General features: G+C 34.5%; 1 protein-coding gene across 6 annotated transcripts; it reads right to left on the reverse strand.

Annotated features, from left to right (window-relative positions):
- Window positions 1–36,448: 36,448 nt before the first annotated feature.
- LOC149568749 (uncharacterized) lies at window positions 36,449–58,560 on the reverse strand. Of its 6 annotated transcripts, none has more exons than XM_089821646.1 (11): window positions 58,349–58,527; window positions 58,066–58,127; window positions 42,389–42,508; window positions 42,182–42,290; window positions 41,820–42,071; window positions 41,523–41,638; window positions 41,068–41,132; window positions 40,645–40,928; window positions 40,341–40,497; window positions 37,118–37,182; window positions 36,449–36,832 (listed from the first exon to the last, which is right to left on the reverse strand). In XM_089821646.1, the coding sequence occupies exons 3-11, from the start codon at window positions 42,506–42,508 to the stop codon at window positions 36,675–36,677; spliced, it is 1,326 nt and encodes a 441-aa protein (XP_089677772.1). In that variant the 5' UTR covers window positions 58,066–58,127; window positions 58,349–58,527; the 3' UTR covers window positions 36,449–36,674. The 6 variants fall into 6 exon arrangements, with proteins under 6 accessions (XP_089677772.1, XP_089677773.1, XP_089677771.1 ...); XM_089821647.1 differs by having other exon boundaries at window positions 42,182–42,270; window positions 58,349–58,483; XM_089821645.1 differs by lacking the exon at window positions 58,066–58,127 and having other exon boundaries at window positions 58,349–58,560.
- Window positions 58,561–72,089: the final 13,529 nt, after the last annotated feature.

Below are 72,089 nucleotides of genomic sequence, written 5' to 3' on the forward strand. Positions count from 1 at the left end.
CTATTTCATGGCCCAAAGACAATTGCCAAAGTGAAGACTAATATTTAGAACAAGGAGATTTTTTTTTGCTTATCTGAAGAGGTTATTTTTTCTATGAGAGGAGCTTCAAAGTAATCCAAAAAACATATATAGTGTTGCAAGAACTCTCTACATGTATTAAAAAAAAAAATAATCTAATCAAAAACTCATCTTTAAACAAGAATTATTCTGAAAAATGAAGGAGAATAATATTTAAAGATATTTCTATTTATAAAATGAACAATGAAAGATTAGATTTTTCTTTATACGCATATGTATTTTTTTCCTACATTTTTTTAGTTTTGCTTTTTGATGTTTCACTTTTTGATTTCAATTCTTTTGGCTATTGTGGAAGATTTTTTAAATCGATATAAATCCATTTACTAGTTAGTGAGATTTGGAAATTGATGAGTAGTAACAACAAAAAATTTCAATGCCCATGGAGTTTGGTGCATTAGTCTTGTTATCCTTGATGCTGGTTGTGCCCATATTCATGGATCCAGAGGGACATACTCTACTACATTTTGGATACACTGGCATCAAGATGAACATCAACTCCACTCTCTTTGATCATAAATTAAATTCTAGTCTCACTTCTATCATTGAAGTAGTGGCTTCCTCTAGTTTCACTATGACAAAGAATCTCATTAGGGGCTTAGACCGACTTTATATGTTGGCTTAGTGTAGACTAGATATTAATTCATTGAAATATGTTGAATACATCACTCTTGCACATGATCAAGTCCACGACTACTCCAATCTCTCTGGAGGAACAATTGTCTATGACACATACTTCCTCTGCTACAAATCCTGTAATTTCTAGGAAAATGAAAATGTACATGCTGATGAATATTCACAGTTCTATGGTAGCCATAACATTAACATGTATGATGAGTATTCATTTTCTAAAACAAGTAGAGGTTTGTTAAGTGATGTCTACACTACAACTCCAAAAATGAGTAATTTGTTTGTTGTGCAGTCTCAAAATGGCTATATGAGTAATACAACAATATATGGGGTTGCATGGTGCTTGAGATCAGTGAGTAAGGAAGGGTGCAAAGATTACCGAAACACAACAGAGAGTATTATAAATGGCTATCTTTCTCAGTCACAGAGGCGTGCTATGAATGCAAGCTTCTCTTTGTGGTATACAACACACCCCTTCTTTTCACACCAAGATGCCACCGGTCTTTCTAAATTTTTGCCCAAATTAGGTTGGAAAATTGTAACCCTATTTCTTTCACCTTTTTATATCAAATGAATATTTCATCATAATCTCTCATATAATGTTTCAATACATCTCATCAAGGATATTCCATGGGAATCTCTCCATGTTATAAACTCATCTAGGTTGCAACATTACATACTAAAATAAAATGAAATAATATAAACAATATTATGCAATGTGTGCAACACACCTAATATCAAAAATTTCCCACTTGTATACATTGCATAGGATCAATTTGTATCGACATAAATTAATAAGGAAATAATCTCTCCTAGCACATCCAACGTCATGGATCAAAGTACACCATGTGCTTTATCCTGGTACGTGCAAAAAAATCAAAGTATCCATCATCTTGAATATGAATGATCCCACCTCCTATTATGCCACTTCTATAGGACATACATAGAAACTATCCAAAGATAAATCCACCCAACCTATCACATAAGAATCATAAAATCATGTACCAACTGAAAATTCCAAGCACAAAGACATGATCCAAAGGTAATCACATGTATCCATAGTTTTCAAAATCTATATCTGAAAATGGAATCAACAAAAAGTACCAACCCATCAAACTATCCATACCTCCACATGTATACCAAGTAAAACTCACATCATCAACATATCCAATATGTAACCTATAATTACAAGCCTCAAGAGCAATACCTTCCACATAAACAACAATAAACTATTGTTACAAAAGATAATGTCAAATCTATAACTAATATACTCACAACATCTCATATAAGTGAACCCATATAGTATCAAGGACATCCACAACACATAAACCAATAACCTACAAGAAAAATCTCATAATAAGTTTTCTTAAGTCTCCCAATTTCTCCACAACCAACAAAGGAAATATATAAAGGAATGACAATGACATATCTCACATGACATACATGAATAAAAAATAGTGATCACAATCTCCAACCAATCCCAAATATAATGTAAGTGAAACCAAACATCTAGGAAGATAACCAAGACCAAAGAGAAATCATGCAAATCATAACCTGTATCCCATCCTTCTATACACACCTCTAGATGTAAACTATGCCAAATAAGATCTCTTGCATACAACTCCAAACAAGAAGCCACAAAACACCCCAACCATACCATATAACTAATCATCTATGTAAGCCTCTCACGAGAAGATAAAAATCATAAAACATTCCTAAACCAAGGAATAACCATTCTTGATCCAAGGAATATGCACATTATAAACCATCTCCCAAACTCAACTAGTATAATAACAACTTATACACATGGAGATAACTAATGCTAAACCATCTCTCAAATGAACCCTCTAGAACTAACTTATGTACCATATATCAAGATCCATATCCATTAAAGATAAGCATAAACATGATGCACTTGAGAGAAATAATGGGCTATACCTCTCAAGTAGTAAAACATCAAGTAGACCAAGGGTATGGAATGAGAATGTTTGTCAAGATATCCAAGTCTTTGACCGAGACTCATCTAAGAAAAAATTCCTATTAAGTCATATCAAGTGAATGCCCCTTGGACTTCCTACTAAAACAAATAATTGTCCCAACAAATACATCTTTAATCCAAGAGGAATCAATATCACCACCATGTCAAATATCTAACCATGGCCTTGAGAACATAAATATGGCAACACAATCTAAATAATCTCATTCAAAGAGATAAAATGCTCCATATGAACATAACATAACATGTCAAAGCTCTAAACATACATCAAAAGTATACCATGACATAACAATAAAATCATCCTAATGCCAAGGATAAAATGTCAAATGAAAGCATAAAATACACCTCTACCAAGAACCCCATGAGTCCTCAAGATGTAACCATCTCCATACACCATGAAGATAACTACTATCAACAAGTGCACCATACAAATGTCAAAGATGCTTTTTCAACAACATGATCTAAGATATCCTCCAACATCTACAAATACTCAATAAATATATATCAATGCTCTGATACCACTTGCAACAAAATGTATAACTATTTTCACGTAACCTATGATAGATCTAAACTAAATATGAACACTTAAAATGTGACACATGATATACCCTAAGAAACCCTGATCGAGGGAAAAAATCAGCCTCCAAAAGCATCCATCACTATCCATTATTCAAAAAAAAAATCAAATTACAATACAACTGCATAGCTTTCAAAGCCATAGAAAAAATCAAACAATCTATGTGAATAAACATGAATCCACACATCTCATGCCATGATTCCAACCTTCACAAATGTTCCCTTGGCTAACCTATCATGCCTTGTTTTTCTCAACTTTCCTTTTATCCTTTTTCCTTTCTTTTTCTTGCCTCTACAATTACACTTGTGGTTGTTTATATAGTAGAAAGCTTCCACAAAACCACCAAGTGGTATTACATAAACTATGTGCTAAAACCATGTGCTACCAAGCCCCTAGTGACCTACATTTAATATTGGACATTTAATTCTTTTTTCCCAATATTTAATAATTACATCAAAAATCATCATAATGTTACAATAAAATTCATCAAGGATATTCCATGGGAATATCACCATGTTGCACGCCCATCTAGATGCTCCTAGGTACAACATTACATAATAAAATAAAATAAAATAATATACAAAATATTATGCAATGTGTGCAACACACATAATCTTAATAGTTCTCACTCTTGGGAGCATCTCATAGTGGAAATGTTCTTAGTGGATGCATGTATGCTTCCATTAAAGTTATTTCTCTCATTAAGGCATTTGCAATTGCTTTAATATAGGGGCATACACTTTTCTCACCATTTCTCCTTATAATCATGGAGTAACAAATGTAGATTCTAAGTATGTCTTAGAGTATTGTAGCCTCTAGAGCTTGGTATGGTTTCTAGGATATCATCAAATGTATGCATTGTTGCTTCATTATTTTTTGCACACTCTTTGAAAATTTTATCTCCTTTGAACTAATCATAATTCATTGGGGCTGGGTTTTTATTTTGTTCCCTTTGGATCTCTATCTAGACTACTAATTTCCTAGGAGGCCCTATTATTTTTATCAATCCTTCTTTGGACTATTAATAGTCCAAGATTTTCTAGTGTTATTTTGATCCCTTAAGGACACACACATCCTTATACCTAGGTCATTTGTGTTTATTCTTCTTTTTTGAACATGGAGTTCCCTTGAGGACGGATTTTTTTATATGAATTGACTAGAATGCCACACGCACTTACTAGACTATTCAATTCATCTTTAATGGGTTGAATAGCATGCCACCCACCCGTGTTGAACCATTCAATGTCATCTCTTGTTTCAACAATCTCCCTCTTTTCTTGTGTAGTTCACAATAAGGCAAAAAAATCTTGTTGGGAAAGTTAAGTACACATTCTTATAGTAGTATCTCTCTTATTATGATTCTGGATATGATGAAGACTCAAGTCTCTTGGGGGCTTTATGGTTTCTTCATCTCCTTACTCATGATAAGAGTTTCTTTTTCTTTTGATCTACTTTACAATGTGTTTGAGGTACCTCATACTCCTACTAAAGTGAGGACCAAATCTACCATCTTAAAATGGAAGCATCTATGATTTAAGATCTTTTTGCACCTATCTCATAGCGATCTCATGGACCATGGATGAATTTGTGCTCAATCTCCCCTTTCTCCCATTTCTTTCTCCTTTTCCCCATTCTATCTACACTCCCTTTGAGACCTTATGGTACTCTTCTTCGGTGCTTCCTAGGGAATAAGTCGACCTAGTTAAACTATTCTAGAACAATTCAACATGAGGTTGACCTATCTAGGAAGAGGTCGACTAGGTTAACCTCTTTCCTATTGATTTAGAGGTTCAAGGCCCAAGGTATATTAGAGTTTCCAATCATTTAATTTCATTCCCTAGTTAGCTTGCATTGTTTTCCCACCCAAAAAACTAATATCTAAGGAGGCTTGGGATCTACATTTTCATACCACACTTATACCTACATTTTCATGATAGAAAATTCACATGCAAGCTCAAGGCATTCATGTATTCAAGCATTCAAGCAAGAAATTTTTCATCAAGCATTAAAGGATCCTTTGTGAGCATTTCCTCTTCAAGATCTGGCATTTATTGACCATCAAGGGAGGAGATCTACATTGAGGCATTTTTCATCTTCTCCATTGATGCATATTTACATCCATGGCTCCATGATGTGGTTTTAGTAGATCCATTGCAATTGTGGAGATATCATAGTTTCTCCATACCAAATTCAACATCTAAAACATACAACAAGGTAAAATACTTATTGATAAGGTTTTTTACAAGCAAGGTGAATAGTTCCATATATCTCATTTCCTTTACATACATTTATAGTTCAATTCAAGGTTGATTCATAAATCTAGGGCTTGACCAAGACAAGCCCTCATCAAACAAAAAATAAAAATATGGATTTATTGTGTGCACGAACATGATAGAAATTTTTTTGTTGTAAATATGGAAATAACTGCCTGAAAGATTTCAAAAAAATCTAGGCCAACCTAGTTACAATACCTTGAGAATATGGTGACCTCATAGCACATGTTCTAGATTCTTTTCCACCAAGTCAACTTGTTCCAAAGATCTTGACAAAAAAATAAGTTTATGAGTTTTTTTGGGTTTTTTGTTTCTTATAAGGAACCATGGTTATATTTTCAATAACAAGTTCATATCTATATTTTTTGGAGAAAAAATTCATCTTCCTCTAGATTCAATATATTTGAGTTGGAAGATGATCAAATAATTGAGATAAAGTGGCAAAACCATAAGGAATGTGGTAAAGGGACAAATACCTATCTATATAAGAGATAAGCTAGAAGGAAGTCATTGCTAGTCAGGTTGTTCACGAAGTTGATGAAAGAAATTGTAGAAGGGCATACTGAGTAGATCTGAAGTGCAAAGTGAAGTATAAATAAAAAGTTAGTGTGATGGCTACTCAATGAGCACGAGATATGGGAAGAATGAGGTTCTAAACAAGAAAAGTGAGTTGTATATTTATCATATCATTTGACTACTACTCTCTAACAATTGTAGTGAAAAATATCTTAACCAAGTGAACTAAACAACCTTTATTTGTAAATCCTTTTGTAAGGTAAAGTTTCATTGAATGTTTGTAAGTGCTTTAGATAGGAAACTCATTGAAGGGTGATTAGGTCTAGATGATCTTTGGTGAAAATCACCTAATAGGGTCACACCTAGCAAGTGTGCCTGTAACCTTTAACAGGGTTGGTTCCTAATCGAGCTCACTTCAGAAGAGTGAAATTATTTTGGGTGACTAGTCCTAGGTGGTTTTTACCCTAACTGGGTTTTCACATTAAATTATTGGTGTTAATGTGTGCATGAATATTTTTGATGTTATTTCATGTTTACTGTTATAAACTATTATTTACTATCGTAATTTTGTTAATGAAGTTGATATTTAGTAGGAATTACAAGTCTATTTAATAGCATCAAGTTGAATGAAGTTTTATCTATTTATCAAGTGAATTGCTGAAAAGTTTAAGTTATTATAAGTGTAGTGAATTGTTTAAAAGGGCTTAAAGGATAACAGTTTCACTCGTCCTCTCAGTTATTTAACAGGTTACTCCTAGGCTCTAGGAGTTGATTGTGGTGAAATTTTTTCTCCTGTAGAAAAAATGGCATCCATTTAATTTTTTCTTTCTATTACAACTACTTACATTCTAAAAATTGAAAAAATGGTTGTGAAAAGAACTTTTTGTTACAGATATTTGGAGGAAAAAAATTTATATGACACAACCAGAGCAATCATTTTGTTTGTAGGTTGAAGAAATCATTGTATGATTTAAAACAAAGTCCTATAATATAGTACTAGAAGTTTGATAAATATGTATTGAGTTTGAGATTTGTACAGTTTAAATAAGATCACTCTATATATTTAAAATTTGATAATGATCACTTTCTTGTTATTTCCTTATATATAGTTTGAAAAGAAAGATCTTGGTGTAGAAAGAGACATTTTGGGAATGGAGATTATTAGAAATAGACAAAATAAAAAGCTTTGGCTAAGACAAAGCAAGTATGTTGCAACTATACTAAAAATATTCAATATGTAAGATTCTAGATCGTTGTGTGTTCCTATCACAATGAGAATGGAGCTTACTAGTTCACAACTTCCTACATCACCATTAGAGATGGAAGACACAAGTTGAATATTGCATTAAAGAGTTGTTAGAAGTTTAGTGTATTCTATGGTATGTACAAAACCAAATATTTCCCAAGCAATGGGTGTTCTTTCTCGCTACATGTCTAATCCAAGAAGAGTATATTGGGGTGCAGTAAAAAGAGTTTTTAGGTACTTGTGAGGTATCTCAAATTACTCTATATGTTTTCATTGAACAAGAAATTATCGTTCCTTAGATGTTTGAGGCTATGTGTATTTAGGTTGGGCTAGAGATCTTTATAGAAGAAGATCAACAAAAGCATACATGTTTACATTATTTAGTGGTATAATCCATAAAATGAGAAAGCAATAGGTTGTGGTCACTTTTCCCACTACAGAGGAAAAGTATATGGTAGGTACTCATGCTTCCAAGGAAGCCATTCAGCTCAAGATATTGTGTTTAGATATAGAGTTAAATTAGGATATAGTCATGACAATTAATAGTGATGGTCAGGTTGCAATATGCCTAGCAAAGAATGCAACATTTCATGCTAGAACCAAGCACATTAATGTGCAATATCATTTTTTGAGAGGTGTGGTTAAGGATGAAAAGGTGAAGCTAGAGAAGGTAGAAACTTTGAAAAACATTTCTATTTTTTTAAAACTAAGCTTGCGAGCACAAAGAAGTTAAAATGGTGTTTGGAGTCAATGGGCCTTTTGACCTCTAGTACTTAAGTCCATGATAGTATGAATCCCCTAACTCTTGCAAGGTATTTGACAAGTGGGGGAATATTGAGAAAACATGTGTCTCAGCCCTACAATATTTTCTAGATAATTCTATAATGTAGTTAAGAAGTTTTCCATATGCCATTGCCTTGAAAAAGGTAAAAATTAGTTGTCAAAAGATAACTTGTTCATAATATAATATAAGAAGGCCATTTTTAGAGGTTATATGACACATTTCATGACAACTATGAGGGTTAAAAATAGGGGATACTCCTTTGGATGTGAAAGACTATTTTTAACTTGGTTAATATCTATCTTAGGCAATATGAGTCAAGGACATACGAAATGTGTCAAGGAGGTTTCACACATGGAATTCTAAAATCACATGTGGCTTCCAATTTGTGAGAAGCCTATACAAAGAGGGATTCGTCAGGAGTTTGAGAATTGAGTTGTGTTTGCAAGACTAGGTTGTAAAAATGTGCTTGTGAAGTTTCTTCAAGCTTGAGTTGGGGTGATACTCTTGCAAGAACTTGCATTGCAAGTGTGTTGTAATTTCCTATTGATTTGATAATACATTATGTAGGTCTTATAGTGTAGGGTTTTTCTCTTGTAAGGGTTTCCCCCATGATTATATGGTCATTGTTGTTTCATTTATTCATTTATTTGTCTCTTGAATTCTTTGTAATAGTTAATTTTATATTTGCATAATGATTTCTCAAGATTAGTGTAGGAAGCAATTCTGCATTTCTTTTCTTCATTATACATAAAAAATACTAGATATATGTGGTATAGTGTGATGGCTCTTACCCATGGGAAGAGCAAGAAAACACTCTATCTAAAAATTATTACTTCATTTGTCCAATTACATTTACAACAACTTATTGTAGCAACAAGAAAAAAATGATTGTTATACTATCCTCATGGTTTTGAATTTGAAAGACTCCAAAAAAGGGAATATGAAAAGACCACTAATAGAGGGAAAGGATGAGGACTTGAAAGGTCTGCATCCACTTGATTTTATTATCCAATATATACTAGGTAATTAAAACCATAGTTCAATGTCACAGGATATCAAACAAAACTAAATATCAAAAAATCTAGGGAATAATGTTGTGTACACCTTCTATCTGTACTGTTGAAAATGGAAGCACTTTCGTTTGAGGCCTTTTAGTCTTCCTTTGTGTGGTTTGGTACATTGGGACCTTTCCTTTGGCATTAATTTTCTTAAATCAAGGTCTTTTTTCTTGCATTTTTTATTATTTCCCTTGCATATATAATATTTTTCTCTATTCCTAGAGTGGTTCTTGGGCTTGGAGCCAATTTTTTGGCCCCATCACCTCGAGGTCAGGGACAAGGTCATCCCTTATATGGGGTAAGGGTTCATTTCTTCCATTACCAATGTGTTTTCTCGAAGTAACTTAGGGCCCTCTATGTTAAATCTCTCTCTCTCTCTAAAGTTGACTCTTCTTGGGGGTTTCTCTAAAATTGCTATAAAATGATTATTAGTTTTTGGTGATTTATCAAGGAAGTACTATACATACTTCATAAATTCTTTGGGGTTTCAAGCTTAGGGTTTTGTTTTTTTTACTACTATTCACCAATGGTCGATTACTATTCGCCAATTGGCTATTGTTTATATTCACCAATTTATGGTAGACATGTTGTAACTAATGTTATCCCTAAAGTAGGAAACATACTTGTATAAAAGGGCTTAGGGTTAGGGATTGTTTCATAAGGTGTGATACAAAAATTGGTTCTTGTGGCAGTATTGAGCTGGATTGAAGATTGTAACCAGGTTGTAATCATTGGATTGTAATAATATTGGACTTATTGTTTGGTGGATGTAGCCTAGGGATTGGGTGAACCATGTTAAATATTGGTGTCTTGTGTTCTCTTCTGTGTGATCTATTATTTTTTTATATTGTTTATATTTGCATGTAATTATTATTTCTATCTATGGTTAAATCCTAACAAGGATGCCTTCTCTCCTAATTTGGCATATCATATATACATGCAAGATATCCATTCTCAATGTTTTAAGGTGTATTCAAGGGGTTCTTAAGTAGGAAAGCAATGCATTCTTCATTCAAGCATTCAATATATTCAACAACCATCATGCATTCTTCCTCATAGATCTAGTTTCACAATGGAGTTTGATAATCGAAGAGGAGAATTACATTCCCACAAGAATTCACCATTGACACATATGTTAGCATCTACATACATGAGGTTTTTTCTTACACGATTTAATTTTGGTTTTGGTCTTTTATTTTGGCATATGCAAGAATTTATCATTGAGGCATATATGTAAGCATCTACATACCTCTTTGTAGATCTTGATAGGACTGTTTGATGCCATTGCTATGTATTTCTTCTTATTTGAATAAATTTTAACCTCTCTTTTATTTCAAATCTATGAATCATAAAAAAATGAAAAAATCTCCATGGACAATTGTGCAAAATAGAGTGAAGAATAAAAGGGGGTTTCAATGAGGGTAGACATACTAGGAAGTCTTGTAAATTCTTAGGTTGGGGGTTGCATTTTTGAAACAAAACTATAATTATAGTGTATATAGGTTAAAATTGATCGAGGAATCAGTTGATAGGGGCTTTCATCTAATAGTCCAATGGTTGAGCGCTCGATTGAAAAATAACAATGTTATGAAGTGAAATAACACTTATAAAACAATAACAACAATAAAACAAATGATCATAATCAATTGAGTTGTCTTGCAATTCTTTACAACTGAATGGTTGATTTAGCAGAATAATTAGCATTTTAATAATTATTTTCAAAATAATCCAACTATTTTTCTTTAAAATAAAAATTTAATCATTATGTTTTAAGTGACAAGGCACTAATGAAACCAACAAATTACATGTATAATAACTTTAATTTCAATAAAAATAACCTGCTAAAAATATGAATAAATAAAATTATTGATTTTTTTATTTTATGTAAGAGTCTTAAAAAAGAAAACCAAAAAAAAAGTAGAGCACCAATGCTGACAAACTCTCTGCATGCAAACTAAAATTTATACAGTCATACATTATCTCTAATCACAAGTTCCCTAAAAAGGAAAACAAAGTGCTTTGAGCTTTTATTTTTGAAAGCAAAACAAAAGTCCCTATAAAGCTATGTCTATCAAGATTTATGATCCTAATAAGCCAAAGAGACCATAAATAAATTACCAGAAAACCAAAATGTTCTAAAAATGTTGATCGTGCTAACAAGAGTTCTAGAACCTACTCAAGCACATAAAATGGTGAGAATATCGTAGGAATGCTTTACTAGCCTACCACAAAGCTGTTAAACTTCCCTAGAATCTTTCTTGACATGAAATATACCTAGCTCAACAATGAGGAAGTCTAAACAAGTAAAACTAAGGTAAGTAATAGAACAATGAAGCAAACAATTAATTTACTCTTCAAAAATGGTGACACCTCATAAATTTAAATTCCTCTTAATCAAGGTATTCCAAGAGGTAAGCATATCATGAGCTCTTCTTGAAGGGTGAACCCATAATAGTGGGTTACACTTTTTCAGAGGAAGAAATTCCTCCAAAATCACGTGATTAGGAATTTTTCATTTCTTAGTTTTGATAAAAACTAATTAATTTCTATCAACACTAATCAAAATGAAAGTTTCTATCCATGCCACGTAGTTCTGATCGAAACTACATAGAGAGTTTCGATCAAAACTTTCTTTGTAGTTTTCATCATATCTATGAAGCCCGACTAGGGTTTGTTATCTCCACTGTCGAGCTTGTTAGATTTGATCAAAACTATATGAATTAGTTTCGAATGAAACTAAGAAAAATACAAATGTCCAAATAGTTTTGCATGACCCCACATGTCATTTTCGAAAATGGGCAGATAGTTTCAATTGGAAGCACAAGGAAGAGAAGTGACATCTGAATTTACCAGATTTGGAAAAAGGCATGATTTTCCCCATTTTTTACCTATTTTATACATTTTTTATTTCATTTTATATGTTTTTTAGTTTCATTTTATATATGTTTTTTGTATATATGTATATATCGTGTATATATGTATATATATAATGTGTGTATACATGCATATATGTATATGTATATGTACGTGTACACATGTATATATATAAATATAAATATATATGTTATTTATATTATGTACATGTATATATGAAATATGTATATATAAATATATAAATACATATGCATATGTATATATATATATAAATACATGCATACACATACATATGTACATGTATATGTGTATATATGCATATATATACATACATATTATGGATATGTACACACACATTTAAATTTTTAATGTAAACATGTGAACTTGTAATATATTAGAATTTAATTTCAAATACACATGTGTGTGTGTGTGTTTAAATCTTCACCTTACCTCTAATAATTTAATTTCAATGAACTAACGGTAACATTAGTTCCAATGGGTTAGGTCATGATATGAGTTCCCTAATATAAACTTCATCTTGACCTCTTCACCCTAATCTTAGAAGTCTAATTAATCCTTGACTATTTAACCTAATCTAAAAAATAAATATAACCATGCAATCCTTACCCTAGAAATTTCATGTAACACAATGTTAACCCTCATTTAAATTAAATCCCAATCTTAAACCTAAACAATATATATTTATCCTAGAATTTACAGGTTGGTTTTAATCATAACCATAAAATCTAAACCCTAAACATAAACCTTTGAACCTAAAGTTATATCATTTTAACTCAAAAGTGATCCCTAAACCTAACCATGATGAGAAGACTAACTATAAATTTTTATAACACGATCCTTACTTCTTAACCCTAAAAAATCCTAATTTATGAATCCTAAATAAAAATTTTAATCTAGATTTACATTAGACCTAAACATTTAATCCTAAATATCCATAAACATTATATTAACTTTTCTTAACATTGATCATAATTCTAATGATATAGCTCTAAAATCCTAACCACAATCCTAACTCTAAGCCTAACCATGTAACTATAGTTCCATTTGTTAATCCTAAGTAATACTAAACTAGGTAATGGTCTAATTATATTAACTTACTCAATATTTAACACTAAATCCTAAACCTAATCATAATTCTACTCGTAACGCTAAAGTAAGTCTCACACTAATATTAAACACTACCAATCTGACTATATAAACACAATTATAACACTAACCCTAACTCTAACTATAATAACTTACTCAACATAGAACACTATTCTGAACACACACTCCTTTAACCCTAGCCCTAAATAGTTTCCTAACCCCAACTTAATGAAAATTTACCATGATTAAACCCTAATAATGGTCCCCTAAACTCAATCTAAATACTAAACCAGGTAACCCTAAAATTAACCCTAGAAGCATAATATAAACCATAATCATGATAAAACATTAACCTTGAATTCCAAACCTAATCAAATTAATTTATTCACTAATTTTAAAACTCTAAACCTAAGTATAACCCTAATAATAAGTCTTTACCTAACCCTAATGTTTTAACTTTAAGCCTAACCCTAAAATTTGTTGAAAATATAATAGGAAAGTAAACTCTGGGGGGGGGGTGTGGGGGGTGAATCATCACTAAAAAATTTCAACCTTTAAAACTATTCACCACGCATCCATCTCATAGTCTATGCATATAAACTAAAATAGAAAATTAAGCATATACATTCATAGCATGAAAGTAAATATTCAACACATGTATAACACAAGATATTTGGTTACCCGAAAACCCTCCAAGGAGAAGGTAAAACTAGGGTGGGGATGAAACCCACAAATATTCACTCATGTAGTAATAAAGTGTATCCAATGAAGGTTACAATGTTTGACCATGAAACATGATCTACCATATGAAAAGTCTGTCCTATTAAAGGCTTACAAGATTGTTAGATCTTACCCTATTAAAATATTTAAAACACCCTACTAAAAGTGTGTCTGGTAAGAGGACTTTAACTTACAATGAAGTAAGTACCTTGTTAAAGAATTTACAAGAGCCTGTTAAGACTACTCTATTAAGATATTTAACTGATTCACCTATTAAAATTTCTTAGCAATGGTCCTTCAGTTAGCACTTAGTTGCTTCATGTTAGATCACCTCTATACTAATGTGCACTTGATCCTTTCTGATCAGATATATCTCTACTGTCCTCTTTTTCTTTTCTCTATTGTCCTTCTAACTAATTTTGCAATGTAACTCAATTGATAATGCCTTAATCGCCATGAATGCTTTGTTTTTGCATGCAAACTCTCTTCAATTCTCCTTCGCATTCCTTTTTCATCTCTTTAAAGTTTAGGGTTTTTCTTCCTTAAGAAGACCTAGGTGATTTAGGGTTAGGTATGAATCAATAGTAGTGATTCACCTATATTGCCACTTAAACCTTCCCTTTCTTTGATTGCATGGATGTTATGTATAGGGATTCACAATTAAGATTCATCCTTATAAAAAAAGATCATAAAACAATACTTAAGTCATCTCAAAAATAGTTTACATAGTAGTTTGTGCCAATACAAACAACTATGTCAAAATTGTATTACTTGGTATCTAAAGTCCCTAGTGCTTGGCACTCACTATAACTTCAATGTTGTCACTCTGCATCTAAGTGACTCAGCATGCACTACTTGCTCGACACTTGAATCACTTGACACATACTATCTACTCAACATCTGAGTGACTCGACACTTACTGTTTACTAGACATGCACTATCTTATATATTATGCTCAACACATGTTACTTTTTCAGTATGAACTAAGTAGATGACTTAAGTGTATAGACACTCATTAGTCAAAACCAATCTGACATCAACAATCTCCCCCTTTGAAATGAGTGTCAAAAACACTTGGTCATGCATTAATGATCTTATACTTACAAGCATAATATAGATAACTAGTATATATTAATCTTCTATACAAAAATTTCTAAATATCAAAATTTGGCAACACATGACTTATCAGTCATACCTCAAAATTTCATAACTCCCTCTAAGTTGTCATAACTCCCTTTGAGTTAATTTTTCTGTGCTATACTCTGTATCTGATACAAAATATTTCTCCTGCTGAGTAGATTGTCTATCTATTTAGCTTTGTCTCTGTCTCCCCCATACTCTTTCTCATTATTACTCCCCTTTGTCCTTACTGCCCCTTTATCCTTACTCTCCCTTTTTGACACTTATGTCAATGGGTTATACACTAATAGTGTGTTTGTCCAAAAATGGTTTCTGGATCTCAAGGATAATCTTTAGAGCTACATCCCAATTATCACAAGCTACCTCAAATTACTTAATTTGGATGGCCATCTCGGCCGCAAGGTGTACTAATCCTTAATTGTAGAAAGATGAGTCTTTATTCATGAGAGTTTCAATGTAGGCTAGTTCCTTCTATAGTATTTCCAAGTGTGGAGTCAATGTAGACTAGATGCATATTAGTTTATCCCTAATGTTGGCTTCATCTTCATGTAATGTTGCTAATTGACTTGGGAATGTAGGAGGGTGTTGAAGTGTTCTGGAGAATTTGGTAGAGTTATGCTAGATGTGTGCATAATGCTCTCCAAGTTTAGGATATGACTCCTAACATCCCTTGTGAAGAGTGTAGTATTATTCAGTTTGGTATAAAAAGAGAAAATATTCTCTAGTATCTTCTTCAAACTTTCTATTTTGGTTGCTAATTCAACCCGTATCAGTGTAAGAGAACTTGATATCTTTTCATCAACCTTGTGTTGGAACTTTCTCTCAAACCATTCAAGTAATTTGACATTAGAATATAGGTCTGTGCCATTCAACTTCTCTACTAAGCTAGTTAATTGTTCAATTATTGGCTTGTCTTCCTCTAGAGTCAGAAAATTGAATGCGTCAATAAAAATTTCTTTGATATCAATTAAATCTTTCTTCTACCTATGCTCCTGTTTGATCAATTCTTGATGCTTCTTCTTTGTTAGAGCTTCCTGGAGTATACTCATTTGCTTAATCGTAATAGTTGTATAATCAAATTTGGGCAACTCAATTACTTCATCCAGGTTTACATGAACAAATGATGTAACTTTAGCTCCATTGGATGTACTTGGACTTGGCCTTGAGGATTGTAATGGTGTAGCTTCTATGCTCAGCCTCTGAAGAGCTTGACTAGGAGTGGCAGATTTTGGTAATGCTACCAATGTTTGTATTGCTATTTTATCCTCTAGCTTTGTTGTCAAACTTGACTCTTTAGGTGTGTCTTTCTCCTCCTTTTTATTATTAGTAACACCTTGATTATATATTGGAGATGTAGGAGTATCTACCTGACCTTTTTGAACTTTTGTTTCTTCATTCTATTATGTCTCATCTTTCTACTCTCCAGCTATCTCACCTTTATCATTTACACTTTCCTCTATAGTGATTGAGACTAGAGTACTTTGTGCCATTATAGTAATGGTAGGAGTAGCTATCTCCTTCCTTTGATATACCACAAGAGGTAGTGTTGGTTGTATCATTGTGAATTAAGGAGGGCATAAATGTGTACCTTGTTTCTATACTACCTCCCTTGAAAATACCTTATCTACCTTCTCAATCTCATCAATACTCACCGATACAAGATCCTAACAAAGTTTAGCCTGCATGGTGGATTCCACCAATATCTTTTTCAAGTCATCCTCTATGAGGGGATTGATGTTCTAAGTGACAGTATCAAAAACATCCTTTATCTTTATAGTGTCATCTTTTTTGTTCACCTCATGTGAAGGACTAACACTCGACATTAGTGTCTCTAGTATACTCTATTCAGTTGGTTGCTCATCCTCAGCTAGTGCTTGTGTGTCTATGCTCATGTCCTTGCCTCTCTCAACAATATCTTTTTCAGTGCCAACTTCTTTTTCTCCTTCTTTTTCTTCACCTACCTCAATAGGTGCTTGTAATATTGCCTAGGATGTTGTCAAACCATATAGTGATATCCACATGAAAGTAGTATTTTGTACAACATCCTCACTGTTATTCTGCAATATACTCAATGCCCTATATTTTGGTGCAAATTTTCAAGTATGTTTCTTAATGGCTTGCCATTGCACTCTTACTTAGTTTTGGCATTACCTAGGCAAGTGTTGTTTCTCTTCTTTTTTTTTTAATATTTAGACAATAATGCCACTTCTTCTCAACTTTCTCATACAAACTCTTGGGTATGGAGTTGACAAGTTCAAGAGGAGCCTTTTTAAATATTGTCGTCATGGCATATACTACCTCTTCAACTTGATTCTTTTCAATCTTCCCAAGATTGTCAAACTCAATGTGAGAGAATCTAGATAAATCAGCATGATTTCAAATATTCTCACATAGATTATCTAAATCTGAAGAAGAATTGTGACTTACCACTTGAAATTGGTTGTTGTCATCAGATTTAGTCTTCTCTTCATTAGATTCATCTGGAACAACATATTTTCTCCTTGGTCTCTTATGAGATTCTTCACCCTTGCTAGCTTGACTAGCTCTTTGCTCCTTTGGCTTGGCTACTTCCTTAGCCTTTTGTGTAGTGGCCCTTGTGCTAGCCCTAGTTGTAGGTATTGTAGGCTAAGTAGGTTTTGCAACCTTCTTTTGTTTGTTTATTACAGACACTTTAGCTTTTCTTTTCTTTTTTTTAGTAGTTGTAGGTGCTTCACCGACTTCTTCTCCCTCAACACCTTCTGCAATTTATACTTCCTCTTCTTGTTGGTCCTCTCCTTGACCTTGGGTGATGGAAAGTGGTGCTTGGGAAAGTGCATTATCTTCATCATCATCATCATCATCATCATCATCATCTTCATCTTCTTCTTCTGCCCCTTCACCAAATTTCTCTTTCAGTTTCTTTACCATCTTATTCTTCTTTCTAATGATTGAAGCAATCTTCAAGTCCATTGTGATTTTTGACTTGGCCATATCATAGTTCCCAAAAGTTGTAGCTACCTTGTCCACTTCTTCTACAAGTAATGTTTTTATTGTTGCAGAGGTTTCACCAATGTTGATTTCATATCCCAATGATCTTAACCATCTAAATCTAGGAACTACTACCTAAACATATGGATAATCAGTGTCAACTAAGAAGAAAACATTATTAAAATGTTTCTCTACTAGTGAAACTGGTATCCTTAGTCTTTTCTTCATTGTTTTCTTGAAGTCTTCAAAGTAGCTTATCATGACTGACTCAAAATTATCACCTAGTTGCTCAATGAATTCACCTATTTGCACTGCAATAGATCTATTTACCTTCCATGCAACTTTACCAAAAGTAGGAAATGTATTCTATACATAAAAGAATATACATACAAGAATAGATCCAAATTTACATTATGCACTTTTGGTCTTCCTTATGGCTCCCAAATTCTCAGTCAACTGTTGCAACTACAACTCGGCAAGATCATAAGTATGATCTTTCTTCACTATTTTGTATCCCACATCCACTGTAATACATGGAACACTATTAAGACTATTGGATTGATAGAAATTATGTGTTATTATCCTCACTGCAAAAGCAATTAAGGAATTTGTGATTATATCTATTGTCATTCCTCGTTTATTCCATATGGCCCCTATATTCCCTTCAATTACCTCTTTTGCTTCACTTCTCAATGTCTTTGGTTGATCTAGGGTTGGATACCCTATAACTCTATGCACAATTTTCTTCGTGATTTTCATTGGTCCATTCTCTAACCATACATAATTATCATGTATCTTGCTTAAAACTATCTTTATCCATTCTATCTTGAAGATGTTGGGGAAATCTAGGGCACAAGTTAACCCTTTCTTCTCAACAATTGCATCTAAAATTAGGTTGTTTAATCTCATTAATTATCAATTACATATTCAAAACTTCCTTTCCCTCTACAACCTTGGCTACTGAAGAACTAGACGCCATTTCATAAAACTAGGTTTTACAAAAATTCAAACTACATAACTCGACACTCGATAAATATCTTTATGATTCTGCAATGATGGTGTCGAGTGACTGTTGAATCCATTTGCAAAAGAAAAGAACAATTTCTCTAGTTCATCTTTAGCTCTTTGTGCTCTCCTTCAAATTCTAATAATGTCAAATGAGTAGAAACTGATCATATAGACCTCAAAACCTTGCAATTAATGCTTAGTGCTTACACAGTTGTAAGCTCAAATTCAATAAAGATTTCAACTCACTCAACTTCCATGAAGTTTCCTTTCCACTCAACAACCACTATGAGCTCGATCGACACTAACAATTTTGATAGCTCGGCACCAACTAATATTTCACTCGGCAGCCATAGTGAAACTTTTTATGCTTGATAGTAACATGAAAACTAACAAAACTAAAATATTTCTTCTTTATTCTTAACAAATGTAATCTTTTCAGCACTAAATCATTCAAACTAATGTAAAGTATATCCTTTTACATACCAGTCTCACTTACCTTTTGATTGCTTAATTGGAGGAGGTGTGATCACCTGACCCATTGGGTGAAGTGATCCCTTCTACACTTGATGTGTTGCAATCTTTCTTTCTCTTCCATGTCTTGTTCATTTCATCTTTGATATTCATACTATCTTCCTTTTCTTTGCCTTTGTTGAACTCACTATTTGGTGCCTTTGACCTTGTTGGACAATTTTTGCTTATCTGACTAGTCTTCAAACAACTATAACATGTGGTTTGACTCAACCATCTACTATAGTCACATCTGAAATGTGTTCTTATGCATTTTTCAGCAACATGTTCATATTCTTGATAGGAATGGAAACTATATCTTGTATTATAATCCCAATTATAAGAGTTTCCATTATGCCTTACCTTTGTCTGCTTGTTTGATGAGAATTTAGGCTTGGATCTGCACTCATATGCTCTATGTCCATACTTATGATAGTTATAGTAGTATCCTTCAGATCTTTGTGAGCTTGTGGTCTTGGTTTTGCATTCATGTGCCTGATGTCTTTGTTTGTAACATTTATGGCAATGACTCATGAATTTTTGCTTAGGATTCTGATTTGCAGTCTTGCTCCTGCAAACATTAGCAGTATGACCTATCTTACCACAATTATGACAAGTAGGTTTGGAGTTCTTACCTTAATTACAATTATGATAAATATAACAATCAAATTCTTATTAACTAGTCTGTACTTCTTTAACTAATTTAAAATGTTGAAACATCAATACTTTTATTTCCTATGAAGTACTGTCTCAAAGAATGGTATTCCGTATTAGATCATTATGCTAATAAGATTGCAAAAGAAAAGAAAGAAAAGACTTCGTTGACAGAAGCAACATGCAACAAGAGAAACCAAATGCAAGTAAATGCTCATATCTGAAGATTCTAATCAACGAATTGTTTAGAAAGGATTTCATTTCAGCAAGACATAAATGGTGGTCCACCGGTCAGCATGTTAGCTATTGAATAAAAGAATGAAAAGTTTATCCAAAGAAAGAATAACATAAAGAATCTCACATTTTTACTTCATTTTCATGAAAGGAGACAAACACATACAAGTTCTTGTACATACCTGAATTTTACGAAGATAATAGAATAATATGTCTTCTTTTCCAATCTCAAATTTTCTTCTTCAGTAGCACTTTCAGTAGTTACATATGTTTAAAGTTTCCAATCAAGATCAGAAAAAGAATTCATTTCTTACCTTCCTTTTAAGTCAATGCTTTCATTCTAAACTTGACTATTTAACACTAATCAAGTCTTAATGTATGATATTTAATTTCCAAAAGAAAATGACTCCCCTTCATACACACCCAAGCTTCTGTTACTATTCTTTGTAATATTACACCTCTTCTCACATGACATCTTTCCTAAAACCATAGTAAAGATATTAGGAAGTGAAGAAAATTGAAATAACATTAAACAAAACCAGAGCTAGGTCCCGAAATCATATTTTCGCACTTTGCAAAAGAGTCAAACATAACCATGACTTGCAATTTTGCATATAGTACACAAGTTACAACCAACAAATACAATCACAAACGGCAATGCCTATACCAAACAAAGCAAATAAAATAATGTGCAAAGAGTGAAAAAAAAATGACAAAAGCAAGCAAACATGCAGCAATCCTTAGTCATGAACTCTTTATTTCTAAGAGATTATTATGCTCCTGCCAAGCCAGTACTTCATACTTTATATTAACTTGTAGGTCCTCAATGTTAATTATAAGCATGGCATGGAAGCAAAACTAAGGAATAGTGTTGTGTACAGCTATATAAGTGTGATGTATTTGTTTGAAAATTAAGTGCATATATTCAGTTTTTAACTATTGCAGCTCTTATATTCTAATATGGTATCAGAATAGGATTAGTTGTGGTTGAGTTGACAAGATGCAAAGGAATCACCATGCTGCTATTAAAGGATCTGAGTCATGAAAAAATTGTGAATATTTCCATGGCCCTCGCACTTCCCTTTCCCCGACAAGGCTCATTCATTGACATTCAACTTGGGTTCATTCAATGGTAAAGGGCTTGACTGGAATAATTTAATTTAAAATAATTTAATTCTTAAGACTTAATTTAAAATGTATGAAGTGAAATAACATTTTGGCAAAAACTGCGACCTGATTTTAACATTCATGATCAATTTAAATGTCTTGCAATTCTTTATAACGGAGTCATTGATTTAGTAGATTAGTTAACGGTTTAATCGTTATTCTCTAATAAAAATTTAATCATTATGTTTCGAGGGACAATGTATTAATGAAATTGACAAACTGTTTACATGCATAATAACGTTAGTTTCAATAAAAACAGCCCACTAAAAATAGGTGAAAATAGAATTATAATATGACATTCTCTTATCTACGAGTCTTAAAAACTAGCGCTTGTACCGAAAAGGTACAAGTGTATAGCCGATAGTGTATATTTGTTAGTTCTAAATATTTTTAAATGCAGTTAAGAATAAAAAAAATTACTAATTGCAGAAGAAACTTCTTGTAAAATTCAGTGATCAACAATTAATTATTGTAACATTTTAATGAAAGATCATGCTTTAAAAAAATTGTATTTCCTAAAATTGTTGTTGTACTAAGTATGTTGGAATAATAGTAGCATGCAAAGTATTACCTTATTAGATTGGTTTTAAAGTATAGATGACATTCATTTTTATGACCTTTTTATGACTTAAGATGCAAACCAAAATCAATCAAATGATATAGAAACAGATGGAGAGAAGAGACCACATGCGAAAAAGTGAAGAGAAGAAAAACATGTAGCCTCTCTTGTTTGCTTTGATTATCTCTTCTCCCCAAGCACTCGATGATGGATGATGTATAATATTGATGGTAAAAAATATAGAAAATCCAAACCAAAAATGAATTTGAATTATATATGAATTTTAAATCATAATTTTTCAAAGTAGATTTATAGAATCATATAGGTCAACTCAAAATGATTATTTTCCAATACTAATACTACTATGTATAAGCAATTCCACACTTTTGGTTGTAATAATCTAGAAACTAACACAATAGTAATAAATAATACTTTAATCTATATCAAGAAACAGATTATTGTTTTATTATTTTTATTATAACCTCAACATCAATAATATTGCATAATGCAAAACAAAATTAGAAATAAAATGGCAACAATCAAACTACCAAATACGACTACAAACAACCCTTAAAGAACAACCATATAGTGGAAAACCATTTTTATTTTATCAAATTTATTGACATTGAAAAATTGATTCTTCTCAAATAATGTTTATTATTCAATAGGAATAAGGTTGTGCTTACTTCACCAATTATTATTATTCACCATTTATTATAATGCTTGTTCATGGTAAATGTCTTTTCGTTTATTCCACAATGCCTTTGTAGCATCTGGCGATTCCTAACCAGCAAGAATGTACACAATTTGGTAGCTAACATTCCACCCTCATGGTAGGTCAATAGACTATTGTGATCATTTGCCAATATCAATGTGTATCTAAAAACCAAAGTCAGCATCCACCATGCCAATGGGGACTAAGTTTTCTCCTTCATGGGACCCACCATAATGCAGCCAGAGGAACTTAGAGTGCCTCAAATGGCACTAAAAAAATGGCTACCTTCAATATAGCACATGATCACAAAGAATCATGGCCTCGATCCAATTACCAAGGCATTTACATAGAAAACCAATGTGCCAACCTAATGCTCCCTTTACTTACAAATCCTCCATATTGAAGTGGCATGGACGTGGCATTTGATTTATGACATATGCTGTCAAAAAAGATATTGCCTAACCGATCATGAAATATGAATTCTCCATAGTTAAAAATGTTTCTCGCACATATTCCGTTGTTAAGAATAGTGACTACATTTGTTTTGCCAAATGGCTAATATTCAAGGAAAATTGATTTGCCACCTCTTTCTTTTCTCTATCTGGCTAATAAACTCAAAACTTGTGATGCTTATTCTGGTGCTTAAACATTTTGATTTGTTGAGAGTATAGGGAAAATCCTCAATTCTGGAAACTCATCACTTATAGAAGCAACACTGTGCGCTGCTCACCTCATTTCATGGTGGATGTCCAATTTCTTGTATCTCAGTGACACAAAACATGTTTAATTCAATACTCACTTCTGAAATTTTCGTAGCCAGGTCAAATTCGCAATTGGACGCGGGAACCATGGCTTTGGATTCCCTCGAATGCATTTGTTCTTATGGTTGCTTGCAAAACAATGTGATTGTGATTTGAATTAAATGATCCACATTCCACATGTTTGGCCTGCAGAAATGGAATAAATTAATGCCTGTCAAAGTTTCCATTTTATGGAACAGTTACAATGTGGCGGTGCCTGGCAGTCAACGCCAACCAATGCAGAATGCCGAGAAAAACGTTATTTCAAAAAATACACAGAGAAAGTGGTTACCAAAAATAAAAGATAGTGGGCTAAAATGCTTAATGCTATTTGGGATGAATTCGCAGTGGTTTTGCCGTCAACGCCAACCAATGCACAATGCCGGGAAAAACGTTATTTCAAAAAATACACAGAGAAAGTGGTTACCAAAAATAAAAGGTAGTGGGCTAAAATGCTTAATGCTATTTGGGATGAATTCAATACTGCCCTTCTGTATAAATATATCACCTTCGAGGTCACGCAAACTGATACGAACATCAGTCAAGACCTACCAAACTGTATTCTGTCAAATGATGGGGTCGGCATACAGAGGTGGGAAATCGCGGCCGCGAACTAAATTTCCCGACCGTCACAAGCTGCAACGTGAGGAATTCAGTCCCGGTGCTTCACCCCTATGAGCATCACCTAGATTAGCTTTGCTTGTGGTGAATTTTATTTTTGTTAGATTGTGCTGACTTTTATGAACGTGAGAAGACTTCTGGTGAATTTTAGAACTTTGCAACAAAGTGGTTTGTCCTCTTTTTAAATTGCATCTGTCATTCTATGAGTATGGATCCATTTCAATTACTACCAGAAGACTTAGTCAGGGAATTTGTTCTGAGGATCCCTTATATATTTTACAGTAAGCTCAGGTCCGTATCAACAAAGTGGAAAGCCATTATAGAATGTGGTGAAGTATACAAAGAAAGAGTCAGATTAGGATCATGTGAAAACCTTGTTTATTTTCTGGACCAATCTAGTGAGTGTAATAGAATTGCATTCTATGATCCACTCTACAACTCAGTGACCAAAAGCCCATCTATGCCCACTAAATTTCAGTTCACAGACTATTCTCACTGCTTGTGTGTTGGTAAAAAATTGATTGTTATGGGTCTCAACTATGAAATTAAACCTACAAAGGCTACCATGGTATTTGATTTCATGTCACACACATGGAAAAAGGGAGCAAAGGTTCCCATTCATACATTTGGACACCAAATTGCTTGTTGTTCATCCCCTGAAGAACTTGTTTACATTGCTGGAGAATGTCAAGAAGCGGCAGTTTATGAAGTATCTAAAGATAAATGGGAGCTTCTTCCAAAAATGGAAGAAAAGATAGGTTGGGCGAGAGGTTATTATATTGATGGGATGTTTCATGTTGTGAGTGTTTGGGCGAAGAGTTTTTACAGGACTGATCGATTCAATCCGGTGACTCAACAGTGGGATGTGTTGTATGATTTTGAGTTGTTGAGATATTCTCCATTGTCTTGTGTGGTTGAATCAGGGCGTATATATTCATTTGCAGAGCATAATAAAGTAATGGAATTTGATTGTTCAAGGAAGGTGTGGATAGAAGCACGCCATGTTCCTCCATATCTTAACTGGGTTAGTGCCACTGAATTGGAGAATCATGTATTTGTGACAGGAAGAACAGATACTTCTCCAAAATTTGAACTCTGTGATGATAATACATGGAGGTGGGTGTTTACAGACAGCTCAATAACCGCACCATGGAGTTACTACAGTTCTCTTGTGATCATTCAAATTTGAATTGTTTTAAAAGTTTTATGTTTACATGGAATTCACTTGCGATCCTTAAATTTGAATTGTTTTTGAAGTTTCGTCTTGTTATGAATTCACTCTGTTCTTTTAACTCACGATTCTCTGGGAATTTTGGTTTTCAAAAATTTGAATTGGAATACTTATTTCTCCCTCTCAATTTTTTTCTAGAATTCGATATGTTCTCTTGATTGATGTGAGAATGAAATTTTCCATTACTAGACATGGTAATGATTTTAAAGTGCACGATGTGAAATTCAAAACGGAAAATATGACAACAGGATGGGTTTGTGGCCTTCCTTAGCATTGCAATTGCAATAGCCAACTTTTATTTTAATTTTCCTCTGGATTTGGAGAAGTGGTAGAGCAACAATCAAGATAACTCTGCATATCCCCTGTTCAGCCTCAAAACCCTATTGGATGAAACATTTATGTGAGGGTTCTACGCGGAGGAGGCTAAACGATTATTTGATTGGTAAAGATTTTGATCGTGCTGAAACATGTCCTCTTCCTTGTAGGCAGCGAATAATTTTTAACAAAACATATTTATAAAATTAGTGTTAAAATAAATTTAGTCATATGAGGGCTTTTTGGGGAATTATGTTAGAATAAAATAAATTTTTTAATTCCCTTATAAAATTTGTTAGAATTAGGGTTAGGGTTTTATAATATATGTATTGTTATAGTTAAGTTTTCTATAAGACTTAAAAGGTAATGGGTAATGTAATGGAGAGGAGTACAACTATGGTTATAGTTAGGGTTAGGGTTAAGGTGGGGTTGGGGTTGGGGTTAGGGTTAGGGTTATTTGTTACAATTAGGGTTTGAGCAAGGGTTGTGTTTAGGGTTATAATTAGGGTAACCTGGGTTAAATATTATAATTAGAGTAAGGTTCAAACATGTAGGTTTTTAAGATTATGGTTAGGGTTATGGTTACAATTATATTTAGAGTAAGGACCAAACATGTAGTTGTTTAATATAATAATAGAGGTTACAAATATTAGTAGGGTTAGGGTTAGGGTTTTAGATTATATGTATCAAACTATATTTAACCTTTCTATAAGACTTGCAAAGGTAATGGGTAATGTAATGGATAGGAGTACAACTATGGTTACAATTACAGTTAGGGTTGGGCTTAGGGTTAGGGTTAGAGTTAAGGTTAGGCTTAGGTTTTAATATGTGATTACAATTAGGGTTAGGGTTAGGGTTTTAGATGATATGCATTGTTATAGTTAAGCTTTCTATAAGACTTGCAAAGGTAATGGGAAATGTAATGGGTAGGAGTATAACTATGGTTACAATTAGAGTTATGGTTTGGGTTTGGGTTAGGTTTAGGCTATGGGTTATGTTTATGTTTAGGATTAGGGTTAAGTTAGAGTTATGATTAGGGTTTAAGGAACTATTAGGATTAGGATTAGAGTTAGGGTTAGGGTTCGGGCCTATACTACCGAGTAACTTACGGTTAGATTTAAGGCTTAGGAAACATGATTAGGGAAAGGGTTACATTCAGAAGTTGGTTTAGGGTTATAATAATAACTATGATTAGGATTAGGGTTAGGGTTATAATTATAATAAGGGTCAAACATGTAAATTTTTAGGATTATAATCAAGATTATAGATGGAAAAAGGGTTAGGGTTAGGGTTATAGACTATATATATTTTAATAGTATGAGAGAGACTCCCTACTCTCTCTCTCTCTCTCTCTCTCTCTCTCTCTCTCTCTCTCTCTCTCTCTCTCTCAACTTCCTAATCTCTCTCTAGATACACCCCTTAATATCTCTATATCCCTCTTCACTCTCTAGATACACCCCCAAATCTACACGTCTCTCTTCCTTCTCTCTAGTCACACCTCCTAATATATATCTCCTAATCTCTAGATACACTCCCAATCCCTCTCTCCCTTCTTTATCTCTAAATGCACCCCCTAATATCTCTCTCTCTCTCTCTCTCTCTCTCTCTCTCTCTCTCTCTCTCTCTCTCTCTCTCTCTCTCTCTCTCTCTCTCCTCATTACATGCATGTCTCTACCCCTATCTCTAATATATTGAGCTCTATTGAGAACATCCCTCTATTAAAATCATAATGTAAGCCCCCTCCACTCTCTAGATACACCCCCTAAACTCTCTCTCTCTCTCTCTCTCTCTCTCTCTCTCTCTCTCTCTCTCTCTCTCTCCCTCCCTCCCTCCCTCCCTCCCTCTAATATAATATTATTTCTATTCTCCCTCCCCTCCCCCCCGCTCCCTCCCTCCTTCCCTCTAATATAATATTATTTCTATTCAGGAGTATTGTTATAGATAGGGTTAAGGTTACGTATATAATTTACTAAATAATTTGTACAATTACATATATAGATCGGGTTAAGAGTTAGGATCTAAGGTTTGAAATTTCATTTATATGGCACGTAGTGTTATTGTTAGGGTTAATATGTGGTTAAGTGTTACACTAAAATAAGGGACACGATTAAGGGAAGTATGAGATTTCTATGTAGTGTAGGAGTATTTGAAGTAGAATTATGCTCATATTGGTATAAGTTTTAAATGTGACTTGAATACCAATTTGTAAAAAAAATTCTATCTTTTTCATGAAAGGGAAATTATAAGTATGCAATCATTATCATTTATGGGTAGTGTAGTTTTAGGTGCAATCATACTTTGTATGCATCATAATAATATTTTGTGTTCCTTGCCTCCGCATTTTGGAGGGGGGGTGGAGGAGTAATGTTTCATTCTCCTATCACAAGGACCCATTTCTTCCCCTTATTGACATATGTCTTTTATAATATAATTCCATTTATTGTATGGATTTGTTTGTTTACAAAAGGGCATTCTCTTTTTTAGGAGATTCATATTGTGAATTACAACTTTATGCTTGCTTAAAATTCCATGTCTATTATAGATTATATATCATCTAGGTGTTTGCATTATGTTGGGGAGCTTGGTGGAATACATGCTTTTGGTTTCCCTCCCTATTTTTGCAGATAGGTTGACATTCTTCTTAAGTATTCTTCTACTATCATTGATGTAAATGGTGAGTTCACTCATAGTATTATTATCCAAAGATTTATTAGGAAGGGTTTCCTAATTGCTCCTTTGTTCGTTATTGCAGTTGATTCCCTGTATTATATTCTCAGGTCCTCACAATCAAAGCCTCCAGTTAGAGGAATCACTCTTCCTAATTAGGAGATTTTTCTTAATGCTCAGTTTGCAGATGACACTACTTTGTTTATTGAATTTGAGGAAGGCAATTTTGATAATATGAACCACAAGCTTAATTTCTTTTGTATGGTTTGGGGATAAAGTAGCTTCACATAAGTCCTCTATCATTGGGTGGTCTCCCTCCCCCCGAAGTGGATTGTGAACAAATTGTGGCAATGGTCAAGACCAAATGACAATGTTAGATATTTGGGATTAGGTCATTCTCCATTGATCCATCTCTTAAAGATATGTGGAATAGGCTCTTTTCCAAAATTGAAAATAAGTACTTAAAGTGGCAAAGTGGCAAACTCGTCTCCTTTCCTTGGTTGGCCGAGTGCAAGTGGTTCAAAAAGTTTTATTTTCTCATCATATCTATTTCTCTTATGCGTGGTTGTTTGCTAATTATCAAATTGCTATCTTGGAAAGGATTATGAGAGACTTCTTGTGGTCTGATGGGATAGGGAATAAAAAGAGACATTGTGCCAAATGGGAGTGGTGTTGTTTACCTAAGGAAAATGGTGGTCTGGGCATTAAAATTTTGAAAGCTCAAGGAATGGCATTGGCCTCTAAGTGGATTATTCAAGCCCTTTCAAGGGAGGAACCTTGAAAGGTTTTGATCATAAAAAACATCTCTAGATTAAGAATTAAAAAAGGCAAAAGCTAGACTAATGTTCCTCTATGTAACAAGGTGTTTGGTAACTTTCAGTTGTCTATTTTTTATTCCAACATCTTTCAATCCATTTGGTAGGCATGGACTCAATTTAGAAATCTTATCCTAAGCAAGGGTGTAAGTGGGGGTTCTCCTACATACTTTGTTTTAGATAAATCCATTTGGTGAGGAATAGAAGCTAATGGTAAACCTCTAGCACTAACCTAAATTTGTTCTACTAAGAATTCGTACAAATATGGTATCAATTTAAAGATATTATGGTTGACAATAGGTTAAAGGGTATTGGGAAAAAAATTATGCTAAATATCACATTCCTAATACTCAGAAGAAAACTTATTGTATCATTGCTAAAGCCATGGGAAACTCTTTCCCAAGTCATACTATGAATGTTGATCAGTTAATGCAATGGATCAAGTGTAAAGATGATTCTAATTTTAACTCGACTTCTACCAAACATATTTATAATATGCTTAAAGATGGTTTTTATATCTTTGACATGGTGAATCATTGTTGGGGGCTGGGGTGCTCGATCTCTAGGTCGCAGTATATCTTTAATTTCTTTTAGCAATCTACTTATGAACCAAAAGATTCTTGCTTTAGATGGTTATTACTTTTAAGAAAGCTTTTTGTTGGTAATACTCTACCTCATAATTTAGGCAGTTCTATTGTTTGTGGTGTGAGCTTTGTTCCTGAATCTTATGAACACCTATTTTATGAATGTATCTATGCCAATGGTGTCTGGTCCATTTTATTTGGGTCACCTATTGTATGGAACTGTAGACCTAGTCTTTCATGGAGTGAAGTTTTAGTTGGCTTTGTGGAGTCTCTTGATTTTAAAGCTAACGCTTTTTGGTTTGTTTTAACCTGTGATATTTTATGGTTTCTTTGAAAGGAGAGGAGTGGAGAGATTTTTCAAAAGAGAAGGAGGTAGCTTACTGGTTTTGGATGTAAACTCATTCATTTTTATATTATGTCATAGGTTGTAATGGCTATAGAAATCTCTAGAGGAAATTCATGGTGTTGATGTGGGAGGGACGAATCATGATTCACAAGGAAGATGTGGTTTCATGCCACTAATTCTATATTCACAAAGATATGATTGGAAAAAGAGAAATTGACATTTTGAACCAATTCATCAAGAAGTTGAGCATTGAAGATAGATATGGTGATGCAAATAGAATGCACCGTGACCAAGCATTACTAGGACATAGAGATTAGTAAGATGGATTGGTCACTGCTAAATTTGTGGAAGGATATCTCTTCCATGTTATTTTGTTTCCATGAAACTTTTTGTATTAACAGATATTCCAAACTATAGGTTACTCAAAAATGTAAATGTATATGCTTAATATTTAGCTATTCAGATGCTACCTAAATATCTTTTGAGTTGCTTTTAATATTGTTTACTAGTCTTGTAGCTCAAAACTCTTATATTTCACTGATGTAACCCAATTTTATTCACTATGTTAATACAAAGATAAATATAATATAATCTATTATAATGATAACGATTAGTTATTTTTAAGTAACAACGTTGTATGCAATTTTTTTTTGTGATATTTACATAATATATTAATTTTTTTTCTAAATTTTATAATTCATTTGGTGACCAACTTTAATAAATGCATTAGATTAACAATTAAAAAGTTCTCCTAATTTCAGTGCCATTCTGATCTATTTTTTATCATAGATAGTGTTTGTCTCATATTAAAATTGTAGCTAAGTGTGGTAACATTACATAATTAGAATCGAAAAAAGGAAATGAGTGTATTTCTTAAAAAAATAAAAAAAGGTACGCATAATTCAATCACAAGTATTTATTAAGTTTTTATTATGAGAATTTGAACTTTCTATTAAAAATATAAAAATTGAATCTAATAAAATCTCGCATTCAAAATAATAATTTGATTTTTTTGTTCTTATGACATTGTACTTAGTCCTTATTTTTCAAAATGAAAATGAAAATTTTCTTCTTCTTATGATAGAGCACTTAACACTTATTCTCACTAGTATCTCCTTTCATTTTAAGTAAATATGTATTTATTGAAAACAAGTTTTGATATATTCTCTCTAAACTTGACATCCTATTTTTCATGTCTCATTACCTCGTTTGGAAATAAGCTTCTCGAAGTCAAAGCAATATGGTACTATACTTGATATTGAAGTAGATATCTATAATAGCATTCAAGAAAACTCTTATCACATCTTTCACAATACAAATAAAAAAAATTAACATAGATTTTATCACAATGAAATAAGATTTATGAGATCTATTGATTTTTCGACGTGTATGTAGAGACCCAAAATACTTACCCTACACATCATCATCAAAGGGATGTAGTACAATTATTAACTTGTGAATGGATAATAAAGGCTAATCTAAAAAGTCAAACACAAAGAAATGCAATAGTTATTCTAATTATAATCATATAAAATATCTTAAATATTAGATAGAATATTTATGATTTAATGAAAGATTATAAAACACTTTAAAAGCCTAATTTATAATTTAAAAATAAGTTACAACCTTTAAATACCAAAATAAGAATGGCATGACCTAAAAGAACATCCAAGTGATCCACCACATAATCTAAGTAACAGTTCCAAGCTTTTATGCTTGCAACAATCAACTGATAGGTTTTTACTAATATTTTTTAAAACTATAATTTAATGTGCATAAATTAAATTAAAATTAACTTTTAATTTAAGTAAAATAAAATTTAATTCATTCAATAAACTAAATAAATATTATTTATTTATTCAATTTATCATATACTAATAAATTATCATCTAAAAAACACGTATAAAATGAATAGTAAAGAATAAACTAAAATAATTATAAAAACTAAAACCTAAAATAAATTTAAAGTTTGTTGACTTAAGTATATAAATTAAAAAAATCATTTAAAAAATCTCCATCAAAAAAAATTATTATGAAAAATTAATATGAGAAATATAAAAAATATATTGAAAAATAGCAACTACTCCCACAAAATATTCTTAGCTAAACTAATTTAAAAAGTATATTAAATTAATTTAAAACCTAAAATTTCAAACAATTTTAAAAATAAAAAGTTAAATAAATGGAAGAAAAATGTGAGTTAAAAGTAGATATAACAACTAATTAAGTTTCTAAATAAATAAGAAAAAAAAGAGAGTTAAAATTAGAGATAAATTATAAATTATAAATTAAATAAAATCTCATCTCAATAAATTAAATTATGAATAATTTCTAACTAAAATAAAAAAATAATAATTTTTTAAAAATAAAATCAATAATAACTTATTAAGTTAAATAAATAAATTTATAAATAATATCTAATTAAGCTAAATAAATAAGAAATGAATCATAGTTAACAATATAGATGATAATTATTTAAATTAAATAAATAGATAAAAAAAGAGTTAAAAGAATTAAGATTAGTTGGAAAATTATTAACTATTAAGAAACTAGCAATTCAAAAAAATTAGTGATTGCAAGCAAATATTTTTCATATTCACACAATACACAATCAATAATTCATTTTAACATTGCTAATTAGTGAGAAAATTAGTTTTTCCCTTCCCAAAAATCTCATGTATATAGAGCTTAGGTGTAAGTTGAAAAGGAAAAATTACAAATGCCAAAGTTAGACCTTGGAGACTACTGTTATTTCCACCCCGCTATGAAGATATAAACACAAAAATAAATCTATTGTGAAATATTTTCGGACAATGCCTTATCAACATGAAGTTGTTTACTTGCACACCAAATAAATGTATTCTCATAGAATGCAAAGATTGCAAATTTAGTACAAATTGAATTTGTTCAAAAGATATTAGCAGCTTCCAAAAATATACAAATGACTTGGGCAGATTAAAGTCCAAACCTCCCTTCAAAGAATTTCCAAAAATGTTTATTTTGTAAGTTCATTTGGACTTTAATATGCCTAGTGAAGAACATAGTTTTTAATCAAAAAATAATGGAGTTTTTCCTTCTGTTAAGTGTTGATGTTACAAACATATAATAGAAATCAATTCAAGATGTAGGGAAGCAAAGGTGCACGGAATCACTTCCTACACTAATCTTGAAAAGAGGATTACACAAATTCATCTAACTATTGCAGAGATCTCAAGAAATGCATAATGATATAATCAAAATAACAATGAACACATAACACAATGATTATCGTGGGGCTTTCAAGAGAAAAACCCCACCCTCCAAAATCCGCACAATGTATTCTCAAATCAAGAAGATTACAATACACTTGTAATGCAAGTTCTTACTGTTGAATACAATTGTTCAATTGTGTGTTGTCTTTGATGTTACACAAATGTCATATCAGTTATTAGATACAGTCTACCAAGCTCAAATGGTCAGCAAAGTGAATTACAGAGTCTACCAAGTGTTTCTGAAGGTTATACTATGGAGTCAGTTTCTAACAAGCTCACTCGGGCGCTGAAGGAATTTATAGCAAAAGACAGTTTCTACCAAGCTCACAAGGTCAATGAAGGAAATTTAGTTCTTACTGAGTTCACTCGATCTCCAAAGGTTTTTTTTGCAAAGTTTGCAGTGTTTACTGAGCTTCACTTGGTTAACACTGGAAGTCATTTTTGAAGCAGTATTTACCGAGATGGGTCGGCCAATGAAGGATTTCATTGTTTTTGGAAATAAAATTTAATTGTTTCATGTAATGTTTTTAGCCGATTAATGTATGGTTTATTGGTAATTGTAACTTGTAAATGAGTCGACTTCACAATCTGTAATGTATAAATAAAAGGTCAAGTTGTGATTTCAAATGTATGGATGAATGAATGAGCGAGTATGCAAGTGAGTTAATTGTGTGAAGAGGAAGGTGTGAGCGAATTTTGAAGAAGGATCAAATATCCTTGACGAGCAACAAAGTTGTATTCAATCAGAGAGGATCTAGTGAAGCAAAGCAGAAATCTGTATCAACAAAGTTTAGTTGCATCTCATTCAGGTCACTTATTGTTACTTTCTCACCATTGTAGCAGTAATTTCTAAATCTCTTAGCAGAGTTGGTCTAACAGACATTTTGTAAATCCTCTAATAAGGTGGATAGTTCTATTGAATTGTTCTAAAGTCTTCTAGCAAGGCCACTCCTAACAGGGTGATTAAATCCTCTAACTAAGTCACACCTAACAGTGTGTTTTGTAATCTTTAACAAGGTTGGCTCCTAATAGGGCTCACTTCAAAAGAGTGAAAATTGGTAGCTAGTTATTTGGTGGTTTTTTCTAAGTTAAATTTGGTGTCTCTTGTGTTCATGTTATTTTCCTTTGGATGCATGTTAATAGTTGTGAATGCTTAAAGATCAGTAACTAGTTAATCTACCAAGTTACAACATTTTTCTATGTGGCTACCGAGTGACAGAAGTAACTAGTTATTTAAGACATGTAAGGGATTTGTGGATTTGATTTTGTGGTAACTGATTCACAACCCCCCTCCCCCCGCCCCTCAGTTACTCCATCTATAATTCCAACAATTGGTATCAGAGCTTTTGGTGCTTGCAAGAAAGATTTCAAGAATCTAAGCCAAAGATCAGGATGTCTTACAAGAGGGAAATTCTAAGGCTTAAGAGGGATAACTTTTTAGCATGGCAAGGTCTCATGAGACTCCATCTAGCTTCCATTGGAGACACAGGATTAAAATATTTGGATGAAGCATATGTAACTCCTTTTGGCACATTACCTGTAAATGACATTGCTGAGAAGAAGATGCATAACACCATGATGATAGACATTGCATCTGCCCTAAGCTATGAAGAATTTGATGATGTCAAGAACTGCAAAACTGTCTTTGAAATATGGAACAAATTGAAAGTTATCTATGGAGGAGATGACAATGTGAGAAGAGCCAAAGCAAAAAGTTTAAGAGGATAATTTGATTAGATAAGGATGAGAGAAGATGAAAATATTGCAAAATATGTTGAAAGAGTCGAAGCAAGTGTTAGTGCAATCAAAGCTTCTGGAGGAGATATCAAGGAGGAAACAATTATAAGTAAAGTTCTTAGAACATTACTCCCTATTTATGCAATTAGAGTTTCTGCAATTCAAGAAAGAAGATGTGAAACAAATCATAAGATAAATTTAGAGGCCATAGTTGGAAGATTGACTACATTTGAGCTAGATAACTATGATAATTATGTTCTAGCCACCAAGAACATTGAATCAGCATTTGAAGCCAAGCTTTCACTCAAGGAGAAAGGCAAGAAGATAAAGGATTCTTAGTCAGAAAGTGAGCTTAGTTGACATGATCAAGCAAGAATTGGTGAGAGGCTCACTACACCATCAACATTGTCTTACATTCTATTTTTATCTCTTTGTAGTTGTTTGGTTGGAGGTGATTAGAGAACTTAAAATCAAGTTGATATCCACTAATTGAGCAGTGTAAGTCCCTTTTTGATAATCACAACTATATGTGATTCATAAGGAACCTTGAGGTTGTTCCATTTGATCACAAAATCTATTTACATTGTTTAGCATATGAGAATCCTTATTCAAGAGAGTTGTAAATTTGATATTTCATCTTGGAATGTTAAATATTTGATTTTGTATGTTGTGGTGGAACAAAACTCAGATCAACATGTCTTGACCCTATTTCGAAGCAAGCTAGTATGAAGAAGACCCAACTACACCCAAAAGCTGCCAAGCACAAACTAACTAGACAATAACCAAAATTCGTGAAACAAATGAATACCCAAGGATCCATCTTAAACAATGCCGGCTACAATCATACTCGACCTCACACCCAAATCATCTATATTGTGGATTCATAAATTGCATGTCCTACTTGGTTTGAGTGAGCTATATATTTTATGGGGATATTAGAAACTTATTTTATAGGTAGTGCATGAATCATCTATATTTTCTATCAAACAAAAGGGGAAGCAAGTGTCCCAACCCTATTAAAAAGCAAGCTAGTAGGTAGACACGAATACAATGTCATCCTAGAAGGAAGAAGGCCCGACTGCAGCCAAGCTGCCAAGCATTAACTAACAAGACTACAATCAAAATGTATGACACAAAAAAGTGCCCAGGGATCCAACCTAAACAATACCAGCCACAATTATATTCAATCTCACACCCAAATTATCTATCTTGGGGATTCATGGTTTTCATAGAAATTTCAAAATCTCACACCATATAGAAGATATAAAGAGAGGTGACATAAATGATGAATGCATAAGTATAAACGGCATACACATGATCCTTGGAATGTAATATAACATTTTTAAAAAGTCCGACTTCTCTGGATTCTTGAGCTTAAGAGATATGCCACTGGTCATATTCTTTAGCATTTACCTCAAAGCACTACAATGATTTTGAGGAGATTTAGGTTTTAGACGGTCGTGCCTGCTTTGGAGATTGAAAAGATAAGAATCAATCTCGTCAACGAGAGCCAGGACCCATTTTTCGCGGTGGTGTTGAACGCACACAAACATCAGTTTCATCTCCATCTTCATCCTCCGAGTTTGCACTAATCCAATTGCTTGGATTAGGTTGAGAAGGTCTCTGATAAATCATTGGATTAACATTCACCACTCCACCTGTCAAACAGAAATGCAGATATAAAACATAAGGAACTCCATTATATTGCTCAAAGAACCACATATTCATAGAAATAGATAAATTGAGGCAATAATCAGCCTTTAATGTGAAGGAAGGTGTATAGAGACTAGAACTACAACAAAACTACTTATTATACGCATCATACCCTGGCACATAATATTTATTTTGCCTCAAAGTAAATATAAAAATAAAACTAAAGATTACCCATAAATAGAACTGTACATTGAAAGAAGCCAAGAAACATATGCCTAAAGCCATAATACCTTCTTGTGGGTGCATATCATGTCTCTCAGTTATACTTCCCCTTCCACCAGAAGACAAAACTGGACTAGAGGATTTGTGTATTATTGATTAAAGAAAAACCATACTGAATAGAGACAAGGGTAAATTTGAAAAGCTGCAAACAAAAATGATTTTAAACCCACAACATTGCAGCTAGGAGAAAGACATGATCATGAAATATATGCATGCATTATGAAGGGACTAGAAACAGACTCACTTCCCTCTTGTCCATTCTGTGCAACTAGAACCAGGGGATAAATTAATTTAGGAACAGTTAGAATACCCTAGCATCCTAAAAAGTGAAATCCTGAATACCAAATAAAAAATAAGATGCAGCACATCTCGCTGCCCGTGTATGATTCCTCATTTATACTGCTCTCTTTACCATGAAATGTACATTGATTGGAGGGGAAAAACCGGAATAATGGTGAGAAAAATATCTAAAGAATTGTTAGTTTTACTTTTGACAACAATTTCTGGCAAGTCCCTATTTGACATGGAAGGGGCATAACTAAAAAACAAAAAAGCATCCTTTACAAACCCTTCCGGAACAGGATGGACCAACAAAAATTCCACTACATCCAAGGAAATGTGGAAATGTGTCCCACACTATCTAGACACTGACATGCATACACTTGAAACAAGTGAATTTACAGGATACTGTTACCCTCCAGTGCAATCCTACTTGAGCATTGGGTGGCAGTAATAGTTAGTTACACCTATTAGATTCAAGAGTGGCCATGAACCAATCATAGAATTTTCATGGACGATGCCATTTATTTTCAGTGTTTCTCCAAGAACTGGGGACAGCATATAATTTTCCAGATTTCAGGGATGGTGGAGAGATGCTATCAAATTAATAATTTAAAAAAATACCAAGATAACTTAAATGAAAAGGACCCTGAAGTTTGAAAATATGAAAATTCAAATATGTACTAAAAAAATAAACATGAATCAGTCTAAATCATATTTAATTATCACATAGGTAAGTTTAACTCATAACATTACGTTTGTTCAGTCTTGAAGACACTGAAAACATTAATCAAATAAATTAAGTTCAAATGAGTCAATGTATTTTCTCCAAAATGCATAGGATAAAGATCTCTCTTTGACACTTGTAGCTTTCCATGCTTAGCAGTTTAATGTTGACTTAACCTGCATCTTGAACAAGGGTCTGAGCTGGGATTAAAATAACCCTTTGACCATCAATAAGCTAACAAGTTTGCTTTCCATTCAAAGGATTCCAAACCATAATTAATGGCTGTGTTTTGCAAATTTAAGTTTAATCCTTGCTACTAACCAGCAATGCCCTTGTATCTAACTTTTGCCAAATTGATGCCAGAAAATTCATGTTTAAATTGTTCAGTAGCTTTGTTTTTTTATTTAATAGACTATATTTTAGGGTGTTGTTGGGGGATGCCTCACATCCCTTGGATGTCCCTCAGGCTATCAGTGCATCGCTAAGCATTTCCCCACAAGGTGGGGAACATCTCATTCCCTTCCCATCACCACAAGAATACTTAGCCAGGGACATATCCCTGTGACCCGTTAATTAATATTAAGTGTCTGCAATCTGCTGAAATACAGCAAGCATTAAAGAATGACTACATTACATGAGCAATGCCATTTGATTTTTACTGCCTTCACTGTGTTCAAAAGAAAGATTAACAGAAGTCAAGTCATTTCATATAAAACAGGACTGCATCACATATCTGATAATACAAAATATTCAATAATATCATCAGTTACAAATTAGTAAATTACTATGGGTTCAGATTAATAAACTCCATGATCAAAATGGATTTAAACGAGTCATGAAATTTGTCCCACTTCACATTTAGCCTGCCAATTGATAACATCAAAATTAGGTCTCAGTTATACCTATGTAAACAGGCCAAAAACCATAAATGAACAATCAGAAATTAAGAGGGATGCCTTTCTGCAAGGTTTTCTACTCATCGTATAAACCATGTTCAACCAATTACATGTAATGGCAGAGACGAAGGCAGGGCTGTTTAGGGCAGGCATACTAAACAAGATTATCTTTTGTGTTATTGATGTTTGCTCTCTCATTTGCCTAGAGATAGCTTGTCATAGAGGTACTTTTGTGTGCTGTCCATCCCCTTGGAGGGATTTGCTTTCTAGTATACAGCTTCCAAAATATTTTTAAATCAAACAATGCATTGTCTGTCTATTTTTCTCAACCAAGATGTTGAGGTATTCTATCCTTTCATTCTCTCTATTTCCGATGCAAGTCTCTTTTTCAGCTAAAACATTTATAACACTTTAAAGGATCAGAAAACAGACTTACAAGAGATTTCTGATGAATCTGGCTATTAATAGGAATATTGCTTGTCCTAAACAAATGCAAGTGGATAATTTGGAAGAGTTATGAAATCTCTAACTACAGCCAGCAGATGAGATCACCTGTCAGTATGTTATTTCAACAAATTTAACAAAATCAAGTGGCTAAGGTATTCCATCTTTTGTGTTGTCAGATTTCCACAATTAATTAAAATTAAATTTAGAGGCTTCTATTTTAGACTGTGTAAATGTTTTCAGCATCAACATTTTGGATCATGCTCCATTATCCATCATCGGGATGTAAGCGAGAGCACAAGATGTAAAGATATAAGATCTCACATTTTAGCATCTCTTGCTCTCTCTTAAATCCTGATGATGGATCACAAAGTGTGATCCAAAGCATTGATGCTAAAAACACATGCACGGTCTAAACAGAAGCTTCTTAAGTTAATTCCATCTTTTTGTTCTCATTATTTCTCATGCAAGCCTGTTGCCAGTAAAACATACATATAGTTTTGAGGGATCCGGAAATAGACTTGAATCAGTTGTTAGAAATTAAAGTACAGTGAATCTAGCCGTTATAATGAATATTGTAGTTGTTTGTTGTAAACAGATGCAAGTGAATGATTCGGAGGACCTATGAAATGTCCCTACAGCCGCCAAAGGAAATTAACTGACAATATGTTATTTCCAAACTTAATAATGCACATAAACTCAGTTTCTGTTTTGTGTGATATATTTCTTATTAGTCAAATCTGATCAAAATTTAAAATTAGTCATCCGAGATTTGATAACTATTATGTGTATCTATTTTTTCTAATTTTTTCTAAGCACAATGCAAGTTAGATGGCACAAAAATTATAGTGCAATATAAATCATTTGAATGTCATTATAGGATACGGTTGAGGTGATGTCCCCCTCATATCTTGTCTCACAGAAAACTGATTAAGTGTTTGTTTCCTTTGAATGCGTGTAGGAATCTCTTCACTTGCATCAGCACTGTCCCGCATGATAGGATGATCTGCTTCTTCCCCACTGACACTTTTTGTGCCACTACCTGCTCAAGAAGTAAGCCCAACATTAGGTGTTTGTCAAAATTCAATCTTGAATGTAAGTTGCAACCAGATGCTACACAGATACACACTTCCACAGCTAGAGATAGGATAAACATATAGACACTTCTTCCTTATCAGCAAGTACCCACCAGATATATTTGACCAGATTCTAGTATGATCAGAAGGTGGTCCAGAGCCAGCTGAGGGGACAGCTTGTCCACTAATATGTTTAATATGGTTATGAGGTGTTTGAAATCCAGGACGCCCTTGTCCGTGGTCCTGCTGCTGTGAGACCCTATTTTCGACAGGGATCCGCTCTGACTTGTCCATTTCTCTAATTTGTGAAATTAGCATGGTTGCTAAGACAAGTGTGGCATCAAAATCTGCATTTGCGCCATCATCCAATCCAAACGTAGGTGCCAATAGGATAGGCCTGAGATATTGATACAACCAAAAATGTAAGGATTAAAATCCATTAACAATTTTTTTAAAAGGGCTGTTGAACTTCCAGATCTTAAACGTAAGTTTCCAATATAATTGCATAACATATGAAAAACACCCAGATTGCTTACTCGTCGGCCTTCTCGAAAAACATATGCATACCAGCTTCACATGCTTCACAGAAAGAAAGAAAGGCCTGCCATTTCAGCCAAAGGATGGGACTAGCAAATCAACTTATATTAAATACCATGAAGTTTTAAAAATAAATGTTACCAGTACATATAGTGATAGACAGCTCCATTAGTTGTTCAGTATCACACTACTAAAATTAAAACTGTATTTAGGTTATGATGACTGTTAAATTAATGAAACATAATTATAATAGATTCTCAAAGTTTGGATTTAGAATTTAACAGCAAAAAAGTTAACACGCATAACTGAGAGTAGGGTACAATGTTAAAAAAATAGACTTCAATATGAGACATCTTATTGTGTTTTTTTGACTGAGAATGCTGCTAGAGCAATTTATCAAACCAAAACTAAATTTCAATTCAGACAGTTTCTGCAGATGTATGTTTGACAATACCTTCAGTTCCTTCATGCTAAAAGTTACATCAACTACCGCTCCCCTGTGGCAATACTCCTGCAACTCCTCAGTGGGATCAATCCAAAGTTGGGTATGCAGTGCACCCTCACTGTTTTCTGGGTTGCAGAGAATTTACAAATTATACCACTGCCCATGAATGATTAAACATAATCAACATAACTCATGAAAATAAGCAAATGAATAATGAATCATCTCCCATTCAATTAATGCTCTATAAACCTGTCATGGAAAAAGCCCTAGGAAACATCATACAGAACAGTCCTGGTATCTTTTTACCTTTAACTGGATCTATGTAGCTTCTGAGCTCAATAGCTTTCCCTTCTGTAGAGTTATCCATTTCTGAAGGTAAGGCTGTTGGCTCAGTCGCAATAAGGGTTATTTCTTGAAGTGAAGACTGGAAATTACACAGTAATCTGTTTAAATCACGAGGTTTTACAACCAAATGGCTGGGAAATTGAGTCCGATCAAGTGCCAGATGTTGAAGATCAGGTTGATAATTACAAACAATTGAGTAAGTCTTTCGGATGCCTACAGCAAAGCACAACCATCAGAGAGCTAGTAAAATTGAATCAGTTAAGTTTTCATAAATATTCACCAAAACAAACTGCAATCTGCTGTCTTTACTTTCATAAACACACCATTTAAACAATCCAAAGTCCATTGCAGTTTTGTTGCCTCCGCCTCCGGCAAGCACACTGACAATCGATCCATACTAGATGGTGGTGTCCTAAAATTAGTACAAACAGCCTAAAATTCCATGTTAAAGATGAACACCTAACCCCTACATGGTATAATTGCTGTAACTGAAAGTGCACTGACATGTAAATAAGAAAAATCCTTCATACCTTGAGGAGAACGCTACATTGAGCTTGGGCTGTAGAAAGCCTGTCTGTATCAAAAAACTGTGGTTTGAATGTCATTGCTAAAAATGCTGACCGAGAAGAATTGAGGGTCCAAAAAATCATCTGAAAAGAAGTTAGAGCAGTTATAACAAGGACAGAAACAAACTTCGAAGACCAGAAAATACATGCAATGCATGTCTAGGGTATTTAAGTATATACTAAATTTCCGACACTTAAGTTAGATGCATTAAAGTTGGTATAATTAAGGTATTTTACCTTGTTTAATTCACAACTAGGTACTAATTACACTTTACTTGAGCTTACTTAGGGAATTGCATAGGAGTAGTTGGAGCATTTCCACTTTAAGTGGACTTATCATGCTATTATTTTAGCATATCCTCTTATATGGATGGACTTTTCCACCTTAGGTGGATGATCCACCTTTTTTCAACTTATCACTTTATCACCCTCCACCTTTGTTGCACATATTGCACAAATTTATTACACATTGAAGGATTACGCACCTGTGGGGGACATGTGGTTCTACCTTTGGGTGGACGATTATCATGCGATGAGACAATAACACTTGTCATTGCCTCATTCACTCCAACATTTCCACCTTGGCTATATAAGCAAGGGGTCTCCTATGTAATGTTCATCCAATTTTCCAATATTCTATTCATTATATTGATTTGTATTGCATTCTCGATAAGAGTACTGTTAATTCTTATCATATCATTTTCTCTTACCATTGTGCTTTCCATTGCCTCTAGATCATGGGTGGCTACTTTCATAGCCAACTCTTACAATTAATATATGGGACTGTAATAGTACAGAATCAGGCATACAACACAAGTATTTATACTATATAATGGTATTTGAGGTAACCTAAGTTGCTTGTTGAAGTATGGGTCCAGAGTTCACGTATGTTGATATAGAGATTTTTGCCCCCAGTTTCAGAATGTCCAGGTCTGTTGAGAAAATTAAATCATTCCCATAGGATTGTTAGTGTGCCATTAAATAATTAATTGAGAGTGCTGAGTTTGTTTAGTTGTTAATCTTGCAATTATCTATGTTTATTTATTTGTTAGACCCGTAATTATCTAATGCTGTTGTTATAGGAGGTTTCCTATAATATATGATATACAAGTTCTATAAATATGTAAATGCATTGATGAAATGAACATATTGAAACATAATAATATTTTCTGGGCCAATTTTTTTATATAGTGCCTATAATTTCTGCCCAAATCTCTGATATGGGTATCAGGGCTGGGCATCTAAATATCTTCTTTACTCCCAGTTTAGTAAAATTGCAATTTCTCTTTGAAATCCTAACAAATTGTAAAAATTCGAAATGATTTGGAAAGTTTAGACAAAGGAGAGCAAAACCCAAAAACACTTGGAATATATTTTGCATAACAAGAAAGCAATTTCGAATGGAAAATGGGGGCATGAATGTCATTTCAGCGTGCAGGTTTGGAGAACTTGTTTTTGCTTTTGTGTGGTGATTTATCATTGAGCAATATCCACCATCTTAGAAAACATTTGTCTTTAATTGTTAGTACAGATGTCATTTGGGCAAACATTTGGAAATGTATTGTTGACAATTCACTGAGAGTCTTAAATACAAACTTTGAAAGTCTTCACGCACAGTCAAGATATGATGGTACATCGTCTTTCTTAAACTCGTAAAAAAATTAAATTCAGTAGAATGAAGAAATTTTTTATGTAAATATTAAATTAGAGTTTATTTAATAGTTATATATTTACCCATTAATGGATTCTTAAGGTTTCATCCACCAAGAGTGAATAGGGAAGAAGTGAAGTGGGAAGCCCCAGAAGTGGGCTGGGTTAAAATCACTTTTGATGGTGCTGCAAAGGCAATCTGGGTCTGTCTGGAGCAGTGTGTGTGGCTAGAAACTCAGATGGTAACATTCTTGCGATGGAATGCAAAAGATTAGAGGGGACTGAAAATGAAGCTGAAGTCCAAACAACACTTCTAGGGGTTGAATTGGCATAGAAATTATTGGGGGAAAATTTTGCACTTGGAAGGTGATTTGCAAATCATTGTGAATGCTATTGCATCAAGCACTTCATATACATGGGGATTACAAAAATTTATCTCAACTATCAAAAAGAAGCTGGCACTGTTTTCTAATTTCAAAATCACCTATAATTACTGGGAAGGAAACTCACTGGCGTATTCATTGTCCAAATTGACAGTCTACATGGTAACCATGACATAGGCGGATGTGACGACAACAGGGCCCAAATTGTCAGATGAAATGGCAACCACAACATTGGAGGATGTGACAATAGTATGGCTACAAAGCAGGGAAGTGGTGATATGAGAAGTATGAGTTGGTAAAGATTTTGAAGGACAGGAAAGGACAACATCGCACTCAAATGGTGGAGAGTGAATGCTTTTCAATTGTCCTTGCACATGTTGCACTTAATGTGACTAATGACAACCAACTCTACTTTCCCATCTACACAATTGATGTGTTCATTCTCATTATCTTCTGCAAGCAGCTGCATCCCAATTGTCTTGTGCAGTGTGGTGAAGGAAAAGGCCATGGAAGCAAACATTAGTTTCAATACCAAGAAGCAACAGATGGCATTTAAGGGGCCAGTTACAGAGGAAAGGTTAAGACATGTTTTTACCTCTGTGAACACGGTTTTATCAACATCATTTGGGCCCTTCTAGGTGTGCAGTATGCAATTTCCAGTTTCAAATGGCACAGAAATACTGATATTGTGGCTCTTTTTTGTGGTTGGGGCTTGTATTTTGCATCCAAGGGGGGAGGTGAAGCAAATTGTTGAGCGTTGTGCGAAACCAGAGTGGAGAGTGGGACTAGAAGAAATCTTGCACTACGCAATTCCAGGGCAAGGTTTTGTAGCAGCACGAGATGATTGGATAGGGTTGTTTGGGGTTCCATCCCTAGTGCACCCTTTTCTACTGAATCGTTCTTTGGGTGATGGTCTAAAGAAGAAGGAGGAAGCCCATAAAGCCTCAGCATGCTAGTGGACTTTGTACATGACTAGGAATTGGAAGTAGTAGTAGGAATTCCAAGAAATCAGATTAACCCAGATATTCCCAAGCTGAAAGTAACTGGAACCTGGGAGAATATGAAGGAAAGGAAGGAAGCAAGGCAAAATGTGTGTGCTCCTGGTCAAGGATAAGTTGACACTACCTGTGGATGAAACTGGGGAGGTGATACTCGCGGTAGAGGTCGAGGAAGAAGAAATTCTCAAGCTAGAGATAGAGAAACACTCACAGAGCTTCAGCAAGAAGCCATGTTGGGAAATATGATTTTAAAGATGCAGCAAGCGATCCTTGAATTGTGGCACTTCCTCCCTTGGACTCCATGGTGTTTCAGTTTCTGTGAATGAGGGTTTCAGGTATGCTAGTGTTTCCAGCAAGGTAGTTCTTCACCTTGTTAGTTTTCTCTACTTTCTTGTGTGTCAAGTGCTTTTTTGGTCATAGCATTACATTTGAACTGGCAGGGATAGTAGTAAATTATGAAAAGTTGTCTAGGTCTGATGGCAAATCATATTGTGGTTCTTGTATATAGATTCATGCACGTCCCACTCTATGGATAAGTTTCTTGTTTTGGGGTGCAAATGGCAACACGATTCATTGCAAATTTAGGGTTCTTGGTGTTTTGTGTATCCAGACAACTACATAAAGTCTAGAATTTTTGATATTTTGCTATTACCAATAGGTTGTCTCAAGGACTTGTAAATTGGGTGGAATGTTATCAGGGTCTGGAAGACAAGTTTGTCATGGGGGGTTTTTATGTATATGCTCATCTGAACTATACGGGTGAAGGGTGTACTATCTGATGTTTAGATTGTTTCAAGGTGACGGAATATTGTGGAGAAAATTGGAACATCATCAGACAATCTAAATGATCTTAAGTTCGTACTTCATATCATATTATAATAATAAAATCATCTTTTACCGAGCAATAAAAATATAGTTATATTTATTTGAAAGATTTATTAAGTATCAATCACTTAAGGTCTTTGACATTGCTATGATTAGGAGGGCGGGGAGTTATGTAAAGACTTTTATCAAGGAGGAAAATAGAGCATTGATTGGAGAATTTGAAGGTAAAGACTTCCATGCATGGCAAATCAAGTTACAAGTGATCCTAATGCCCTTCGTTGATCCTTGCGATGTGGTGAATGGAGCCACACCAAAGCCAACTCATGCTGATGAAATAGCAAAATGGACTACAAAATTGAATATGTACTCCACCACACTGACTTTCAAAAACCGTAAAGCAAGTATGGGATGATCTCAATGCTTTGCTTGGATTGCATGCATCAAGTGCAAAGAGGGTCCCAAAGATACGGTTATTTCAGCTAAAAATGATGGAAAATGTAATACCGTTTGAAACACAGGTTAGTTTTGTTCATCGACAAATCAACTAGCTAAGAATAAAAGCTCAAGTAGATGATGATGACAAAGAAACTATTTTGTTGAATAGCAATAAATTTGATTGGCATAGTATGGGAAGATCTCACAATTTTATTTTAATTAGAGACATCAAGTGTAAACATGAGCCTAAAGAAAAAGCTATTCTTGCTTAAAAATTATGGAAAAAGACTATTATTCAACACAACAATAAATTTTGTTCCCTGATGAATCAACTAGTTAAGACAAAAACCAAGATAGATGATGATAACGCAAAAGCTATTTTGTTGAATAGCATGCCTTTTAGCTATAGCGATATAGTGTTCACATTGAAAAAGTATATGTTACTCTAGAAGATATAATCTCTGCCTTCATTGATGAAGAAACCAAGCAAAATGATTCAACCATAGAAGAAATTGTAATGCTTGTCTAAAACAAGGTTAACCATTTCCTCTAAATCTAATTCTTCTACTTCAAAGGGAAATCGATTCTCCAGGGATAGAATTTTGTGCTAGCATTGCAAGAAAATGGGGCAAGTCATGATAAACTGCATTGGATGTGCTCAAGATATCCTCAATGGCAAATACAATACAGATAAGGCATTGATAGAAAACAATAATTAAGAATGCCTCTTTGAAGTGGCTAATGAAGACCCTCCACAAAAGAATAGTAAGGAGAAATATATTTCCTTAGAAAAATCAAGAAATACTAATTTTTATTAGATGTATATGTCCCCAAACAAATTTATTTGTTATTTGTGATTGCATATGTGTCACTAAACACAAGTATTTATTGTGAAATTGGATGTGTATATCCCCAAAAACATTTGATGAGTGATAGTGATTCAATGTGATTGTCCCCAATCACAAAAGTTGGTAATTGATGTGTATCCCTAATCATAGTTGGGGTTAGTAGAAATGGATGTCCTTATTCGTAACTTTGATGTTGGCCACATGTGATTGTCCCAATGTAACATGGGGACACATCCCCCCACCACGACCTTCCTGCCACCAAGTCACCCTTGGGACACGAAGACAGGCAGACATCCCTAAGATGTCTAGAGAATGCCAGGCGTCCCTCGACTGTCTCGAGGACATCTACACATCCGTCATCCCTAGTCCCCATTCAAGATGAGACAGCAACAACTAGAGATATAGGGCTGGTCAGTGATCCTTTGGCAGATCTTGACAATAAGGAGTCTGGCAGTTCTAGCAATGAGGAGTTTGCCTTGGTGGCTGATTAGAGGCCTTCCTTTGCTACATTTTGACATGATTTTTGTGCTTTTTTTAATATCATGCCCCTCATTGTAATCACCTTTATAAAAAAAAATTATAAGATAAATCATAATATTCTATTTGTCAATAATTTGAATTTTCAATAGTAATTGGTAATAGGTATTTCATTATTCAATGTTCAAAATGAAAACTTCAATATTCATTGTTCAATGTTCAAGAATACATTTTTGTAATAGGTATGTTGTAATTGTCTATGTATAAGTATTATAAGGTCCAGGATTACTGAGAGGGGGAGTCAATTAGTAATCTATTAGACTCGAACTTTTATCAACTTATTACCAAATGATTAACCCAAATTAGATCTACTCAATAAAACACTCAACCACATTTATCCAATGTTAACTTGTGAACCAATCAGCAAAAAAGCACATGAAAGCATCCACACAAGTAACACAATAACACCAGTATTTTTCACATGGAAACCCTTGGTCAAAGGGAAAAACCACGGTGGGAATTAGTACCTACAAGTAATTTGCACTGTTCTGAAATACATCTGGTTAAAGGCCTAGCCCTTTTATGAGCTTACAATAATGCACAGTTAAAAGAAGACCCTGTTAAGAGTCACCTAGTAAAGGGATTTGCCTCTAGCCCTGTTAGGAGCTTTACCTTGTTAGAAGTAACCTTGTTGGAGAATTTCTAACTCAAGTTAACGAGTCATCCGGTGAAGCGAATTAATCTTCAAACCTGTTAGGATCTTGCTCACCCTATTAAAGTAACCCAATTAAGGGATTTAACTTGGAGAGCCTATTAGGATTCAACAAGGAAGATGATATGCGAATATCACTTCTCCTTTGCTTGTACAGATCCAGTTAAGCCTAGATCTTGCTTCTTTTCGAAGACACTCAACCACCTGCTCCACCGCACCCAACATTCAAGATCTACAAATTTGTAAATACATCATACTACAATATAAATATATTCTCCACTTGTTAGGACACTGCCTTAGCCAAAGCCAAAATGTATTACATTTGAATTTTGCCTCTAGCCCACCAAACATATTACCAAACCCTAATCCATTATTTACTAGATCAAATCGGCCACCAATTTCAATTGCACATTGATCCGACCAAGAACACTTACGCTTTTTCACTTGTTCCAACATACATGCATGACTTCACTAAATTCGATCACCACAATCGATGTGAGACCACAATATTGATCCACATCATACTACCACATAACCAGAACACTTTGATCACAAAAAGATTCACCGAAGTCGGACGTAACATCACCTATTAAGGATCAAACATAAATTGTTCTAAGTTTTCTATCAACTTCCTACAAAACGATTGTCAATCCATCCAAACCATTTCTTCTGGTAAATGAAACATTGTGCGATCAAAACATCAATCAAACAACTGAGTCTAGATCATATATCCAAACCATGACACTTGAAACCACACAAATTTGATAGAATAGTCCAATCATTCACCGTTTGTGACTGGATGTTCTTCCTGGTTGCTTTGTCTCACCTAAATCGATCATCACTCTATCCAAACTTGTTTCCAACTTGTGCGATCATAGACATTGCATCTAGGGACATCTCTGAGCCTCCCATTTGAGTTGCAAACTCCAATTCAATCTCCAACATTGTCAAAAACTGAATTCAGCTCTGCATATACAAGAACAATGCTCCTAGTAAGCTATCAATCAACATTACTTGAGTTGACATCAATGGCAATACAATAACTGATCAGTTTAGCATCAAACCTATATCATGATACCTCTACAACACAATATGCATCAGTTAAACAACACTATGTCCAAGTATTTGGTATTATTAGATCTTATACAGTTATACAAATATATAGATACATTATGCACATATATACATATATATGTGTACCACTGATTCAATTTCATTTGTCTATAAGATCTCCTAGGAACCAATAGCATAGGCTTCATTAAAGACATGTTAAAGGTTACCCATTGCACTGGGAGCTTTATTATTGGCACTGGGAGCTTTATCGTGATGACAACACTCACACATTGATGAAGAAATTCTTCCTAAGCCATCGAAGGATTTGAAAAACTTCTCAGTAGTGGCAAATGAAATCATTTTAGATGTGGAAAATTTATAGAGAATTTGGTGCCCTTCTTCGATACACATGCATCTTTTAGGAAGATTGGAAAACTTGGAGATTGAAAGAATTTCTTCAAAATCTTATCCATAATTTTGATCCAATGAAGGTAAGCCTTTAATTGGGTACTTTAAGTATGCATATCATAATTTGCTTATATCGAAAGAGTGGAGCAACAAGAAACAACAATGAAGGAAAGAAAGGTGAAGCTTCTAGCTTGGTGGAGGCACATATGACTAGTGGTGACAAAGCACCAATTGACACCCGTAAGTCTAAGGGAAATGAGTCATGCATTTGATTGTGACATTCCACAATAGAACCCAACCAACTTTGGGAATTGGGTGTGGCTTGAGCTTCCCTATTTGCAAGATATGTCTCATTAGTGGCTAATGATTTACTAGTGACATCTTCAAGAATAACTATTTCTTAGGCATCTTGGGCTTAGTTAGTAGGTGGTAGTAGTAGGTCTAGACCACAACAACCTATTACAAGAAGAATGTGAATCTCTAGTTCAAATGCCACAATAATTAGGAGACATAAGGATGATAAGGAACACATCCATATTGTAATAAGTTAATAACATACATATAGTACAAAAGATAAAAGATGGAAAATGATAAGAGTTGAACATTAGATTATGGAATATGCTAACTAATGAATGAATATATGTCAAAATTGCAAGAACTATGTTGTGAATGATATTGCGCAATTTTCTTTTTTGTTATTTGCAACTCTTCAATCTTACTGCAATTGGACATACATTATTGAAAAAAGTATGGATACTGTTCTTTTGTAAACATTGGGATATAACTACAACTTGTAGCACATTATGACACAAAACTTCAGTTTGTGAATCCATTTTCTAAGCTGAAATTTGGTTTCATTGCTAGGAACCCTAGTCAAGCAATAAAGAATAGATCAAATTTACAAGGCTATCAATTACTTTGATTAAATAATTGCTAAAGAAGGCATTATAAATAAGACATTTTTTCTTAGGATCTATTGTAGATTCCTTTAGATCCAAGCCTCATGAGAGGAAGTTAGGAACCTAGGAGATGACCAATGGGTACACAGAGATTCTCAAGGGATCCTTGAAGAGATGTGACAAATACAAGTAGAACAAGAATAATTCATATGGGATTCATGGAAGGATCAACAAATTCCGAATCATTAACACTCGTGAAGAAAAGAGATAATGAGCAATTAAGAGATTTCAAAGATAACATTGAGTTAGTGATTGAGTTAAATAAGAGTAAAGGAAATTTAAGAAACATTATAGAGATAAGAAGGATACCACAAACGAATGGAAAAGGCTAAGAATGTAAATTGTGCCAAGGTTTGTTGTAGGTAAATAAAAAGGAGAGAACCCACATTGTTTAGAAGATTGGAGTACAAATGTGTACGCCATAGGGGTTGTAGTTGAACAAATAGGCCCTTCGGGTTCAAGTCTTCCTCCCTCCTCCTTGAGCCTCTCCCTGTTCAACTGGGTATTACAGATATTACACTCGACATGGCTTAGACTCGATAAGATAACACCCTCTTTCAAAGGTTTCTCACACTTGTTGACTACTTGCAGGCTCTTCCGGCAAGGAGAAAGCTTTTTCCGCTTCCCACTAAGATCTATCTTGACAAGGATCTCACTAGATCACAAGTGACAAAATTGAGGCATTCCCAAGGTCTACTAGCAAAGGCTAGCACAAGGGGAAGTGGGTTGTTATCAAGAACCTTAGGGATGTTATTCGGGATTCTCCTCCTCCTAGGTGGGAATCGAGGACAGCCACCAAGCCCAAATAACAATCCTAGTAGCAATTGGACTTGGCGGAGCCGCCCTCTGGTTCCTTGCTTATCCACTATCAGAACAACAATGACTCTTTATGGTCCTTGTCAAGTCTTTTTTAGGATGTCCCTGAATCTATCAATATTCTTCTTGTTACAGAGACTTATGAGAGCCCTATTCATCCTCTTCCAGGTGTGTCTTCGATTATTAATGGTTGACTACGTTTAAGGATGAGGTTAGATGATCCAGTGAGGTCAAGGGGTCCAATAGGGTTGCCTGTTTGATCAAACAGTGCCTTTTTAGTATGATTTTCGTGGCTCATTCTGACAATTCTACCAAATTCTTGCGGATCCACATTGGTTGGACAACGTCACATTGCAGAGACATCTTCATCATAGTATGTTATTTCCTATCAGCTTCCTTGTACTATGCAATTCATAACACAGAGAGTGGTGACCCTTTCGAAAAACCTTCATGAGCACATTGCCCAATTTTTTGCCATGGGTGACAAGATCATTTTGGGGGATTTCATTGCACAAACCAGATACTATTGGACCCCCCTCTATGATCGTAGGTCTAACTTGGTTTGTACAATGGAATAAGATCCAAACAGACTAGGCTAGCAGCGATTCTCAGAGGATGGGCAAGGTCCCTTCACTAGATATGGTCGTCATCTGCTACAGTTATGCGAGTCTTCGGACTTGGTAATCTTGAACAGGGTTTCTCACTTTTCTAGGCTTGGTCTTTTCACCTATTGGCCTCACTATGACGGCATGAGTGTTGTCGAATATGCTCTTTCTTGCGCTTCCTTTGTTCTCTCCATCAACCACCACTATTTCTTGCCTTCCCTTGGCCGATCATGCCCTTCTTAGCCTCACCTTCAAGGTCTCCCCTCCTTCCCTCCATCCCTTCACTGCCCCTCCTAAGTTGGCCCCCTCCACCTGCACCTCCTTTTGCTTTGTCGAGAGCAACCGTGACCTTTTCGTCCACCACCTCAAACAACTCCTCCCTGGGATTCCTTCACTGACTCTAGGGGTTCTCCCTCCATGTTTAATTCATTGGCTACCAAAAAGTGGGAGCCCGCCCTCTCCATTCCCCACTAGACCTCCTACCTTTCTACAACCACAAGTGCAATAGTACTTGCCCCATGAATCAATGGTTAGATGGGGATTGTACGTCTTTCCACCATTTGAATTTCTCCACTCTTTCCCCCTCGTTCGTCCAATTGAGGATCAACTACTGTCACCTTCTTCGCCATAACAATCAAATGTTCTTCACGATGCAATGTAGATACCTCTGTAACTCTCTTTTGTAGTCTCCAAAACTCTTTTGGCATACCTTGTTTCCTCGCCTCCCTCCTCTCCCCTCCACCTTAGATCACAGCTCCCTGGTTTCCCACACCTCCACTCTCTAGAGTCTACAAGACCCCCAGCCCCCCCCACACCTCGTAACCATCTCTTCACGTTCTCCAATATTAATGAGGCAATTAGATACATGAACAATAGCAAGACAGTATTGAGGAAGGGTTCCAAGTGGAGCTCTTCAACCTCGGTATTATTGTTTTGGGCTCCCTTCTCATAGTTCTCTTTAATAGAGTGATTTGTACTGGCTTTCTTAACTCTTGGTCACTACACATTATCCATTTAATTCATAAGACCAAGTTGGCCTCGGACCCTGGCAACTACTAGAGCATCATGGTTGGGCATATGCTTGTCAAACTCTATGTCACCATGTTGAATACTATATTATCCATGGAGCTTGATCGTCGACACTGTCGTACTAGGGGGTAGGTTGGCTTTCCTATTGATTTTTAAACCATGGACAGGCTTGACACTGCTCGACGCTAGTCTATTGCTACTTTGTTGACTTTCGCAAAGCATTTGATTCTATTCCTCAGACAACTCTCTCCCAAAGACTTAGAGACATTGGGATTTTTGAGACTTTACTGGCGGCTACCACGAGGTTATATGAGAATGTGGTGGGCAGGTTCAGGACTCCATAGGGTTTTCTAAATCCCATTCAAGGCACCATTAGGGTGAAGCAAGGGTGTCATATCTTGATAAGCTTGAGTCTTTCCTCCTGGACTTCTTGCTCCCTAGTGATGGTTGCTACTTACACCAAGTTTTGACATCCATTTTGCTATTTGCCAACGACATGGTTCCCTTGGCTTCTTCTGCAGAGAGAGGTCAACAACTTCTTGATGGGTTGGCCTCTTATGATTTATGGCAATTAGTTGTGAACTTGGGCAAGACCCGGGTGATGGTCTTCAATTGCTTAAAGACCTTACATCTCCATTCTACTTTCAAGGCATTAAGATTAAGATCACCTCCTCCTATACTTACTTGAGGGTTAAGTTCTTCGGACCCTAGCTTCAACCCTACTATGTAGCCTTGAGTTGATAAAGGGCTTGGTTCCTTGGCTATGCTTGAGAGATAGTGGTTCAAACAACACTTTCAAAATACCACAACCAAGATGTCCCTCTTGGACTTCTTGGTCAGACCAACTATTCTCTACAGCTCTATCATTTGGTGGGGCCCTCTATTCGAATATAATTGAGCTTCGATTGAGAGAGTCCCAACTATCCTCCTTTGACGCATTATCAATCGTCATCGATCCACCCCCCACAATATCATATTTGTTGAGTTTGATGCTCATCCTTCAAGATTTGGTTTGGTACCTTCATCTGCTTCGAGGCTTCGCAAACTCCTCTAAGGGTCATTGCAAATATTCTTATCCAGTCTATTGCTCTTCCGAGATGGTTGCAATCCAGTCCAGCTAGGTGAGCTCATTGTTGGGTCGCTCAAGCCTCTGCTCTTCTTTGTTCAATTTGGATATTGATGGACTGCCTTCTCCCCCTTCAGTTCTCGTTGGATGCCCCTGCTTACCTCCTTCCCTCTCGAATGAGCACGTCATGAATGACATCTGCAAACAATATATCATTACAATGCGGAGTAACCCTTCAAGGGAGCTCCACCCAAGGATGGCTTTCTATAGTGAGCACTAAATGGTTATCCAGGACGGGATCATTAATCACCCTCAATACCTCACACGCCGTTGGACTCATGCCCTCCACATCTCCTTGGGATCCTTTAGGGTGGGCTCCCATTGGCTACATAAACAAATAAACCATCAGATTGATAGAGAGGAAAGGATTTATCACCTCCACCCTCTTGGGGAGGTGGAGAGGGAGAGACATTTTGTTTTTTTTTCCCCCATTCACTATGAGATCAAGGGGACATTCTATTGTTTATTCAGGGGGTACATGAGACTGCCTTCTTTCTTTAATTACATTGATCAGTGATGTCTTGACCTTTATCTCCAAGAGGCCATGCAATTTTCTGATCACTCTCTTAAGCTTCAGCTCCCACTAAGACAAGCTTCAAAGCAGCTCATCACCTCCTTCACTCTTGGTCTCCTACCTAGGGGACGAAGAGGTCGCTCTGCCATTCTTCAAGTCACACCAAATCTGTGACCTCGCTAAGGATACACTCAGCAACATCACCCTACCTCTAGTGACTCCTTCATATGAACGGGAGCGTGCACACACACCTTCGCCCCAAACCGTATCCTTTGATGATGGACTCCTCACCTATGAGGAGTACTTAAGTTCTCCTTGTTCTGCCTTTTGACTATCCTATTTTGTTCTTTCCACGAACACCATTTGGTGCTCCCACTACTGGTTGCAGCCTTGTTTGTATGTTTTTCAGTCCTTTAGACCCATTTGTGGTCTCTTGTTGGACATTAATAAATTTATCTTATCTTATCGAGAAAAACAAATGAGTGAACTGCTCAATGAAGCATCAAAGTAGTTAGTCACTCATACCAACAAAGCAACATTAATTCTAACCAAACCAGTAGGAAGGATTAAGAAGTATGATATTTCTTGCACATAATAGGAAAAAGATTGGTGTGGTGTGGAGGCTCTGCCACTTCTCATGTTAACACAAATACCCCACTCTAAACTAGATTTTGCCAACCTAAAAATCACAATGGATAAAATATTTGAGGGATTTGTAACCCCCTTAGAAAACTTAAAACCCCTAAATTTAGATGTACAATATTTGGATCCTATAGTCAATACAAGTGTGCAAAAAAATGAAAGAATGATGAATTAAAAAAGATACAATATCAAGGAATATAGGAAGAAGATGATCATATGTTTAGTAACTTGACTAGGAATACAAGTGAGAGATTGAAAAACAATATAAAATGGAAGATTAAGGAAGAATGGGAAATACCACAATCTAATAATGTGTCATTAACTAAAAAAAATCTCCTAAAATGAAGTATATTTTAAGTCAGGAAGAATCTCAATATCACATATATTTGATCATTTGAGACTATAATATAATGTTAGGAAGACGGGTTTTCAATACATACTTATTGTGAGACAAAAAATAGAGACTCCGTAAACCAAATGACTAATACCAAAAGAGAGAAATCATCAAATAATAAACCAATTCAACATTGCAATGAAGCCAAAGGAACTTCTCTCAACATGGGCTCACTAGTGAAGCTCGTCATTTTTTGTAGGGATACAATAGAAGTAGTCAAACACATATTTGTTATGGAATCTTTGCAATAGAGAAAAGGAACAAAGATCAACAAAGTTCTTCTTGGTGCACATTTTTATTTGATTCAAACTTTCTACAAGTACTTGCATTTCATTGGAACTTCTTTGTTCCTTTGCCATGGCTTGTTGTATCTTCGCCTATGCTTCTTAAAGCCTTTATTTCTTCATTTGAGAGTTTCAAATTGTAGCCATTTGGTTTGTGTTCGGGTGACAAGTGAAATTGCCTTTTTATTTTAGGCAATTGTCTTCGTGGTTGGCTAGTTCACGCCATTTGCATAGCATTGTTGCATTCCCACCTTGTTCCTATTAATTTGACATCCTCAAACAAAGTGCCCCTATTCATCGCATTGACATTGTATCATACGGTGTCCTTTTGCATCGTATTGAATTCAATTTCTTGACTCACTATTATTGTTGATTATTATTCACTCTTGTATTCCAATACCCAACAGGTTACACACTTTTGTTGGTTATTTCGTTGCGTTAACAATGTATCTTTTGAGTTAGAATGTTTGTCTTCTATAAAGAGCATTGGCATGCTTGTTTTGTAATTGTACAAGCAATCCTTGATAGAATGTCCCAAAACTTTGTATATATCACAAAATATGTTTTTGGGACAATTTGTAATATTATGACTCTCATTTTACATTTTGTGCACCATAGCCCCTTATTACCTTAGTGGCGTCTTCTTTGGCCTTCGAATCCTTCATCTTCTCATCATGTCCTTCATCAAGGCAACAAAGGATTTTCATATCATAATAGCCATATACCCAATACTGACGCAATCCAACTGAACATCCACTATCAAACTAGTGCTTAAATGGGCTCAGACTAACCATGCACTAAATTTGTAATCAACAATATGTAGTATGAACCAAGGAATTAACCAGATATCTCCACATTTTTCTATTAAAATCAATGAACTTCAACTACAACTTTGAGAAGTAGAAACCATGCAAAATATAGAAACTACACACAAGAATCCACAATATCTTTGATGAGAATTGTATATTAACTTCAACATAACCTTGGCAACAATTTATTATCTCCACCTCCTACTATTGCTACTTCCTCTAAACTCCTATCTAATGACCAACTCCTTACAAATGAGAAGGCAAAGTCTTTTATGGACTTCTCAATTACAATGAAGGGTCCAAATTGATTTGAAATCAATGGCAAAGATAATTCTAAGCAAATTGTAATTAAGGTTTGTTGCAACCACTCCTAGCAAACGTTTAATATCATTCAATGAGATAAATACATATTGTTTCAATTTGTTCAACTGTTGAAAACAGTAAACTACAATAACCATGTAAGGAAACAAATGACAAAAGCAAATAGTTTGGTAAGTAGTTTGCAACGTAGGTTGAAATCTCTACGATCCATGCCTAGATATAGTCTTTTGAAAACGAAATCCCACTCAAAATATTAATGAGATTAAATATATATAGTGAAAAACATCTTTAACGGATGAAGCATCCTTCGTGTATGGCATTCAAGTCAATGGCTAGCCAGCAGGGCAATTTACCAGTCAAAAATTAAATAACTAATGATGCCTGCCATGGCCATGACCTAGAACATGACCTTTACCTGCAGTAACCAAACATTGTATAATTCACTACATGCTCCTTCATATTTAGTTCAAAAATATATTTTAAAAGTTTTTTCATCGTTAGGGAGAGCAAATGAGAAGTACGATACTGAATAAACGATAGAAAGACATAATTAGGTTATCTGTATAAAGCGTGTGAAAAAGAGACCAGAAACGTTGGTCAAATAAAGAAATGAAAAAGTTAAAAATCAAAACATACCTTGTCAGGAAGGCATTCGATGCTGAGCTCGTTACCAATCTTGGCTAAGCAGGTAATGGCTCTGTTCAGGGTTTTGATGGCGTTGCCGCTCATCGCACACTCCATCTCTGATATTCAAATTTGATTAGAATTCGCTTCACACAAGAAATTGGCAATACTTTCTACCTCCGGAGCTGTACGTTTCACTCTCTTTTTTCGCGCCTTGCACTAAGTTAGACGGATGTGCTTACAAATTAATTGACAATTAGAAAACAATTTATTTTTATTTTTATTTTTATTATTAGTTGATTATTTATTTTATTATTGGTTAATTGATGAATGCTTGATTTGTGGGGTTCATTTGGAGCCATTAAACTTTACCAAGTAGACCAAGGGTCCTCTCCAATATTGTATTCATCAAATTAAAAAGATTCTATACTTTGATTTTTGATAAAAAATCATTTGTGATTTTTTATTTTAAACTTTTAGATGGATAATTTTAATAATAGGTATTCCTTTAGAATAATGCCAATAAAAAAAAAGTTATTGTATACTAATGTAAATGCACCTAAGAAGTTAATGTAAACTATAGTTTTGAAATAGAAAAAAGTTTTAATTTTTTATTATAATGTAGTAAGAGCAGTCAATTAGTTAGAGGAGGGAGGATATTATTTCATAGTTATACAAGAGGCCTTCATTATTAGGGATTTTTCTTCAACTTGTAACATTTTCTTCTTCATTATGTTTCTTGACAAGTTATATCACGTCTTACAAAAGATATAATAAACTAGGGACCTTACTATTACTTGGTGAACATGAGGCACATGTATAATGTGACTAAGGAATAATTAAAGATGTGCATGTGAATTCGGACCATCCATGTCCTCTACATTAAGAATAGTTGTGTGAACCATCAAAATTATGCTTAGTCGCCATTATATCTATAACCCCATTTGCACCTTGAGGAGGAGATGGGTTCCTATGAGGGGAAGGCAACATGTGTGCAATAGTACAAAGAGTGTTGCTCCATTCAATAAGAGGTTGGAAATGGATAACTTTTATAATATCATGTTTATCTTGCACTTGAATAAAGAAATAAATAATCAAAAACCTTTCCAAATATTAAACAAAGAATGAACTATAAAATCATGCCACATTTGAGCAAACTTGGCGAACATCCATTGCGAATCATCTAGAAGAATCATGGGGCAAGAAGAGAGCTCGAAAATTATAACGCCCTGCCAGGGAACCCAAAAGAAATTAACCTAAAGTTTCACTAAGTTTTCCTAACTTTTTTTTTTGAAAGATAATAACATCAATAGATAATATAGCGAAAGCAATAACTCACATACATATAGCTATCATAAATATATTACGTCTCCTAAGGGTTCCATGACATTGAATCACATTTATAAGCTTATTAATATTAAATTTAACACAATACCAAAATCCACATCATGGAATAATCACAAGTACGAATCCAATAAATAATATACAATTACAAAGGATGTCACTTGGCACAACCAGATTGCATAATCATCTACTATACAAGTCACAGGGTATGAAAAGCTCAAACAATATGCATCATCAATAAAATACATCATCTCATAAGATCTCTGATAAATCAAGTATAGTATAACAGAATATAACCATCCAACACAAATACAAGATCAAAAAGAAAGGAACAACTACATAGGTACATTCAACAATGACATCCAATTGTTAGATCTCAATGGTATAAGAAAACTGCACTACCACTCGACCTTGTGGAACCTAAATGGCCCACTCCCACTATGTTGAGGAGATAGTCTCAAGTCCCTAACAGATATCAATCCACAAGTCATAACCAACATCTGGGTCAAGGAAATACCTGATAGCAATCTATCTCAAAGGTACTAAGACACAAGTATCATCTAATCCTAAAGGCAACAAAGACATGTAGGAAATCTATTATGTAAGTGGGCAAGTGTCATCAGATGAGCCAATGCTAAGGTTACCTTGGCAACCTCTTTGGACTCCAACCCCCTAGTGTCTTTGTGCGGCACCAATATCCATTCATACAAACAAGGCACACTAACGAAGCAACGTTGTAACCAAGCATCCTCTCTACTCCCATCCTAGCCTTTACTAGCACTCGAGGCATGGACGAGGAAAAAAGATGACTCTTATTAGTTCATTTTAAACTCATTTAATGAAATGTTATCGCTTATTAAAACAACTTACAATGGGTTACCGAGGCAGCCACTTAGGGCTCTAGCCTTCATCACAAACCACTTCCCAATGTACACATAAATTACCTACCCTAGGCTCATAAAAGTAAAACTCATAAAATCACAATTTTCACCTCAATCCTTTACAAGCAACTGGAAAGCACCTAAAGACCAATCTCAATATCACCTCGGTCCTGTACAAGTAACTGAAAAGCACCAAAAGATAAAACATAGTATTCACCTCAATCCTTTACAAGCAACTCAAAAGCACCTAAAGACCAATCTCAATATCACCTTAGTCTTATAAAAGCAACTGGAAAGCACCAAAAGATAAAACACAATAATTACCTTAGTCCTATACAGGCAATGGGAAAGCATCAAAAGATAATTGATCGAAGACTCAAAGGTTACACCAAAAAAGGTTCAATTTTTAATTTGCATAAATTCCTTCTTGCTCATGTTATGTGGATTGAAGCCTATGCAAAGACATTAAAATCACTTTCAATCATTCGTACAATTTTTTGGGCATTTCTAGGGTGCCCATTACAGGTTGAGTATAAAAGATCATATACATAACATCATCACATAACAAAACCCTCAAGCCTCTAGCAAACATCCTGATTGGTCCAAGTATTAAGTCAAAACCCAAACCCAAAATCATAAAATACAACATACATCTCATCAAGTATTTAAACAAGTGTTTTCACAGTTCATTTGTTTTCAAAACACAAAGGTTGTATAGATAATCACAATTTCAGTTTTCATTTTCATAGTATCAAAGTTACTAAGGTTTTCGAATTATCAAAAGATGTAATATTTTCCCTTAATAAAAGAAATTATTTTATATAAAAATTAAACCATTAAGTAAAACCCAAGTTTACTAGAATAATCATTTCCCCAATTAAATTTTCTAAATATGTTTTAATAATTAGAAATCTTTAATTTAAATATTATTAAAACTCAACAATAATCATTTAAATTATTAATGATAATATTATTTATTATTAATAAAATTGTATAGATTAATTTTATTAATAAAAATAAAAAATAAAAAATTGATCGGTAAGAGGTTGAAGCCAAGGTTAATTATTATTATTTGTTATGATTAATTATTACGATCAATAGTTAATCTTGACTAGTTTCAAACCCAAGACCTCCAAAAAAAGAGGCTCACAATTTACTGATGTGTTGCAAGCTCTTGTCTCTAATAAACCAATTTCTTATCTATTAATAAAATAATTATTATTATTCACCATAATAATATTTATATCATTTAATAATCAATAATAAAAATGTTCAATAAAACTTAATATTAAAAGTGTTTATATTAACTAATATATTTATTTTTTGATGGCGGTCATCCACAAACAAGTTTTAGATACCCGATACGGCCCCATGCATGCCTAAAACCTCTTCGGCTAAGAGCCAAAGACTAAGGAGCATCCATGCTACTAAATTCGCCCAAGGCACTATCCTGGCCTCATCCCTTATGATGTTTTTGGACCTTGCACTCAACAAGACTTGATCCCTGGTGGGCTCTTTGTGAGCCATTCAACTAATATATTTATTTTAAAATATTAATACAATTAAACTAAAAATTAAAACAAACATACCAACGGACTTACCTCCTCTCTCGTACTGCATGCTCCAAGCAACAGTAGGCTGCCAATGGCAGCCATGGTCTGCTTGAGCAACTGCATGCTCCCAATTGTAGCCGTGGGAAGGAGAAAGAGGGAAGGAGGAGGTGGGAGGTGGTGGCATGTCTCCCTATCAATTTATTAATATTATTTTTAGAAAAGCGCAACACAAGCCCCCATTAAAATCACCAGTACACATTTTAATTTGGAAAATTCACAACATTACATATATATATTTACTGTGGTAATTATATATATATAATCAATTTACGTAATAGATTTGATAGGAAAAATATGAACAACCAATCAAATTGGGTATATCAAACTTGATTTCTTTATTTTCAAACACTACCCAAATCTAAATATGAATTTCTAAACGTACAAAACACAAGTTTCAAATCAACAATTTGTTTACAGAGGTTTCTCAAACGAAGAACAATACATTTATAAACAAGAGTTTCAACCCAATTGAATTTGGAAAACAATTTCTCTCAGACACAGAGAAGATTGAGCTTTCAAAGAAAGAAACTACTATGCAAAACCCACAAGATCCTACCTAAATCTGATGCTAAACAACGAATGCATAGAGCTCGCAAGCAATTTCCCCTACTTTTGAAAACCCTCTTCTTGGAAATTAGCTCCTCCAAATCTTGGTATCGAGAAATGAGCTTTAATTTCCTAATAAAGAGCTTTCTCCAATTAGGGTTTCAATTTTACAATCACGTGAAACCTTTTCTTTTATTACTTTATTATATTTTCATTTTCACGTGCAACCTTTTTGCAATTTTAATTAAAATAACTTTATTAAATCAATATGTTCCTCTCTTTTATTAAATCACGAGATGCTTTTGTTAATATATTGATTAACTCAACTAATAATATTATTTAGAGTTCATTATTAAAATGAAACTCCTAAATAAATTATTATTAAATCAAATAAATATAAATACACCAAAATTAGAACTTTAATTAAATCTTTAAATTTAATTCCTTTATTTAATTAGTTTCTCAATTAATTAAATATAATTAAATATTGAATTTCCTTTATAATTTTTTTATTAAATTAAATCATTAAATTATCTTTTAATTTGATTTGATTATAACTGAAAATCAAAATAGACTCACAAGATGAAGTACGAAAACCCATCATAAATTACAAAATACTAGATCAAACTCAAGGGTCAAAATCATAAGTTCACGTCACTTGACAAATTCAAAAGGGTAAACAACTTAGATACTCGTCCTACTTTCTAGGACAATTGACTTAGGGTTAGGATTTGGACTCAAGAATTATCTTCCCTCTTTTACCATTGAGATACTGTGATAAGGCACACTCATCATGACAATTTAGGGAAGTCAATGCCTGGTACTTGTAATCTGCAAAAAATTTGAACATGTATATAAGGGGCAGCTCTGATACCTCTGTAATGGGCACCCTAGAAATGCCCAAAAAATTGAAGCAAGGATTGAAAGTGATTTGAATGCCTTTGCATAGGCTTCAATCCACATAACATGAGCAAGAAGGAATTTATGCAAATTAAAGATTGAACCACTGTTGGAATAATATTAGTTCTTAAAAATGATAAAATCAAATACATAGTAATGTATTCCAAAGGCCAAACCCCAAGGGAATGACACCTAGAATGTTACAAGAGAGGATGAACATCCTCTAATGCCAAGACCAAATCTCTAACTCACACCTCCAAGCTTTTATCAAATGCAATTCACAATCATCTGATGCTCAACAATGATTCTCCCACCTCTATTTATACTTTTCCTACACCCTTCTAGAAGGAAATCAAATATTAATTAATTGCAAGTACTAGAAGCTTCCCCCTTCCAATAATTAATGCACTCTCTAGAAACTCCTCCCTTGCAATACAATAATTAATTGTGCTTCTAGAAAATTAAATTACTAGACACCTAGAATGTTACAAGAGAGGATGAACATCCTCTAATGCCAAGACAAAATCTCTAACTCACACATCCAAGCTTTTATCAAATGCAATTCACAATCATCTGATGCTCAACAATGATTCTCCCACCTCTATTTATACTTTTCCTACACCTTTCTAGAAGGAAATCAAATATTAATTTATTGCAAGTACTAGAAGCTTCCTCCTTCCAATAATTAATGCACTCTCTAGAAACTCCTCCCTTGCAATACAATAATTAATTGTGCTTCTAGAAAATTAAATTACTAGAGGCTTCCCCCTTTCCAATAATTAATACACACTCTAGAAGCTTCTCCCTTGTAATACAATAACTAATTTAATTAATTAAATATAAAGTCACATTTTAATTTAATTTATTTAATGATTTTATAAGAAATTAATTTAACTGCTAAACTGGGGACATTACAGTCTGCCCTCCTTAAAATTGCTTGTCCTCAAGCAATCTCAGTCCTATTTTCTATGGCACATGCTCACTTTCCCAAGTAGCATCGTCCTCTGGCAGATATCTCTATTTGACTAAATATTCTTTAATCACCCTGTTTCATAGAGTCCTTTCCCTAGTATCCAGAATGGCCTTAGGAATCAATACAAGCTTTCCCTCTTCATCTAATGGTGGCAATTCTACTGAAGGCACAACTCTTTGACAGATGGCTTTCTTAAGCCTTGACACATGAAACACATTATGCACCTGACTACCCTCTAGAAGCTCAATCTCGTAAGCAACCTCACCCACCTTGTGAATCACTCTGTAGGGGCCATAAAACTTAGGCTTCAACTTCTTTGCTCCACTTTTCTTGAGTGATGACTGTCTGTATGGTTATAGCCTCAGGTAAACCATATCCCCAACCTTGAAATTGTGCTCTATCCGGTGCTATTCAGCATACAATTTTTGTTGACTTTGGGCTTGTTGTATATTCTCCTTGAGCACCCTCAAAATATCCTGACTATCCTGCAAGAAGTGTTTTTCTTTGGGTACTCTACTATCCCCCAAAACTAGATCCATGGAACTAGGTGCTTCATAACTGTATAGTGCCATAAATGGAATCATTTTGATGGACATATGATAAGTGGTGTTATAACAGTACTCTCTCATATGTAGCCATTTGACCCAAGCCCTCTATTGTGCAGTCACATAGTTCCTCAGATATCCTTCCACCCATTTAGTCACAATCTCTATTTGCCCATCTGTCTATGGATGATAACTAGTGCTAGGTGTAAGATCTGTACTACACAACCTAAACAATTCTTGCCAAAAAGTATTCATAAATTTACTATCTCGATCACTAACAATAAAACTAGGTAGCCCATGTAACCCAAATATCTCTCCGAAGAAAAGATTGGCCACGTGTTGTTGTGTAAGATGGAATAGCAAAGAAGTGAGCATACTTCGTCAGCCAGTGAACAATCACATAGATGCAATCTTTCCCCTGTACTCGTGGTAACCCGGTGATGAACTCCATAGAAATAATTTCCCATTTCCATTCTGGAATGGGAAAAGGTTGTAATAACTTTGTAGGATATGTGTGTTCTCGCTTATTCTGCTGACAAACTACATACTCTCTGACATGCTTTTGAACAACATCCTTGAGCCCTTTCCATGTGAACCACTCACGGATCTACCTATAGGTTTTAAAGATCCTTGGATGTCTAGTTGTAGATGCATCATGAAATGCCTTCAGTATTACTTCCCTAAACTGTGATGAAGGAATCAAATATATCCTACCTTGGAACTTAATCAATCCGTCCATCATCACATAACAATCATCATGTATGGTGGTTGCAATTACTCCAAAAGCCCAAGTGTCCCTTGCATACTCTTTTGTGATCTTATTTCTCCAATCTCTTGTAATCTTAGCTAGAGCAAAAATATGAGGTCTCTTGGATAAAGCATCTACTACCACATTCTTCTTACCTTTAACAAACTCAATGTCAAAGTCATAGGCCTGTAATTTCGTAATCCGCTTCTATCGTCTATCATTCAAATCACATTGGCTCATGAAGTATTTGATGTTGTTGTGATCGGTTTTGATAACAAACTTTCCCCCAACTAGGTAGGACCAAAACTTAGCTAATGCATGCATTATAGCCAACATCTCCCAATTATAGATGGAATAGCTCCTCTCCACTCCACAGAGCTTCTTGCTATAAAAAACAATGGGATGCTTCTCCTACATCAAGACTGCCCCAATCCCATCTCCTGACGCATCACAATGAAGCTCAAATGGCTTTGTGAAATCTGGTAGAGCTAGTACTGGACATGATGACATCACCTTCTTGAAATGATTGAAGCTTCTTTGAGTTGCCTCTTTCCATGTGAAGGCCCCTTTCCTACTAAGGTCTATCAAGGAATCCCTTAACAAATCCCTTAACAAGGTGCAGCGATCTATGAAAATCCCTTAACAAATCTCCTATAAAATTTGCAAAGACCAAGGAATCCCTTAAGCTATGTAATATTCGTAGGAGTAGGCCAATCAACAATAGCCCTAATCTTTTTAGGATTTACCTGTACTCCATTTGCACTGATGATATGCCCAAGGTATAGTAGCTCAGTCATCCCAAACTTGCACTTAGGTTCCCTGGCATACAGTGACTCTTTCTCCAAAGTGGACAACACCATCTCAAGATGTTGTAAATGCTCATCCCAAGTCTTACTAAAGACTAAAATATCATCAAAGAAAATCAAGACAAATCTCCTAAGCTGCTCCTTGAATACCTGATTCATGCAACTCTGGAACATAGCAGGGGCATTGGTTAGCCCAAATGGCATAACCAAAAAATCGAAGTGGCCATAGTGACACCGAAAATTTGTCTTCTCGATGTCCTCCTCCCTCATCCTGATCTGATGATACCCTGACCATAGATAATTCTTTGTCAAAAAGCATGCACCATGTAACTCATTAATTAGCTCATCTATTTGTGGGATGGAATATCTGTTCTTAATGGTCTTCTTATTTAATGCCCTGTAATCGATGCACATGCACATCATCCCATCCTTCTTCTTTACCAACAATACTGTTGAAGCAAAGGGGCTCTTACTAGGCCTAATATGGCCTATTTCCAACAAATCCTTAATTTCCTTTTCTATCTCATCCTTCTGTTTCTTAGGATTACAATAGGGAGTAATCATGACTAGTTTGGCTCACTCCTCGAGCTCAATAACATGTTGTATCCCCTTCTCAAGAGGAACCCCATGTGGAATCTCACCAAGGACCTTAGTGTGCTTGTCAAGTATCTCTTGGATATTTGGTGGATGACTCTTCACCTGTGGCTCTTATGAAGTTGGCATAGTGAAACATTCTTCTACCCACTCTATGTTATTATGCTGAAAAAGTCTTTGGATTCTCTTCAAGGAAACTACTCTGCAACTCCCATCTGAAAGTCCTCTAAGTACAATAGTTCTTCCCTCATGCTGAAACCTCATCTCCAATTTTGCTAGGCTAAGTGCGAACTCTACTAGTGAGGTCATCCATATCATGTCAAGGATGACATCATATTCTCCCATGTCTACCACATAGAACTCATCTTCCAACTCATAGTCATCTCCAAATTTGATGTGAAGATTAGATACCTTCTAAGTGCATAATAGTTTGTCACCATTAGCTACCATGACTCTAAATTTGGCATGCTCCTCCCGCTGTAGACCTCTCTTGGCTACCAATTGTGCATCTATAAAATTATGTGTAGCCCCAGTGTCAATGAGTGAGATTACTTTCTACCCTTGGATAGTACCCTAGACCTTAAATGTGATTGCCTTTTGAGCCCCTGTTAATCATGCTATTGAATTCTCATCCGCATGAATGTTGCTCTCCTCCATAGTGCTATTCTCATTTGAATCAGAGTGTTGATCCTCTCTCTCTAATTGTGACTCTTATGCTGAGAAATACTCAATTTGATTTGTCTTAGCCTTGAAAGGACACTTGTGAGATAAATCCCAAGGCTCATTGCAATGAAAATATAACTTCTTCTTTCTTAAATCATTCAAGGTGTCATTATCCAACTTATCTCTTTTTGGCTAAGCATCCTTGTGAATTTTTTTTGTCCTTCTCCTTGTCCCTTTTCATATAAGAATCCCTGTGCTGAAATTTGTTCCTTAGTGAAGAAGGTGCTAAGTCACGAGCCTTTTTAGTGGCCTCCTGCAATGTAGCTAGGTCATGCCCCTTGACCCAGCCTCGCAAGGGTTCTAAGAGTCCATCCATAAACAACACTACCAACCTCCTCTCTGAAATATTTGTGACCAACATAGCTAACCTCTGAAACTCACTGATATACGTCTCAATTGATCTCCACTGCTTGAGTTGTGCCAACTCCTTAAACTATAATTTGGGATCCCTAGTATCAAAAATCTCTATGAGCTTCTCAATAAACTCCTCGTAAGAAGTGATCTAATTATGTCCCAAGGTTACCATGCCATGGTGCCACCACTCATGTGCCTGTCCATCCAAGTGAATAGCCATATACTTTATAGCCTCCTCTTCAGGCATAGGATTTAGCTGCAAGTATGTATCCATCTTCTATAGCCAAGCTCATGCGGTCATCTTCCCTGAAGCATCATAATAAGGTAAAGAAAGTTTCCCAACTTTCTTTCTTAGCTCAAGGTTTTGACTTCTTCCTCTTGATCTGGGCATGTCTCTCATCCTCAAGTCTAAGTAATCTCTGAGAGAAATGTCCACTTGAGACTTCAGTCCACTAGCCTCCTAATCCCTCCTGAACTGATCTTGTAACTCCATAATCTATGGTTCATTAATTGGTTGAACTGGATCTCTAGGTGGGAAGGTGGGTAGAAGAGGTCTCAAGCTGGCTATTCGAGTTGGGCATACAACATGTCTAAAGTTATCAGCCTCATTCCCATTTTTTCATGTCTATTATTTCCATTAATGTTGCCTCGATCTCCATTATCATTGCCCCTATTATTGTTGTTTCCATTGTTGGCATCACCCAGATTAATATTGATGCCCATTTATCTAGCCATTAGCTGCAATATTATATCCATTTGCCTATTTTTCTCCTATTGCATCATATCCATTCACTTATTCTACTCCTCTAATGTATCCAGTAACTTTAACATTACATTTTTTTGATCTGGACTAGTATTCCTATCATCTCGGTCACCCATACTGCTGTCTTGTTCAAAGAATATCTCCTATATATTTGTATGATTGGATTGTATGTCCCTTTGCATGGATGAACTACCCTGTTCGTTCTGTAAGTCTGAACTCCTACTTTGTCTTGCTCTGGTATTGCAGAAATTATAAAGCCCTTGTTGCATGCTCAAACATAGATGTTGAAGATCTCCACAAGATGGTAGGACATATAGCTCTGATACCACTATAATGGGCACCCTAGAAATGCCCAAAAAACTAAATCAATGATTGAAAGTGATTTTAATGTCTTTGCATAGGCTTCAATCCACATAACACAAGCAAGAAGGAATTTATGCAAATTGAAGATTGAATTGCTACTGGAATAATATTAGTTCTTAAAATGATAAAATCAAATACATAGTAATGTATTCCAAAGGCCAAAACCCAAGGGAATGACGTCTAGAATGTTACAAGAGAGGATGAATGTCCTCTAATGCCAAGTCCAAATCTCTAACTCACACCTCCAAGCTTTTATCAAATGTAGTTCACAATCATCTTATGCTCAACAATGACTCTCCTACCTCTATTTGTACTCTTCCTACACCCTTCTAGAAGGAAATCAAATATTAATTAATTATAAGTACTAGAAGCTTCCCCCTTCCAATAATTAATGCACTCTCTAGAAATTCCTCCCTTGCAATACAATAATTAATTGTGATTCTAGATAATTAAATTACTAGAGGCTTCCCCCTTTCCAATAATTAATACACACTCTATAAGCTTCTCCCTTGTAATAAAATAATTAATTAAATTAATTAAATATAAATTCACCTTTTAATTTTTAATTTATTTAATGAATTTATAAGAAATTAATTTAATTGCTAAAGTGGGGACATTACAATGTACATACGCAAATAATCTAAACTAATAGGCAATGGCAGGGAGTGGTGCATCATGTAGATCCTGAATAGCAGGTGAATACGACTCCCTCCCTCAACCACATCAAAAACATCATTCATAAAGTAAAACATACAAGTACACCATACACATGCAAGTATGGGGTAATTAACTATATAAACTGCATATCTAACTATCGTCATGGAATAACTGAAATCATTGTATGCACATACATGTATCATCATCAAAACAATTCTAAACACATGAAATAACTAAGTAACTTATCACATAAATCAACTGAGTATGAAATAACATAATATCAAATTCAATAACCAAGTACCACTAATAATAAAACTAGCCTAAAAGAATTTGACAATACAATCTGAAACTCAACTAGGGGTAGGCATTACATAAATCATGTGTTTGAACCCAATAAACTTGAACCTATACATGGGACAAGAAGAGATGTTTGATTATTTTCAAACCAGTATAAAAAAGAGTAGCAGGGATCACTAACAATCACATGGATCGATGAGAAATAATAGGGAGGTCATGTTAAAGAATGCAACAAATGAGCCTGGGTTCCAAAATTGCTAACTAGATTACATGAGACCTTTGTTTCCAAGCAGCAGTCATATATCGTAGATTACAACTATTATTAAGGATTTGAAGTGTCAATAATAATAAAAATCATGAATGGCATCTATAGGGATTATATTTGTAGAAAGAGGCATCACAATACTATTTCCAGTATTTCCACCAAGCTATAGTGCATCTAACCGTAATCTTGTGAATCCTTTTAACTTAGAATAAATTTTAAAAAGTCTTCAATACTTGAATTGAAAGTTTGTATTTCACCTTAGCTTTAGGGTAAAAAAGACATTGTTGGGTGGGTTTGGAAAATAGATCTAAATTCAATTATTCTCTTTATTAGAAATTAAGAGAACAATTCACAAGGCTTTAGGTAAAGCATAATCCTAGCAAGTAATCATGGGAGATGACCAAAGATTGTGTCAATTAATTTATAATCTTATTTCTAAAGTCATTATTGTTCCATATATAACATGGTTTAATATTCTTTGAGTATTCATTGTGTTTTTTTTGTATCCAAAGTATATTGAATTCGCAAAGACTCCTCCAAAATGAAAATGGATAAGAAACCTAACACATTTTGATCCTATTTTTTGATAGGAACTCCAAAAATGAAACATAGTACTTCAACAAGATTTTCCATGCCTTATTTTCATTATGTACTCTAATAAGCCATTAGCATATTTAAAGGAAATGGTTGATGATGAATATCAATAATTAGACCCTCAAGAGTGTTGAAGAAGATAATAGAATTACTAAAGAACTCTATAGGAGCCTTTTTCCCACTAGAAAGAAGACTAAAAATAACTTAGTAACTTTTCAAGTTTCTACTGAGAAATCCTCAAAGGGTCTCAATAACAGAAGTAATAAACATGAGTAGTTACAAGCATCTTACAATGAAATTGGCAATAGAAAGTGTTGAGTTGTCATTTTGCACAATGCTTAACGGCAAAAATCCTTTCAAACTCCTCTCTTGAAAAGTTAATCTGGGATCAACTCCAAGGTTTTGGGTGATCTTGCAATCAACTGGAATCCACTCAGCTAAAGATAAATGTATTTGTTCACAAGGAGAGCTTTGTTGGTTCTGACTGATTCAAATAAGATTTTGAATCTATTTGGTATTTCAAAATTAACCACACAAAAAGAGATATATTTTTGGTTTTTTTTAAATCTTTAAATGAATGCAATCTAAAAATCTAATTATATGAGTTCCTAATTTAACCAAGGGTTAGTAAAGAAAATAACGAAACTTCTAGAGGGTAACAAGAAGTTTAAGAAAATGACATAAAAAGTAAATTTCCTAACGGACATAAGCTATAGAAACAACACATCTGTGAGTTAAGCCTTTGAAAAGGTTGGTAGGTAACCAATAAAATAGAAGCAGTGCTTCA

Source organism: Cupressus sempervirens, chromosome 3, assembly GCF_028749045.1.
Source record: "Cupressus sempervirens isolate cs-2001-9-10 chromosome 3, ASM2874904v1, whole genome shotgun sequence".
Lineage (NCBI taxonomy): Eukaryota > Viridiplantae > Streptophyta > Pinopsida > Cupressales > Cupressaceae > Cupressus > Cupressus sempervirens.

What these genes read in the sequence shown, in the direction of transcription:
- LOC149568749 (XM_089821645.1), bottom strand. Translation starts at nt 58,453, where the DNA reads ATGGAGTGTGCGATGAGCGGCAACGCCATCAAAACCCTGAACAGAGCC. An exon ending in TTAGCATGAAGGAACTGAAG is followed by an intron (nt 41,133 to 41,522) that starts GTATTGTCAAAC and finishes CTGAAATGGCAG; the next exon opens with GCCTTTCTTTCTTTCTGTGA. An exon ending in AATCTGGTCAAATATATCTG is followed by an intron (nt 40,498 to 40,644) that starts GTGGGTACTTGC and finishes CTTCTTGAGCAG; the next exon opens with GTAGTGGCACAAAAAGTGTC.